The sequence below is a fragment of the Tasmannia lanceolata genome, unplaced genomic scaffold (assembly GCF_043159265.1).
Source record: "Tasmannia lanceolata isolate RefF3 unplaced genomic scaffold, GAP_Taslan_0.1 ptg000003l, whole genome shotgun sequence".
NCBI lineage: Eukaryota > Viridiplantae > Streptophyta > Magnoliopsida > Canellales > Winteraceae > Tasmannia > Tasmannia lanceolata.
This window is the reverse complement of record NW_027518680.1, coordinates 33,451,518-33,523,606: the sequence shown is the minus strand read 5'-3', so window position 1 is coordinate 33,523,606 and position 72,089 is coordinate 33,451,518. Positions and strand designations below refer to the sequence as shown.

General features: G+C 36.2%; 2 non-coding genes and 1 pseudogene across 2 annotated transcripts; 1 reads left to right on the top strand and 2 right to left on the bottom strand.

The window, feature by feature from the left end:
• Window positions 1-18,313: 18,313 nt before the first annotated feature.
• Window positions 18,314-65,587, bottom strand: LOC143869723 (uncharacterized; annotated as a pseudogene).
• LOC143870163 (small nucleolar RNA R71) lies at window positions 30,273-30,379 on the bottom strand. The gene has a single exon (XR_013244956.1). It is a non-coding gene; the product is annotated as a small nucleolar RNA R71 (small nucleolar RNA).
• A 671-nt stretch (window positions 65,588-66,258) lies between the features above and the next one.
• LOC143870154 (small nucleolar RNA R71) lies at window positions 66,259-66,365 on the top strand. The gene has a single exon (XR_013244947.1). It is a non-coding gene; the product is annotated as a small nucleolar RNA R71 (small nucleolar RNA).
• Window positions 66,366-72,089: the final 5,724 nt, after the last annotated feature.

The window sequence follows — 72,089 nt, the reverse complement described above, 5'->3', positions numbered from 1 at the left end:
CCTGATATATATAATTAGTATATATAGATATATATACATATACATTTATCCTAACTAGGGGCACCAGCCCTAAGTCTAATCTAGCGGAGTCAAGGAAGTCTCGACTCAAGACAGACTGATGAGTGTACTAGGACCGTGTTGTAGCCATATAAAAGAAGCTACCCTAGTCTACAAGTGTGACAAACCTCCTAACTCTAGGCTTCACATGTGTAAGCAACACATTTTCGTCCCTAGTTGGATGCAATATATGAATGCAATATATAAACACGGGCACTTCCTAGTTGGATTTCACTAAGTCAGTAAGTATATAGATAATATATAAAACAAAGTAGGGCTCCAGACTCAATCTATCGGGCACTATGCATATGATCCATACTTTAGATGTATAATACAAGTACGCCCAATGTTATACATAGTATGCTTCACTGCTCATCGGCTGCTGTAGATAAAAGTACGCCCAATGTCTACTGCTCCAGCACCGGCGCATAGCTTGAAAATAGATCCAGCAGTCCCATCAGGGTAATGACATCCCATCTGGTATGCACCATATCTATTTTCGTGGAGCCAATAATAATGAAAAACAATGAAAGAAATAAAGAATAAAGAATATGATATCGTATACTGTGCAGTGTGTGAATCCCTCATTTTATTACGCACCTATTTGGTACCCTTGGATTCTAAAGACAGAGTTCCCATTTAACTTGATTTTAGTCCAAATTTCTTCAAAATTAGTAAAAATGGCATTTTTAAAGAGTTAGGCAACGTTTCAAGAACTCCCCAGCAGAGTCGCAGCCTGTGGACCCCGATCCGGAGGAGCCGGCGAGGAGACAGGTCCCCCGTCGATCTTTTGGATCACCAGATGGAGGAGAGCTTTACCAAGGAACTCTCGAAACAGGTGCTACCCTCATAGCATAGCACGAGTGGCGATAAATAAAAGAGATACCTCTTGAGCCGGAGCCAAGGCTCGAAACCAAGACGTACCTAAAATAACTCAGAGTCGCCATCCATGGATAGGCTATGGAACCCCAAAAACCAATTCTCTGTGCAATGGATAACCAGAAACATGTATGGGCTCGTGCCTAATTACGGATGAGGAATGTCCGAAGAGCACCCCCAATCCGTCCGAGTGCAAGCACTTGGTCTCTTATGCCATTTATTATTAACCTTGAAGAGTTTTGGGCAAAAATCATGTGAAATGGGAAAAAATATCCCCGAGTGGACGTCTACCTGAACATGCATGACTCGGGGATGGAAGAAGAAGCGTACACAAAATAATGAAAGATAAGTGTCACCCTAAGCATTGCTAGGTTATGAGTGACATGGATAATGGGTGTCTAAGTTCTGGTGGGCAAACACATGCATGCTACAGCTAAAGGTATAACACAACAAAACATTCAACATGACTCGATACCACACACGACACAACACAACAAATCCTAAGACTCTAAATATTTTCGCCCGATTCTTTGGATGGTCTGGTATTCATCCAAAGCAGCCTACGTATCCCGGCCTCCACGAGAATCAAAGCAACGTAGTTCTTCGTACCTATTCTAAACTATGATACCTAAGACATCTAAACCACTAAACTAGACTCAACCTAAAAGACCAGACTGATTTTTAAAGCTTTTTGAACGATTATTTAAATTTAAGTGAATTGTGAATTTTAGGACTCCCTATATGCCCTAACTAAATGCAAGTTAGCCTTAAACTAATGTAGGTGGTTCCTATATCCTATGTTTAACTAGGCTGTGTGTCCTAAGGAAAACAGTGGGCAGACTAACGCATCCTATTCTAGTCATCAGTCGGTGAAGTGGATCGCCAACTGACCGGACGGAGGCGTTCCTAGCTAGGACAAACTCCTAACTCTAATACAAACATACAACAATCAAACAACATATCAACGACAATTTCCTAACTCTAAAACTCTCTATCTAGGACAAACTCCTAACTCTAGAGGAAGAGTTTTTGAAAAATAAAATTTTAAAGTTGTTTGAATGATTTATTTACAAAGTTTGAAATGTTTTTTTACCAAAATTTGACTGGACTTGGGATAAAGATCCCGAGCTGCCTACATACCTCGTAGAAGAGGATCAAGCCAACGTAGTTCGGAAACAAATTTCCTAACTACCTTAAACTCTAAGCTTTCAGATTTTAATATTTTTTTGAGTTTTAAAATGATTTCAAATATTTTTTAGATTTTCAAATGATTTCACCCTTTTAGTCAAAGACCCAAAGGGAACACACAAAGCAACAAACCCTAGGGCTAATAGGGGAAACTCCTAAACCGGATAAGCTAGTTAAAGACAATGAAATGATCTAAGATCCCAAACAAGCAAAGCTCTAATATGACTAAGATAGTTTCTAGCAATGGAGGAGCGACGTCAACACTAAGGAGAAACTCCTAACTAACAACACTAAGGAGATTAACAAATAAGTTAAGACTATCTAGTAATGCTACCAAAAGGAGGAACGAGTCAAAGACTCTATAATAATACCACCTAAAGGATGAATGAGTCAAAGACTCTCTAATAATGCCACTAAAAGGACAAATGAGTCAAAGACTCTTTAATAATACTACTAAAAAGACAGACGAGTCAAAGATTCTCTAATAATACCACCGAAAGGACGACTAAATCAAAGACTCTCTAATAATATCACTAAAAAGACAAATGAGTCAAAAACTCTCTAATAACACCACCTAAAGGACGAGTGAGTCAAAGACTCTCTAATAATGCAACCAAAATGGGGGCTAATGAGACTAAGCAAATCTCCTGGACACAAAGGTGGGCTCCAAGTATCCTTATCATTGCCTTTGCAATGATAAAGAGGAATGAGGCAATTAATAGACCAAGTTGGTCTCCAACTAGTAGGGGGGACAGGTTGGGGTACAACTTATAAAAGGTCCTATACATTAGGCAAATCATGCCTCCTAAGGGTTAACTCTCTAAGGTAACTAAGGTAAACTCTCTAAGAGTTAGGCTCTAAATAACGAGGCTTGTCTCCAGAGGAGAGCTGCCTAGCGAGACCAATCATGTCTCATAAAATGGAGAGCTCTAGATAGCTCTTTCATTGCCCAATCAATGAGAAAGGGTTATTCTATTTAAAAGATATCTGAAAGACTGTGTTAGTCTACTAAATAAAGAGGGGAGCACTACTTGAACTGAGCAAGTCCCCTAAGGATGGGCTTGGGCTATCGCCTTCATCGCCCTTACAATGAATATGCAGGGTTATAGGCAACTAACAGACCAAGTTGGTCTCCAACTAATAGGAGGTACAAGCATGCCTCCTATAAGTGACTTTCTAGTGTGTTCAAGGTAAGCTCCCTAAGGGATAGGCTCAAAACTACAAGGCTTGTCTTCAAATCCTTAATGAGACAGAGTGTGTTTCTTAAATGTTACTCACTAATGAGACCACAATGGTCTCCTAAATAGAGGACTCTAGATGATTCTTTCATTGCCCTTGCAATGAGGGAAAGATTCTATCTAAAGGTATCTAAAAGACTGGGTTAGTCTTCTAACTAAAGAGGAGAGTGCTACTAGAACCGAGCGAGTCCCCTAAAAATGGGCTTGGGCTAATGCCTTCATCGCCCTGAAAGGATATAAATTCTTGAACATCCCTAGACATCTACGACATGAATAACCTATTACCACAGATCCTTAAATGAACCTAACTAAATAAAATCAAATGATGTATGAAAGGATAAACTATGCGTACACAATAGTAGACATAATGGTATACTCATTTGAGACTAATATTTCCTTATTTGGGCCATCACATTTGGCTTACTATAACTACAAGATCTAAACAGGTAATAAAATCTTGTATGCAAGAAAGAATAATTATATTTTCACAAGAACATACACATCTCTCCATTTCAACCCTATATTATTGGAATTCCAACTGATATTTTTAATACTTTGTCAAATCTTGCCTAAACCAATATTTGATCTCCCTATAAAGAACTGAACTCTTCAACTACACATCATTTTCAACAATAGATGAAACTTCCATTAACAAAGCACTGGATATTTTCAATCAACACTATTATCCTTAACAGATGTCATAAATTTTAGAAGTCATTGATTATATCATGAGATGTCAACTAATATATTGCAAGCAGTTTTGAAACCCGAATCGAAATTGAGGCTTAAATTCTTCTTTTTCCAACACCCTGTGCAGACCTCCTGACTGCATAACTCAAAGTGAAAGAGTGTTCTAAATGCCAAAGTAAAGTGCGGGTTGTACTCATCAAAGTGAAAGTGTGGCTGCCAAAACTAAAGTGAAGTATAGATTGCACATATTCAAAGTGAAAGAGTAGCTGCCAAATGCCAAAGTGAAGTGTAGACTGCACATACTCAAAGTGAACAAGTGGCAGCCAAATGCCAAAGTGAAGTGTAGACTGAACATATTCAAAGTGAAAGAGTGGCTACCAAATGCCAAAGTGAAGTGTACAAGCCTGTAGGGCAGCAACTATTCTACAATTATGAAAGATCATGACATTAGAATGCATGAGCGTATAAGGCAGAAATTGTGCAATAATTGTGAAAGATTATGACAGTAGAGTGCATGAGCATATAGAACAGAAACTGTGCTATAATTGTAAAAGATTATGACAGTAGAATGCATGAGCATACAAGTCAATGAACAAATATCTTTCTTTTTTACCATCACAATTATGAGCATCCAAGTCAATGAACAGATAGCATTGAACCATAACTACACTTTGTTCTAACAGAGAGTAATTCATGCAAATATGGAATCATATCTATGCAATTTCAAAGGCTGAAGAAGTTTCCCAAGTCCCATGCTTAAATTCAGCTCAATAAGCCACAAAATTATCAAGGATTTTGTACAACTTTAAATATGTCCATTGTGATACAAGTCACACTCTTAGACATGCACACATATATATATATATTTCTTACTATTCAATCCAAACATTTAAACAGATATAAAACAATGAAATCTATGAAGCCTTCATCCCAATTACGATGTCTTCCTCTTCAATTAAGGCCCCAGTGATAACAAAGAAATTAGTGATAGCTTTTAAAGGGTTTTCCATCTATTTCTTCAATAACCACTATCCCTTTTAAACCATATGAAACTTGTTATGTTCTCCTTAGCAAAATTCAAATGTCAGCTCATTTAATTGTAAACAATTATTGAAGCTGAAACAAACAGATATTGCCCACTTCTTTCACAATCAAAAGTAGTTCAAATCATGGACTTGTTAACGCATGGGTAACCAAAAGTAGATTTAAGGCAATATTAAAGATGATGACTACCACCCAAACAACTGACTAATGATTCTTACTAAACTCCAAGTATGTAACACTGACCCCAAAAGAGTTAAAAAAAATCTTCAGTACAAATCCTTTTTTTTTACATCATGAATTCAAATGAATCATTTACCAAAACCAAGGCATAAAAATCGGGTAATTAAACATTGATATTCTTAAAAAAATATTTTCCAAAGTTTAAGCAAATAATAACCAGCTACTTGATTCAGTTGAGTATAACAAAATCGATACTCCTATACCTACTTTAGCCAAAAGAATTTGTTCACTCATAAAATGAAGAGCATGCAATCTGACAGATGAAAATAGACAGCGGCCTAACTTATTCAACACATACTTCTATACTCTTATCAAAATACTTTCACAAAACAGAGCATATCTCAACATAACAAGGCTGATTTAAAAAAATCTCACAAAGAACGTCACACCTTAAAGCCTTTTCCAAATGAAGGAGAGCTCCATCTAGAAATTCTCCAAATAAATATAGTCACAATAAAAATCAAAGGCTGAACCAACCGACGCTTAAGTAAATATGAAACCTTATAAACAGAGGGACGAATCACATGATTTAGACTTAAGATTAAAACATCTTTCTCCTAGATAAGAATGGAAAAAAATGGAGAAAACATCAAAACATATAGCAATAAAGAATAGAGATCATAAAGTCAAGATCTATAAATAGCATAAGAACAAATCTCATTATCATTTAAGGAATTGATAAAGAAACTTACCTCGAATTGAACCTTTGCTATTCATTTCTTTTATCCACAGATCTAAGGTTTTGGATCTTCGATCTCCTCTTCCTTAAATCGTTTTGAAGTGCAGATTTACCAGCTTCGCTAGTGTAAAGAGTAATTTCACCTTCCTTTGCCAATTCAAACTACGAATTTGAGCTTAAAATTATTTCTTCACAGATCTAAGGGTTTAATATGAGGGAACGAGAAAATTAGTGAAGAAATTGAGAAGAATATATTGATCGGAGGCTGGCTGGAGCTTGCGAGAGCTCGACCGTGTCTAACCGGCAAGGTTAATCGGAGAAGAATATGAGAACGAGGGTTAGGTAGTTAAGGTTTATAGGAGTAGATTTATATGAAAATGATTGATCTCAGAGAAAATGGAAAGTTAGGCGGAGTCGATGAGTAGAGAAAGGGAAGAAGAATGGTGTTTGGGTTCCTATGGCTAAAACCAAGGTTTAAGAAAGGATTCGAGGTTTTAATGATGTACAAACTGAAAATTTCAATAACAAAGGTTGAAGAAAGAATGGATCCAACCGGAATATGCTTGAAATTTGGCCATAGAAGAAAGATTCACCGGAAAAGGGTTAGGGTTTGGATGAAGCTCGTTCTAGATCTCTCTTTCTTGAATGAATTTTGCAAAAATGAGAAACCCCCCTTTTGATTTTTCATCATGTCTTTTTTTTCCCCAAAAGATAATTGCTGATATTGGTACTCCTCAATTGATGGGCGTGCCAAAAGGTGATAGGCGCTTCAAATGCGGGTTAGAACGGGCTAATTCACCCCTCTTTCATTGCTTATAAAAAAATGATATGTTTACCCCCTCTTCATCTCACCTGGACAGCCCTCTTATGCAATTGATGCACTCCCCTTTTTTCTTTGATAAGCCACTCTCTATTGCAAATGATACATTTAGAATCTTTCTCTACCCTTGGACAGCCTTGCTCAGGGTAAACCACTCTCCATTTTCATGTGTTATAACAGAAGTAATGTATTCCTCATTTTTCCTTTTGCACAATTCCTTTCTTGAATATTTCAACCACTTATTTGAATAATTTATTCCCCTCTTATGCTATGAAAGATGCAATAATGACACAAGATCAACTCAGCTTATTAGGCATTCTTTTGCAATTTTTTACAAAATTTTATTAGGACCTACTAGGACTCCTAATCTATCCTAGGGCAAAGCTTGGAATACTAGTTCACTAGTTTAGTAGGGTTTTATTCAAAACAAGGTAAAGGGGTTCGGTCAAAATTGGGTGTCTACAAAATGCTAATCAATTTGAGTTTGCTAGCATCAAAACAAGAGGTAAGGTGAATGATTAGACCCATGGGTACCCTTGGACTTACAGGTTTGTTTGTGGTGAGACCTTGCAGGCTCAGAGTTATGCCAGAAAGATGCTCGAGTATATGTTCGAGGATGAGTCTGAGATGGGCACTTTTGAAGAGCGTGTCCATAAGTTGGGCGAGGATCTCGAGAAGGCCCAAGCCGAGTAGGCGGTGCTTGACGATACCGTAAATGTTAGCCCAAGGGTTCAACAAGTACTCCCATTGAAATGTTTTGATGATTAATAAACTCAATTTGTTATAAAAAAGGTTTTATACACTAATGATTTCCATTGGCAAAGTTATTGTGTTCATAGTTTTAGCATCCTCGAGATTGAACGACAAATGACAAATCATTCAAGCTCAAAGGCATGAAAAAGGCATCACCAACACAAAGGCAAGTCAAAGGTATTCAAAGAGAAGTTTGAACTCATGCCCAACAATGATGGCAATCAACTCAAAAGTTCAAGCTTGGCTAAAGCATCAATGGAGTTGAGTGAAGACATGTCAAAGCCTCTACAAGGTGCCAACAAGATTGAAGACCAAGCAAAATTAGAATGTAAATGGTCTATCATGTATAGTCTAGGTCTAAGGCACAAAGGAGAGTTAAAATCAACATAAATAGAACTTAATGGGTTAGTGAAAGTTCATAGTGGTGTCCCCAGCAGAGTCGCCAGCCTGTGGACCCCGATCCGGGAGAAAGGTGAGGGACGAGTCCCCCAGCGGCCTCTTGGATCATCCACACGTGAAGGAGAGCTCTACCAAGGAACTCTCGAAACAAAAACAAAATTCAGAGTCGCCATCCATGGTATACGGCCATGGATCCTTAAACAAATAGGCTCTGTATACCATGGATAACTAGAAATATATATGGGTTCGTGCATAATTACGAATGGAGAAGGTTTGAGAGCACCCCCAATTCGTCCGAGTGCAAGCACTTGGTCTCTTATGCCATTTATTATTAACTTCGAAGAATTTCGGGCGAGAATCATATGAAATAGGAACAATTCTCAAGAATCGTCTACCTAAGCATGCATTTCCTGAGGATAAAGAAATCCGCATGCACAAAATGAAATGAAAAAAATATGTCACCTAAGCAAAGCTAGGTTATGAGTGACATGCCTAATGGGTGTCTAAGTTCTGGTGGACATACACATGCTAGCTACAGCTAAAGGTATAGTATCAATACAAGAAAGTAAGAATACATATCAAAACATAAAACACAAATCAATCCTATATATGACAGGACAAGACAAATCCTAACTCTAATGCGACTTGACTCGGACCAAGATGGCCGTCCATCCCAGCTGCTCTACGTATCCCGGCCTCGGGAAGAATCGGAGTCAACGTAGTTCGATGTCCTATTCTAACTACGATGCCTAACCATCTAGAACCGCTATCCTAGACTCGATCCACTAGACTCGACTAATTTTTAAAGCGTTTTGAACGATTGCTTAAATTCAAGTGAATTGAAATTTTTAGGACTCTCTATATGCCCTAACTAATGCAAGTTGATTAGCCTTAAACTAATGTAGGTGAGCCCTACATCCTATGTGTAACTAGGCTGTGCATCCTAAAGAAAACCACAGGCTAACTATATGCTTCCTAGTCTAGCCATCGGTTCGACTAAATGTCTAACCGATCAACTCAAGGCCTCCTAACTCTAGGGACACTCACACGACAGGACATACCATATCAATACAAATCAAGACGGACTCCTAACTCTAAAACACCCTGAATATCTAGGACAAACTCCTAACTCTAGGGGAAGATCTTTTTGAAAAGGTTTTGAAGAATTTTTGTATTTTTGAAAGGTTAAAAATATTTATTTTTAAAGGTTTGACTGGACTTGAGATGTGGATCCCAAGCTGCACTACGTAGCCCGTGGAAAGGGATCAAGCCAACGTAGTTCGGAATATATTCCGAGATAAAGACACTAAACAAGTACACAAGGGTGATTCACAAACAAGTAAACTAGTGTGCTCACAAACAAGTACACCAGCGTGGTCACAAATAAGTAAACTAGCATGATCACAAACGAGTGGAACACCCATTAGATAAAACATGTCAAAAGGAAAAGACACCCCTAAAACAAATGAGGCAAATCATGTCTCCTATGGGGCTCCAAGTAACCTTATAATTGCTCTTGTAATGAGAACAAAGGTTCTAAAAAAGATTAAAACATCTAAAAGGCTGGATAAGCCTACTAAACAAAAGAGGGGAGTGCTACTATGACCGAGCAGGTCTCTAAAAGATGGGCTTGGGCTATCACCTTCATCGCCCTTGCAATAAGAAGGGATATGATGACTAAGGGCTGTCTAAAAGATTAGAAAAGTCTTTATAGAGAGAAGAAGAAAGAAGACTCTCTAATTCTTAAATTATCAAGTTATACATCACAAGTTATACAAATAAATGCTCAAAGTAATGACTCTCTAATTCTTAAAAAGAAATATCTAGAATAAAAGAATTAACAAGCTCATTAAACCAAGGGTTGGTTTATGACAAAATGGAAATAAATTCTACTATATTATCACATACACCTATAAATCAGCTATATGTTTCGCACACGAACATATACTGAAAACACTTGTTATAAACAAAAGAAGCGTTAGAAATGAATTAATAGTATTACCATTAGATTCATACATTAATATTCTTAACTATGACCTTAATTCACATGTCAGAGTATAGTCATGTTTGAGAAGAAAATAACAGTGACGTTACTTTATCTCAACATCAACACTTAATATGACAATTCTACGGAACATAATACTTTTACAAACATGGCAATTCTACAAATTAATGCAATTCCATCATATTATGCACCTATAATGGAAGTGTAATCTAATATTCTAAAATAAAGAACACAAGGGACATATAAATGATTGATTAGTCTTCACAATTATTAAGTATTCTTCCAAATCAGTAAATAAATTGATAAACTAAACAAGTGCTATTATCAACTCGGGTTAGTATTCTCATTAAAAAAAAAACTATTAGAGACATTAAGAGATTGTTTATAACCTCATAAAAGATAAGAATCAATCATATAAAGAATGAAAATATCATTCCCAGGGATCAAAACAAAAAAAAAACATTATTCATAAGATTGGGGAAACACTCTAAAGTTATACTACTTATTTCACTGTTCAAATTAGCCTTACTTATTCCCATGCTATGAATAGTAACAAGTTGAAAAAAAAAACTAATTTTATGCTCTGTTCAATAGAAATAAATAACCACAATGCTTATAAAATCACACACAGTGACCAAAAAAAGAGAAAGATAAATAGCTTTAAAAATTAAAAAAAATCAAAAACATTCTGATGGTGATAGACTGAGATAATGGACATGTACATTATGCTTACATATAATCCTACCTTGGATCTTTCTCTGTTCTTTATCATACACACGCTTACATATAGACACACACTCATACAAGCACATGTTCGGCCACATGCACATACACCTACTCCCATATTCATTCACACTCACACAGCTATATGCACATATGTACACATATAAGCTCACAAACTCTCATATACTCAGCTCTTATCTGCACATATTCAAATTTCAGGTTATGCTAACTATTTTTAAGTCATAAACTAACTATTTTCAGTTTATATGTCAACTGATTTCAGGTTTTACACTAACTGGTTCAGATTTACGTGTCCACTGATTCTGTTCAAAATCTGAGATGAAATAATGAAAATCTGAATTTCAAGAATAAAACATATGCAAGAACATGTAGGTGTACCCCAAATTGTCCTCTGTGACCAAACACCGAAAATATGTGTGTGACAAACTAAGATAGAGAGGGAGGCAGGTCAAGATATAACTCATATATATAAGGACAACTCTCCCTTTAATGCTCAAAGAAGATAATTAGTACACTTAATCAAAGAAAGATCCAAATTTGATGTGAAAATTATCAAGGCCACCAAGTAGGTAGATGTAAAGTTATATAAAAAAAAATATATGAAATTTAAAAGCAAACTCCTGCACTTGTGGATCCCACTAATGATTTAGAACCTTCCAAAACTTCTAACAAAGACAATAAGGGCTAAATAATGTAAAATAGGGGTTGAACCATGGCAAAAACAGGGACTGTATTGTTTAACACAGGGGCTGAATTGTGTAAACTAGGGGCTGAACTATGGCAAAAATAGGGACTGTATTGTTTAACACATGGGCTGAATTGTGTAAACTAGGGGCTGAACTATGGCAAAAACAGGGACTGTATTGTTTAACACAGGGGCTGAATTGTGTAAACTAGGGGCTGAACTATGGCAAAAACAGGGACTGTATTGTTTAACACAGGGGCTGAATTGTGTAAAACATGGGGTTCATTGTGTGCTAAAACTTGTGCAGAAAATGGAGGTTGAATTGTGCACTGAAATGTATAAAACAGGGGCTGATTTAAAGTGTATGATATGGACTGAATTACAAGTGTAGGGCCATGTCATGGAATTTTCCCTTCCCCATCAAGAACAAATCAAGGGGGATATGGACTTTAAGACTCATGAAAAAGGTGTGAATTCCAATGGATCATGGTCAGCAGCATGTCTGCTAATATCAAAAGCAAGTAACTGATACTCACCATAGCATTTTAGCAACAACACAATTAAAACATCATTGCAGTATAGTAGTGAAACATTAATTCCCTATATAAGTACTGTGCAAATGATATCACCCCGAACATATTACAGTAGTACCTTCCATCCTTTCTGAAGTAGCCCATAATTCATATCTATAGAATGAACAGTAACCAAAACTGCTATTTTCTTAACAAGAACAAGGGTATATGCTGTAGCATGAGAGCCACCATTATCATGTCAAAACACAAACTGAACATATTGTTTTTACATAAATAGTAAATAGATTCAGAGTTCTATTTGAGCATGACTATAGTTGCTCAACAAAATGAGAGCTGTTATAACATAGCTATGTTAATTCTAATGTAAGATAATAATGACTATCCCAAAATGCATATACAGCAAAACATGATTGCAATCTTTTTAGAGCAGAACACGAGTAAAATCTGGTAGAAAGTTTCCTGATGTAAGTAATACATCCAAGCAACCTTCATATTTTATCCAAACATTAAACACACAACACAGATTAGTTAAAGACATGTGCTTCTTCAAGTTTCTCAAACCACATCAAAAAGTAGTCTGGCATATACTCAAATACAAACTGAAACCTGTACAGAACAAAAATCATAGGGTACAATGAGAATCTATAAAGGTTAGAAAACAATCAATGCAACTTAAGTAGTAAAAAAAAATGCTTTGATTTACAATTAAAATTTAAACCACACAATTCTGAATTTTAAGTATTCTATATTAGAGAAACAAAATAATGAAGCAAACTAATGAAGTAGGCAATATCAACAACATGATTCCTATTCATTTTCACTCTAACAAGTTTACAACTGTCCAAAATAAATATAATTCAAACTGATCTTTTTTTTTTATAAAATATTTTTTCAAATTGCAACAACAATTAACTAATCATAAGCTTAACATTATCATAGTAAGCAAAATTCTCATTTAAACCCTGATTTGCAGAGAAATATTAAGAAAAATACCTGATGAGGAGATTGTTTAGACGCTAAGAAGTAATAGCAGATCCTTAGCTCAAATCAAAATAGCAATGCCTTGATCTCCACACCTGATGAAAACAACTGCTCGTCCTCTCTCTTTTGATGCTTTGTATCTTCTGCAAAAGAACTTTCTTCTTTCTTTCCTTTCAAAAATCTTGTTCAAATTATGAAATTCTAACAAAGATCCTCAAAATCTATGTTAAATAAAAAATCTCCAGGAGCTGATCTAAGATTTGTATGAGAAGTGAAAAGGGAAATACAAATTTAACAAGAAAAAATGTGGATCTAAAGCTTTATGAAGAGAATCTAAGGTATTGAGAAGACAAAATTAAGATTTCTAGGTTAAAACAGCAAACTAGGGTCTTTTTAGCTGAATTCCAGGTTTAAAGCATAGAAGGAAGAAGATCACTGCAAAGATTAGCAAGAATGAGAGAAGAAAAACTAGCCGCAAATAAGAATTGACCAGATTCTTGCTGGAATTACACCGGAGAATATGAAAGCGAGCTAGGGTTTGTATCAAACAAAAAATGAAAAATAAGAAGGTCAAACGAAAACAGCAGGGTAGAATAGAGCCACAAGAGTATGCCGACGGCGAGGAAGTGACCGGAATCCGATTGGATTCTTGCCGGAGAAGATGAAAAAGGAGTTAGGGTTTTTAGATCTAAACTCTCTCTCTAAAATCCTCACAGCTTCTCTCTCTAAAAAAAAAGAACGAAAATGAAAAGTCCCCAAACGAGAGAGGTGACCTTCTATTTATAGGAAAAATGGTTAATTTTTAACCCCCTTTAGTTTATTAGACAACCTTCATGTGTGTATTTTAACTGATTCTCGCCAATATTAGGTGGTCCATAGAAAAATTTTAAGGAAAAAAATGATGGAATAAATTAGTGCCCCTTTAATTGCCTAGGGACACCCTCCCGCAACAAATTACCCTTGTTTTATTCCCAACAGGTCACCTCCTGTTCGGGATAATTCACACCCCTTCTGCGGCATTAAATTTACACAATACTACATACCCCTCTCGTTTGCTATGCAAACCGCGACGGATTTTTCTGAAATTTTAGATGGACCTAAAGGGGACCCGAACCTATTCTAGGAAGAAATTTGAGACACTAAATCATTAATTTGGAAGGGTTTCATTCAAATACACCAAATTTGGGTTCGGTCAAAATGAGGTATCTACAGTGTCCCAACATTGTTGGACCCTCATTACATTCCATTTAACTTGATAAAATAAAGTTCCAAAAGCCAAAACAAAATCAGCACAAAATAAAAGAAAAAACTGTTGTGCATAGGCTTCTCGAAACTCCGAGAATATTCTTGGAGCTCCGAGAATGGTTCCAGGTTTAAAATATATATGAGCCTACGGTCCGCTCGGAGCTCCGAGCTTGGACTCCGAGAAGACCGTTGGGGAGCTTAAAAAAGGCATATTTTCTCCCCTCTATTTATATGAACCTTGGGACTTTTGGGGAACCATCTAAGGAGTTTACAAACTATTCTACGAGCACTAAAAAGTATTCATTCTCTTTCTCCTCAAGATTTTTACTCTCCATCTCTCTCTTGTGCCTTTACCTTAGATTATTCTTGAGAGATTTTAGGGTTTTCATTTGGTGATCTTTTTCTTGTGAGAGTGAGTGAGCTTTACATGTAATTAGCCTATCTACAGGCAAGCAAGCTAAAACCTTTCTTCTTCTTTGTATTTGGCACAAAGGACGCTGTAGAAGACCCTTGGAGCTCGAAGCTCGATTTGTACAAGGCGGAAGGAACGCCGTATTTAAGTTCCTTGGAGAAGATAGTGGAATCCTAAAGGTGAGCAACTTGAGAAGAGTGGAGTAGGTCTTGAGCTAAGACCGAACCACTATAAAAAAATTTGTGTCAAAGCTTCTTTGTCTCTTCATCTCTTCTCTTGTGGTAAGCATTTTACTCTTGCTTTGAATCCTATTTTTAATTTTCTATTCAATCTAAAACTAGTGCAATCAAAGTTTTCAAAATTCTTAAAATTTGAAAAGACACCCAATTCACCCCCTCTTGGGTTGCTAAGTGAAATTTCACTTGGTATCAGAGCATAGGCTCTTACATAGGACTTCTCTTTGAAAACCTACAAGGGAAATATCCAAATGGCAACCTTTTCTCATACCAATGAGGGACAATCCACTACTAGACCTCCCTTCTTCAATGGCAGAAACTATGCATATTAGAAAGCTAGAATGAAAGTGTTTTTAAAATCTTTAGATTTTGATGTTTGGAGAAGCAACCAAAGTGGATATAAAGAACCTAGTACTAATATGGACCTATGGGATCAAAATGAAAGAAAAGAGTCCACTATCAATGCAAAAGCAATGAATGCCTTGATTTGTGCCTTATCTCCTGAGAAGTTCAATCGAGTGTCTACTCTTGAAACCGCTAAGGAGATTTGGGATATGCTAGAGGTAGCTCATGAAGGGACAAATCAACTGAAAGAGTCAAGATGAATCTTCTCTATAGAGAGTATGAACTATTCATGATGGACCCTAAGGAAACCATTGCCGAAATGCATACTAAGTTCACAAACATAACAAATGGTTTGAAATCATTAGGTAAACAATTGTCCAACAAGGAATTAGTTACCAGAATACTTAGGTCTTTACCTAAAGATTGGGATCCCAAGGTCACCGTCATTGAAGAAGCAAAAGACTTATGAAGAATGGGCTTAGAAGACTTAATAGGTTCTTTGATAACTTTTGAAATTATTTTAAAAGGAAGAGAAACCCTAGACAAACAAAAGGATGATATAAAAAAGAAAGGAATAGCTTTTAAAGCAAGAGTTGAGAGTGAAGAAGACATACAAAATGAAGATCTTGCTCTCTTCACAAAGAGATTCAAGAAATTTCTTAAGTTCAAGAGAGGAGGCAACTCTAGCCAAGGAAGAAATAGGCTTTCAAGCAAAGAGGAGATGAGATGATATAAGTGCAACAAGGTTGGTCATATAAGGCCAAATTGGCCACTCATCAACAACAATGACAAGAATAAGAAGAATACAAGAAGTGGCAAAAAGACTTTGTGTGCGGCGGCTTGGGATAAAGGAAGTGCTTCATCCGGAAATGAATCCAACGGAAAGGATGAAGATGACCTTTGCCTCATGGGACTACCCGATGTGACACAAGACATCTCCGTATCCGAGGTAAATGATGTGGATGATATGTCTCATGAATTCTCTAATGATGAATTATTAATTGTTTGTGAAAAACTTCAGGAAAATTTGGATTTACAACTTGCCAAAAACAAAACCATGAAAAAATCCTTGCAAGATATAACTAGGGATTTTGGGTTCTTGAAAAATGAACTTGATTTGCAAACCAACACAAGTGAAAAATTAATTTTGAAAAACAAAGCCTTAAATGAAGAAGTAGACAAATTAATTTTCGAAAACAAAAGCTTGAAAGAGAAAAATGAGAAACTCGTTTTGAAATGCAAAGAACTTGATTTAACGTTTAGAAAATTCTCATGTGGAAAAAATAAACTAGATGAAATTCTTGAAAATAAGCTTGTCTCTCTAGAAAAAGTTGGTCTTAGATACCAACCCCTTTCTAGGAGAAGCCTCATTCAAGAATAAGTTTGTAATGTATTCTTCTCACATGTATGTTAGCATTAGTGCATTTGTCCCTACTTGTCACTATTGTGGTAGAGTAGGTGTGGGACCCGATCCCGCGAGAGGGGTGAGGCGCGAGCCGCCACGCTCTCTCTTGGTCTCTCGTACCCACTCGAATGGTGTGTGCTTTTTATTATTGATTTTAATTACACAACCAAGCAGGCAGCAACCAAGCCATAGGGTGCAAACAAATGTGCAACCCAGTACCCATAAGAGCAGGGGTAAGCCACCGAGCCTAGCAAGGTGTGATTTAATTCATCTTTTCCGTGAACTTGGGATCACTAAGGCAATCCGAATTCCACGCAAAAGAGAGTGATAGTCGCCACCTAGATGAGGGATCTAGGACCCATAATTGACCAGAAATCTAGACTCGTTACCTGGTTACGAGAATGGAAGGTATAGGGAGTTACCACCACATGCACCATTCCTGCCCGATAATCAGTCTTCAATTCCAAAAGTTAACTCTTTTGAATTTCTTTTAAATTGCTCATTTAACTCTATATTAATGTGCGAACTACATGATTTCTTAATTTGTTTGAATTCAATATAAGTGAAAGTTCTCCTAAAATTCTAATTTCATGGAAAGTCCTAAGTGATTTAATTATTTTTAATTTAAGGATTAATGTACAAAACCCCACCACTTATGTGTGGAGCCGACTCGGGCTTGGTATGCCACTCAAGTATCCAAGTTGCCTACGTATCCCAGCCTCACTGAAATCAGAGTCGATCGTAGTTCGGTTCACCTGAACTAAGCTACTTATGCCTAACTCATCTAGGACACCAATCTAGACTAGATTTACTGTTTTAACAGTTTAAGAGAAATTATTTAGTTCAAGTTGAAGATTTTATTATCCTAGGACTTCATCTAAGATGCTATATAGTCCTATCTAAGTGCAAGACAGCCCTTAGACTAATGCAGGTGAACCTACATCCGAGGTAACTAGGTTTGTCCAATGAGAAAAGTGAGGTGACTAGTGTAACTAGATCTATGGCACGGTTGCTATCCATAGCAAACGGCCGTGATGAGGCTGGACTTCTAACTCTAGGACACGCTAAAACCTAGGACACGACATGACATAAGTGTTCCTAAAGGGGCCCTAAACGTGACGTAAGGACTCGCTTCGACAAGGCACTGACAGAGACTTAACTGACATGACCGAAATAAAAATTTATTCAAACTTCAGAAGACAAAACTAGATGACTAGACTCAATAAAAATAGCAGATGGACTAAGACTCTAACAGTTGCGACTGTCTGGTGTTGAAGGCTCGGCGAAAGCTGGTTCGTTCTGAATCATCATCTTGGCTGATACTTTCAATTTTGGATTCTTCCTGTTCTACTGCAGCTAGACCTGAGCTTCTCAAACTTCGATGTGTCTAAACTTTATCTGGCAATGGTGCGGCATGGTTCCACACAACATTTGGCATTTGCTGGAATGATAGCTTGCGCTCATCAATCATTTTTTGGATCATATGTCTCAAAGTTATACACTGATCGGTGGTGTGCCCTGATCTTCGGTGAAAGTCGCAGTGTTCATCTGCCTTCCACGTCCTGGGGAGTGGATTGGGAGGATCCCTAATGCTAGGTAAATAGATATCGCCTGAAGCCAACCCTTGTTGCAATATAACAGATGGTGGAAGCGGGAGGGGGAAGAATTGCCTATCGGGCTTTTGCTGAGGTGTAGGTCTTGGTTGATCATATTCGATTACCATAGCCTCCTGTGATCAGTTAATCCCCTTTTTCCTTTCCTTAAACCCTTTCAGGATACCAGATCGTGGGATAGGCAAATCAGTGAATTTTCTGCTCTGTTTTGAAGCTGGCTTCTCTTCCTTACAGACTAGAGTCTCAAGAGGTTTTTCGCAATTTTGGGCAATACTGCCTTGGGCAGTGACATCTTCATTCATAATACCCATGTTGATGAGGTGCTTAGAACTTTGACATTGACAACAATGGGTGGACATATAATGAATCTGATTCTTCACTTGACTGACTTCGCCAACTACCATGGCTGTCTGCAGAGAGAGGTTCATGAAGAATTTCTCCATCTTTATGAACGCATCATTTTGAGACGATTTCAATGCATCATAGAGCCTATGATTTTTGTGCTTAGAAGCAATAGTGGCTGGGCCAAGTTTCTCATCCAGTTGAGCCTTAATGTATTGATTCTCTTCCTTAAGTTCTTTCATCTGTTGGACAAGCAGAGCCAGGGTTTCTGTGACGTGAAAGAGTTGGAAATTTTCCATAGAATCTGCCATAAGTAGGAAAAAGTGGATAGAGAGACTTTCAACACAAATGGGGAGTTAAATTTTCTCACTTAATCCAGAATAAGTTCAAACCCAAGAAATTTTTCAAGATTCTCAGTGATGACCAATCCTGACATAGAAACAATAAACACGAGATGTAAGCTTGACATTCAGGGAATTTTTCTTTTCTATGATTGATATAATAAGTACGATACGACTAGTTAAGGAATGGGAGATAAAAGGATGGTTCCTCAAAACAAATAAACATAACAATGATGACATGATAGCACATGGGGATGCCTCTGGTTTAAGGATTATCGGAATGAACTCTGAAGGAATTTAGAAGATGATCTTGAAAAAGGTTCCCCCTAGAGTCAAAAGGAATTGACCTTAAGCTAGGGATGCAATGATCTTAAGAGAAAGATGATCTAAGCTAAACAATCTGAATATGTAAACTACATCCCAGATGTATGAACTGCCCTAGGGAAAGCCTAAGCGATAGGTCACACGACCTATAATGACACAAGCATGACTAGGCCATTGAGAGAGAGAAATCAGGATATCATAATCATATGATTTAGCAAGATCGTGCAAGATAGATCTAAGAGATAGATCGAGAGGAAGCTATCCTATGAAATCTTTGGAATGATGGGATTTATATCATAATCCCAAAGGAAAATCTTTTTAATCTTCTTACATTTTAACAAGTGCTACCTGAAGGCATGAATCCTAATCCTGATCTAGCAGAGTGGAGAAAGAATCTCGACTCTTGACTTTGTTTGTGTACCTAAGGACCGATCGTAGCCATTGGAAGATGAACTACTGCCTAACCTAGACAAAAATGGGTAGGATATCCTAAACTAGGCTCACACACATGGTGCACGTGTGTTCGTATCCTATATGGATGTGTGGTTTAATCTAGGGGTAAGGCCAAGAGTTCCCTTAGCGCGAATCCGTGCTCAATATACTGTACCAGTGTCCAGCGTATCAGTACGTGAACAAGAGATCCGTTTACGCACCATAAAGGTACTAGGCTAAGAGTGGAATGCTTCTCTAGCACAGAGGCACCAGGTGATGAAATCCCAGTAAACCATGCTAGATAACACTCCGGGTTCCTAAAATAGGACGTGTGTGCATGTGGGATGCAAGGGTTTAGATGCAAGTGATGTAAGTGTGTGCAATAAGTTTGCGCAATCTATGATGCCTTCAGGTTTTGTTAGATTAAATTTGAGTAAAATGAGATGAGAAAATAAAACATACAAACTAATCTAACAAGTATAACATATAAAATAGAGTTTTTTATGAGCCAGTTAAAATAAATTCAAATGAATTATCCTTTGAAATTTTAATTAAGTTAGGTGATCCACAGCAGAGTCGCCAAACTGTGGAACCCGATCCCGCGAGAGGTGTAAGGCGCGAGCCGCCACGCTCTCTCTTGGTCTCTCGTACCCACGCGAATGGCGTGTACTTTTTATTATTGATTTTAATTACCCAACCAAGCAGGCAGCAACCAAGCCATAGGGTGCAAACAAACGTGCAACCCAGTACCCATAAGGGCAGGGATAAGCCGTCGAGCCTACCAAGGTGTGATTTAATTCATCTTTTCTGTGAACTTGGGATCACTAAGGCAATCCGAATTCCACGCAAAAGAGAGTGACAGAGTCGCCACCTAGATGAGGGATCTAGGACCCATAATTTACCAGAAATCTAGACTCGTTACCTGGTTACGAGAATGGAATGTATGAGGAGTTACCACCACATGCACCATTCCTACCCGATAATCGGTCTTCAATTCCAAAAGTTAACTCTTTTGAATTTCTTTTAAATGGCTCATTTAACTCTATATTAATGTGCGAACTACATGACATGCATCCTAAGATCTAATTTCAGTGTAATTCCTAAATATGTATCTTGATTTTCTTAATTTGTTTGAATTCAATCTAAGTGAAAGTTCTCCTAAAATTCTAATTTTATGGAAAGTCCTGAGTGATTTAATTATTTTTAATTTAAGGATTAATGTACAAAACCCCACCACTTATGTGTGGAGCCGACTCGGGCTTGGTATGCCACTCAAGTATCCAAGTTGCCTACGTATCTCAGCCTCACTGGAATCAGAGTCGATCGTAGTTCGGTTCATCTGAACTAAGCTACTAATGCCTAACTCATCTAGGACACCGATCTAGACTGGATTTACTATTTTAACAGCTTAAGAGAAATTATTTAGTTTAAGTTGAAGATTTTATTATCCTAGGACTTCATCTAAGATATTATATGGTCTTATCTAAGTGCAAGACACCCCTTAGACTAATGCAGGTGAACCTACATCCTAGGTAACTAGGCTTGTCCTATGAGAAAAGTGAGGTGACTAGTGTAACTAGATCTATGGCACGGTTGCTATCCATAGCAAACGCCCGTGATGAGGCTAGACTCTTAACTCTAGGACTCCCTAAAACTTAGGACACAACGTGACGTAAGTGTTCCTAAGGGGCCCTAAAGGTTCCTACGATAGGAGACCGTAATCCAACGGCTTCTAAGACGCGGATCGAGTTAATTCGATTTACTGAACTTAATGATTTTCAATTTTTGAGAATTTTCGATTCCTAAACATCTAAGGAATACTAAAGGCTCTATGGTTCGCAAGTTTCGGCCTCGAATCGCAACCATGGAAGGGAATCGTGCTCTCAACCCTTGTAGAATTTAGCACGTAAGTTATAGTATCTTATTGCCTGGCATGTTTCTCAGGATTTCAGTGGACAGTGGACCTCAGAGTCAATAACATACTATAGTTTACGCACTCCAATTATGTTGGATCGATTGCAATTAGTATACGATTATGCTTACAATCTCGGTAGTTAAATTGTTACAGCATAGCCAATTTACAAAGGCAATCTATGAACCCTATAGTTTCTATTTCAAAAAAGTTAGGAATTGAATTTATGATGAAAAGTTAAGGTTTTTTGAAGATTTTTACTGACTTTTGTATTGATTTGTTATTAAATTGTGATTTAATATCATTAAGACCAGATTGCTAGGATTACACAGTAACCCTAAGTAATCAAACTCCAAATAAGTTGAAACGTTTCTAGTAACAAGATATGGATGACTGTGGCTTACTGGAAAAGTTTCATGAATTATCATTAAGATTTGATATCAATTTCGGATTTTTCAAAATTCAAATCAGATTATAGATTAACACAACAACCTATATCATATCAATTTTAAATTACTCCAAACTTTTACAGAATACAGATATAGATAATTAAAGATTATTGAAAAAATTTCATGAATTAGCATTAAGATTATATATCAATTTCTGATTTTTCAAAATTCAGATCAGATTATAGAGTAACACAGTAACCTATATCATATCAATTTCAAATCAACTTAGGCTCTTACAGTATAAATATAATCATAAGCTTAGACTACTGTATGACTTTCATGGATTTTTATTACGATTTAATGCCCATTTAAATTCACACAAAAATCAGATGAAACCAAAGAATTACTTAAAACACAAACCTAATGGTATCCTAAAATCAAATAAAAAATTCCAGTAGATACATAATAGATTATAAATTTTTTTATCAAAATTTCAAAACTTAAAAATTAAATCGCCTCCATAAAATTGGTTTTTAAATATAAGAGATCAATTTGTTTCCTAGGCGTTAAAACCCGTTTATTAAAATAAATTGTAAAACCTTATCAAATCTTTGCAAAATCAATTGAAAATATTTATCTAACATTCCAGTAACCTAAGTTACTGGTTTCTAAAGAAAAATTTCAAAAATTTATTAATTTAATAAGAAAAAAAATTCTGGCACGTAAAACGGGGAAGCGATTAGAAAACAGTAAAAACCATATTTGTTTTACAATATTTTTCAATGGAAACTTCTATTTATTATTAAGCTGTAATTCTGGAAAGTTTCATCAATTTTTAAAACCATTCGGTATTTATTAAAAATAGCCGCAATTTAAAATAATTAATAATCCGATTAAATAAACTCCAAAAAATATGACAATTTTTGGGTGATCTAAAAACCTTGCAAAACTTCCGGAAACAAGCTTTCACTAAATTTGGACATGATTTGATATACTTTTGGCTCCATTCATCAAGAAATAACCCTTTTTGGGGTTATTCTTTGAAAAATAGAATGAAAAATAAAACGGCCGAACCGCGGTTGGAAATTAAGTTTCCAGTAGTTTTGTATTTTATATAAAACCCCAGAAAATATCATTTTTTAAAAAGAAGCATTTTTTCAAACACTTGCTTTGATAATCTAATTTAAATCCATATTATTAAAAACAAAAGAAAACCATTTTTAAATGTAGGAAAATTAATTTCTGGATCAAATTTTAGATTTTGAAAACTCATAATCTATATTATAACATACTGGAATTTCAAAGAAAAACTCGTTGATTTGATCCTTCAAAATTAAAAAAAGCTATATTATAACATAGCTTTTTCTACTTTACAAAGATGAGGAATCCTTACGGTTGATCGCGATCCTTGTCTCTAGGGTTGGTGATCTAAGATATACGTTTTGTCCAACCCTTTTATACGCTAAAAAAGATCCAAAGAACACTCCAATAATCCTTCATTTTGTGATGCCTTGGAGAAGAAGAAGGAATTCAAGAATTCCTTTTGTGAAGAACACTTGATAGAGAGATGAATACACTTCAAGAGAGATGAGGTTGATTTTCTTTTCTTTTTTTGGAGAGGAGAGAGAAAAAGGATGAATTTGGATTTTTTTTTTTTGGATCAAGCAGGTTTTCCAAAATTCAGGAAATCATTCATAATCTCTTAGAAATATTTCGGGGATCAAAAGAATTACACAGGAAAAGACCAAAATGCCCCGAGGTGCTACAATTTGGCGAGACTAGGGAAAACCCTGAGAAACTTCAAAAATAGCAAATTTCCGGAAATTTATGAACGGACTCAAGATTTCTTGGACACAACTTAGGGACCAGATATGATATGTTGGAAATGTCTAAAATACCCCCGAAGTGCAAGACTAAGAGAAAATCTTGAGAGATCTAAATTTAGCAGCTTTCTAAAATCTTACGAAATTACTCCTAATCCATCAGCCGTACCCTCGAGATGGTTTTGGGTATATGAGAAATGATTGAAATATCAATAAGATGATGAAAATGTGGAAGCCCCATGAGTTTTTAAGAATAACAGCTTTTTTAAAATTCATGTAATCGCTCAAGATCTCTCGGACACAGCTCGGGGTTCAAACGGGACACATCAGGATTGACCAAAATACCCCTGTAGTGCAAAATGGGCAAAAATGAGGGAAACCCTGAAAATTCTAAAAATAGTAGGATTTTTCACTTGCTTGGAAACTTGATTTTACATCTTCCAGAGGCCAGAGGAGACCTTCAGGATCGTGAATCAACTTCAAAACTCCCATAATGAGGTGAAATCTACCCTAAAATGCATGGATGCCTAATCTAATGCTGAATACAGACTCAAGACTCGATGATACTACCGAATCTTTCACTTTTTAAAGCGTAGCAAAATGGGGGTGTCTACAGTAGGACACTTAAGGTTTGCATGCAATGTTAAGAAATCAAAAGCATCTAAGTTTATTTGGGTTAGAAAAGATGAGCTTTATGATGTTGCTAACCTTAAAGGACCCAAGAAAAAGTGGGTACCTAGAACTTCAACATAAGCTTTGATTCTTGTAGGTGTGCTTGAAAGAAAAACCCTCAAAGGACAAGTGGTTCTTGGATAGCGGTTGTTCAAGGCACATGACGGGGGACGTAACCAAGTTCGTCTTCGTCACCATGAGCCATAAAGGAAATGTCAAATTTGGAGATGATACAAGAAGCAAAATCATCGGTGAAGGTACCATCAACATTAAAGATATTAAAGTTGAACATGTCTTGCTTGTTGATGGTCTTTCATTTAATTTGATAAGCATTAGTCAACTATGTGATCTTGGTTACAAAGTTCTTTTTAAAAAAGATAGATGTAAGATTTTGAATGCTAAGAATAATGAAGTTGAATTTATTGCATATAGAGATGAAAATATGTATTCATTAGCATTAGAAGACCTTGAAAATCAAAACATCCAATATGTTTCCGCCATGGATGATAACCTTTGGTTATGGCATAGGAGACTTGGCCATGCTCATATGGATTTGATTTCAAGATTGTCTTCTAAGAATCTTGTGAGAGAGTTACCTAAACTCAAATACATAAGAGATAAAGTTTGTATTGCTTACATTGATGGAAACCATGCTAAAGACTCTTTTAAACGCATAAGTGTATTATCTACCTCTTGTCCACTACAACTCCTTCACATGGACCTATTTGGTCCCATGAAGACTGTAGTAGAGGAGGAAGTAGATATGTATATGTAATTGTTGATGACTACTCTAGGTTTACTTGGGTGTTGTTTTTAACTAGTAAAGATGAAACCTTCAAGAAATTTGTCAACTTGTGCAAGAAAATTCAAAATGAACAAGGGGTTTTCATAAATGAAATTAGAAGTGATCATGGAATCGAGTTTGAGAACACTGAGTTTGATACCTTTTGTAATGAAAATGGAATCAAGCACAATTTCTTGGTTCCAAGAACTCCCCAACAAAATGGGGTAGTTGAAATGAAAAATAGATCACTTATTGAAATGGCTAGAACCATGTTAAATGAGTACAATGTTCCAAGAAACTTTTGGGCAGAAGCCGTTCTCACGGCTTGCTATATTTTAAATAGAGTGCTCATTAAACCTCACCTTAACAGAAAACCTTATGAACTATGGAGTGGAACACCCCCCAAAGTTAGCTATTTCAAAGTTTTTTGTTGTAAATGTTTTATATTAAACATGAAAGACACTTTGCACAAGTTTGATTCAAAATTCGAAGAAGGTATCTTCTTAGGCTATTTAACCCTTAGTAAAGCTTATAGAGTCTATAACAAAAGAACTCAAATTGTTGAAGAATCCGTGCATGTCAAATTTGATGAGTCATTTGAACCTCCTAAAGTCATTAATGAAGATGATGATGATGGCAATATTCTAGAGCCTCATAGTCAAGTAGAATTCATTGTTCAACCCTTAGAAAATCTTGATTTAGAAGGTCAACCTATATAAGAGCTTGAAGTAGAAGATCTTCCTAAACATAGCAGAATCATGTCTAACCTCACAAGGAGTCAAGACAAGATCTTACTACAGGAATGTTTGTGCCAACATGGCCCTTATCTCCCAAATAAAACCCAAGTCCATAAAAGAAGCCGAAAAGGATGAATTTTGGATAGTTGTTATGCAAGAGGAACTAAACCAATTTGAGAGAAACCAAGTATGGAGGTTAGTTCCTAGGCCTAGTGATCACCCGGTTATTGGGACTAAATAGGTGTTTAGAAACAAACTTGTTGAGCATGGAGATATTCAAAGGAATAAAGCTAGATTGGTAGCCCAAGGTTACAACCAAGAGGAGATATTGATTATGATGAGACCTTTGCTCCGGTTGTTAGATTGGAAGCCATAAGGATGCTACTCGCATTTGTATCCCATAAAAATTTTAAGTTGTATCAAATGGATGTGAAGAGTGCATTCCTAAATTGGTATATTATGGAGGAAGTTTATGTTGAACAACCTCCTGGTTTTGAGGCTTTCAAATACCCTAATCACGTATATAGGTTGGACAAAGCCTTGTATGGTCTAAAGCAAGCTCCTAGAGCTTGGTATGAGAGGCTTAGCTCCTTCCTATTAGAGAGTGGCTTTCAAATGGGCACGGTTGACAAAACCTTGTTCATTAAAAGAAAAGAAAAAGATATGCTTATTGTTCAAATCTATGTAGATGATACAATATTTGGTGCTACTAATGATAAAATGTGTGAAGAATTCGCACAATCCATGCAAAAAGAGTTTGAGATGAGTATGATGGGAGAGCTTACCTATTTCCTAGGATTTCAAATCAAACAATGTAAAAATGAAATTTTCATCAACCAAGAGAAGTATACTAGGGAACTCCTTAAGAAATTTGGCATGGATAGCTCACAAATCAAGCCAACTCCTATAACACTTCCACCAAATTAGAAAATGATGAAGTTGGCAAACCGGTTGATGGGAAGAAGTTTAGAGGAATAATAGGTAGTCTATTATATTTGACCGCTAGTCGGTCGGATATAATGTTTAGCGTGTGTATTTGTGCTAGGTTTCAATCGGCTCCTAAAGAGTCTCATTTGAGTGCCGTTAAGAGGATATTCAAATATCTCAAACGAACTCCTTCTCTAGGTTTAGGGTATGAACTGATGAGCACATTTATGTGTGAATTGTAGGTAAGAAAAGCATGTATTTTTCTCATTTAAAGCGGTACTATTAAGGTATTTTCTTTCTTTCTGGTGTTTCAGGTTTATATTGGGGAATTCCGAGGAAAATATGCTAAGAGGATGAAATTTTACGAAAAATTGCAATTTTGGAACAATCTAAGCAGAAAATTGTGTGTGGGTTCCAACTTGGATGGTCAAGATTAAAGAAGAAAATCCAAAAATTTCAAGATATCCTAGTAGGCCAAATATTTAAGAATTCTTTTTGGGTCCAAGTTGATAACGTCGCACCGTTATTTTTCTTTGAAAAGTTTCAAGCATTTCAAAGGTTAGATGAAGAACAAAGAAGAGTGAAATTCCTAAATTCAATGGTTGAGATTGAAATCAACAAAGCAAGAGGGAGGAAATCAAAATTTATTTTTGGTAATATCACCCCCATATTTGGTTAGTTCACTTCCCTTGTTGGATTCCCTTGGTCGTCTCTTTCTCTCTCCCCTTACCCATTAAATGAACGGTTTGGATCAAATTATGGAAATAAATTAGAAAGCATGGTCAATTATCATCGTGGCCCATTAATTGGAGGGTCCAGATTATCTTGAGGAAATGATTTGGCTACGCATATCAATTGGGCAAGTGGAATTTTTGGAGGAGTGCCTTGACCAATTCGGGGTTAAAATTAAGAAAAAAAGGATTTTGGGTTGTACAATAGCAATGTTCGGTCACAAAGAAAAAGAAAAAAACGTGGGACCCCCTTGGAATTGCATTTACGTGCAAGCTTGTTCTCTACACAGCAGCAGCCCATGTGTTTTCATATCGAAAATAGTAATTTCTAATTACTATTATTACAACCATATACATGCAATATAAGTGGGACCCACCATGTAAGAAAATATATTGTTTCCAAAGTTTCCATTCATGTTCCCACGCCAAAGTCAACAAAGTAGAAAGTTTTGTTACCATGCAAAGGTGCTAAGTAAGCAATATTACCATTTGTTGGTAATATGCATGGACAAGACAATTGGCAATCTTTTATTTTGGAAATAGTGACACCCATGTCCTTTTCTTCTTTGACTCTTGGAAATATGGCAACTTAAAGTGGGACCTACTTAAACCTTATTTTAGAAGGCATACTTGATAAGGAGTAACGTCCTTGACTTTCTAAATTATTAAAGAGGAAAGGAATGAGGTGGCTGATAGGTGCTATATTTGGACGACACATTGGTGCAACATATTCTATTGTTTTTTTTAGCAAGGAATGAATAATGATTGGAAAGCAAATACGTGATTTGCAATAGAACCGAGCAAATAGCTTATTTGGACAATACTACCCTCTCTTTTTGGTAACTTTCTCTTGACCGACCAACATATTTGGGCAATGTTTTGAGGCTTAAAAAGGAGGAAGGTTGGTTATGTTGAGGGCTCTCTCTAATTTTTCTTTCACCCCATTCTCAAGCTTTTCTCTCTACATTCTCTAATTATCTTGTCTCTAGCTCTCTCCACCATTCTCTTTACTCTCTTGTTCTCTTTATTCTCTTGTTCTCTCAACAAGAGCCTACTATCTAAGTTCCAACCCAAGGTGACATCAAGGAAGGAAGAGGAAGATTCGGCTATTGCGAAGAGAAGAAAAAGACTAAGTGTTCTTTAATTTTTGTTATTTCTTTCAAATCTAGTTCAATGTATTTTTGTTTAATTTCAATTAAAAGAGAAAGTACTTTGTGTTTTATTTTACTTTTCAAGTTCTTAATGACAATTCTCTTCTCTATTCTCTCTATTTTTTATGTTTCTTTCCCCTTCTCCATGAGTAGCTAAACCCACTATACTTAGGGTTTAGATGAAGCCATGGGGAAGGCGAAAGAGAAGTAATTAAAATAAGTGGCTCATATAACAAATTATGTAGGGTTTTGTTTTTGTACAAATCCCAATCATCCATGCCATTGGCTTTCCCCTTTCGTATGGATGATTGTTGATTGACAAAGATTAAATTCTATATAATTAATCTAAATTAGAGAGTTAATTCGATTAAATACTCATAAATAATGACATCTTTTAGATCTTATTATTTATTGATTGTTTAGTTGGATTTTCAACCTAATTCAAATGATTGTTTTAATTAATCAATTTTATCCAAACCCATGGTGGATTCTAACCCTAAGTATTCTCTTATATTGAATTAAGGTTTTTACACTATTCCAAATTACTTTTGCAATTTTTCAATTTACTTAAGCCCTTAGAATTTAGTTTTCTAATTAAATTAGATAAGTAATTAATAGAGATCATTAAAATTTGGTACACTTTGCCTAAATTAGGATTTTAAATAAAAAGATTTTAGTTGAATTTAATTCTTAGATTGAATAGAATATACGCTTATATATACTGTTGGCTCCGAGGTCTAAGTCCACGGAAATCCTGAGTCCATTCCAGGCAACATTATATCATAGCTAGTATTCTAATCGGTACAAGAATATGATTGACAACTAGATTTCTCTTCCCTGAGTTCGACCCGTATTTACACGATCCGTGCACTTGCGGTTATTTAATATCTCTAACAAGTTTTTGGCGCCGTTGCCGGGGAAGAGAGTTGCATTAGAATCTTAATTATTCGAAGTGTTAGATTAGTAGTTATTTTTAGTTTATTTATAATTTTGGTTTCTTGCCTATCCATCTCTCTTACTTGGTTTTCTTGTGTTTATGAGTGCAGGTTGGGTGCGGAACTCGGCCAATCGACTAGAAAGAGCAAACCGGTTAGAGACGACGGAAGACATCACACCAAATCCAAATCAAGTAGTCATGGCGGAAGAACAAGAGCCGCCCAAAAGTTTGCGCGATCGCTTCTATCCGACCCGAACCGCGCAACCTTCTTGCATTCGATTACCGGTTGCGCAGGGCAATAATTTTGAGCTAAAATCGCAATTTATTTCTTTGCTTCCTCATTTTCATGGCCTCCCTTCGGAGGATGCTTATTTATTTTTGTGTGAGTTTGAAGATGTATGTGCTTTGATTAAGTTGCAACAACTTACCGATGATGCGGTAAAGTTGCGGTTTATTACGTTTTCACTCAAGGATGGAGCCAAGAAGTGGCTCTATGGCTTACCAACGAACTCCATCACCACTTGGGAGGAGTTCGCCGTCGCTTTCCTAAAAAAGTTTTTTCCATTATATAAAACTAATAAGCTTAGGAACGATATTTTATAATTCAAACAAAAGCCATTAGAGTCATTCTCTAAGTTTATGGAGAGGTTCAAAGACCGACTCCAAGAGTGTCCTCACCATGGAATTGATTTGTGGCACTTATGCCAAATTGTTTATGAGGGCATAGATTACCAAACAAAGCAACTTCTTGAGTCCATGTGTCCTAACAGTTTTACATCTTTTACGGATGAGGCCGCGGCATGGAACTTCTTACTTGATTTGGCGGAAAAAACAAGAGAGTGGGAATCCACTCAAGACGGTGAGAGAGCCACTTCAAGCAAGGGATTTCTAATAGAGGGTGCCGTGGCAAAAGAGGCCCATCTTGATAGCCTAATCAAAAGGCTAGAAGCAATAGTTGTCAAAGGACCTTCACAAGTCAATCAAATTGCACATAATGTTCCCATGTGTAATTGGTGTCAAGCCACGGACCATGTCATGGAAGAGTGTCCAACTCTTGCTAAATTTGGTAATTCTAATGAGAATGTGAGTGCTCTTTATGATAATAATCCTTATTCTAGCACTTACAATCCGGGATGGAGAAATCATCCAAACTTTTCATGGAGTCAAAGTGGGCCATCTAATTTCCAAGGCCAAGGCCAATTCGGCCAACCTAAGCCCACCTTCCCTCCCACTTTTGTTCGACCATCCCCTTCCTCTCGTACTTTTCAAAACCCCATGATTAATAATGTTTCAAATCAGTAACCGCCGGGTTTTCAAAAACAAGGAGAGTCGGCACGCATAGCTTCCTTAGAAAAAAGCATAGAACTTCTCACTAGCACTTTCATGACAAGCCAACACAACATGGAAAAGCAAATCTCTCAACTTGCCATGGCGTTGCATGAGAGGGAAAAGGGAAAGATGCCAAGTCAACCCGTTCCTAATCCAAGGAACGTGAATATGAATGTGAATCAACAGGTACCGCCAAATCAGTTGAATGCCATTCAACCAATTTTGCCGCCGCAAGAGCCCTCCAACAAATGTAATGCCGTATATGCTTTAAGGAGTGTTAGAGATTACCACAAGGAGGAGGTCAGATCTGAACCTTCTAAAAATGCGCAAGATCTTCCAAATGAGGTAAGTGAAGAACTTTCCTCCACAGGCTCAGAAGAGGAGCCCAAACAGGTAAGTCCAGAAGAGGTAACTTCTCCCCCTGCACGAGATTTCATTCCTAAAGCTCATTTTCCAAGGAGACTTACTAATAATAAGAAGGTGGATGCCATGGATAAAATTTTAAATGTGTTTAAACAAGTGCAAATTAACATTCCTTTATTAGATGCGATTTCTCAGGTTCCTACTTATGCCAAAGTGTTGAAAGATTTGTGCACACAAAAGCGCACAACTAATGTGCCCAAGAAAGCTTTCTTGGCCGCAAATATAAGTTCCATCTTGTCTCAACAAATGGTGGTTAAGTATAAGGATCCAAGATGTCCTACTATTTCTTGCACTATTGGTAACACAAATATTGAACATGCTCTTTTGGATTGGGTGCAAGTGTAAATCTTCTGCCTTTTTTGTATTTAAGCAACTAGGATTAGGAGACCTCAAACCAACCACCATCACTCTTCAATTGGCGGATAGATCAATTAAAACACCCAAAAGAATGATCGATGATGTGTTAGTTAAAGTAGGTGATTTTTTATTTCCCGTAGATTTTGTTGTGTTAGATACCGAGCATGTTGCTAATATCAAGGATCAAATTCCTATCATCCTTGGTAGGCCGTTCCTTGCCACTAGCAACGCTCTAATTAATTGTAGAAATGGATTAATGAAATTCTCTTTTGGAAACACATCGGTTGATTTTAATGTCTTTAGATTGGGTAAGCAACCAAATTTTCATGAAGAAATCAATATGTTGCATTCCTTTCCTAATAATATTGTTTCTAACTTTGAAATTGATTTTGATGCAGGATTCCAAGAATGCTTGGATGCACTAGGAGATGATGGAGGAGATGACTTCTTTTCTAAAGCTTTTGCCATTCAAAATGTGGAGCCCGTTGGACCAGTCGCAACATCTCTCCCAAAGACATGAATCGAAGAAGCGCCACAGTTGGAGTTGAAGCCCTTACCTTCTCATTTACGTTATGCATTTTTGGGTGCTAATTGTACTTTGCCTGTAATAATTGCTGTGGACCTAACCTCCCCTCAAGAGGAGGAACTCATTAAATTGCTAAAAGATAACAAGGAAGCCATAGGTTGGACAATGGCCGACATCAAAGGAATTAGCCCTTCGATTGTGCAACATCACATCCATCTCGTTGAGGGTGCCAAACCTTCAAGGGAACATCAAAGAATGGCTAATCCTGTGATGAAGGAAGCCATCCAAAAAGAGATTTTAAAATGGTTAAATGATGGGATCATTTATCCCATCTCGGATAGCCAATGGGTGAGTCCCGTCCAAGTAGTGCCTAAGAAGTCGGGAGTTACCGTTATACAATCCGCCACCAATGAACTTATTCCTACTCGTATTCAAACAGGGTGGTGGGTTTGTGTTGACTACCGAAAGCTTAATGCCGCTACTTGGAAGGATCACTTTCCTTTGCCTTTTATTGATCAAATGTTAGAAAGGTTAGTGGGTCATGAGCATTATTGCTTTCTTGATGGATATTCTGGTTATAACCAAATTCCCATAGCTCCTGAAGATCAAGAGAAAACGACATTCACATGCCCCTTTGGAACGTTTGCTTATAGACGCATGCCTTTTGGCTTATGCAATGCTCCGGCAACTTTCCAAAGATGCATGATGAGTATCTTTTCTGACATGGTGGAGACCTTCTTAGAGGTTTTTATGGATGATTTTTCTATTCATGGCTCCACCTATGCCGAATGTTTACATCACTTAAAATTAGTCTTAGAAAGGAGTAGAGAAAAAAACCTTGTCCTCAATTGGGAAAAGTGTCATTTTGTGGTAAAAGAGGGCATCGTTCTAGGACATGTGATTTCTAAAGAGGGAATTAAGGTTGATAAAGCCAAGGTGGATCTCATTGTCCATCTTCCACCGCCCAAAAGTGTGAAGGATATTCGATCATTTTTGGGCCATGCGGGCTTTTACCGGCGTTTTATAAAAGATTTTTCTAAAAATGCTAGCCCTCAACCCGATCTTAGTGGTAGAAATCTTCGATGTGTGGGGTATTGATTTTATGGGACCATTTCCCAACTCTTTTGGAAACTTGTATATTTTGTTAGGTGTAGATTACGTGTCAAAATGCATTGAAGCCATTGCTTGCAAATCCAATGACCACAAGGTGGTGGTCAAGTTTCTTCAAGAAAATATTTTTTCACGCTTCGGTACACCTCGTGCCATCATTAGTGATAGGGGTAAGCACTTTTGTAATAGACCGTTTGAAGGTCTTATGAAGAAATATGGTATTACTCATAAGTTGGCCACCCCTTATCATTCTCAAACGAGTGGTCAAGTAGAGGCTTCAAATAGGCAAATTAAGCAAATTTTGGAGAAGATAGTGAATCCAAACCGCAAAGATTGGTCCATTAGATTAGTGGATGCCTTGTGGGCTCATAGGACGGCATTCAAGACTGATCTTGGTCAGTCTCCTTACCGCCTTGTGTATGGAAAAGCTTGTCACCTCCCGGTTGAATTGGAACATAAAGCTTTTTGGGCTATTAAGAAACTAAACTTTGATTTGTCTTCTGCAGGTGTTCAAAGGCGATTACAACTTTCTGAATTGGAGGAGTTGCGCAATGAAGCGTACGAGAATGCAAAGATCTATAAGAAAAACAAAAGCTTTTCATGACAAACATATTTTGAGAAAATCGTTTCAAGAGAGCGAAAAAGTGCTTCTATACAATTCAAGATTGCATATCTTTCCAGGTAAGTTAAGATCCCGTTGGGATGGACCATATGTGGTTAACAAAGTTTTCTCTCATGGTGCGGTCGAGGTTCTTAATCCAAGCAATGGTGAGATTTTTAAAGTTAATGGTCAAAGATTAAAGCCGTTTATTGAGTTGTCAAAGCCGGATATGGAAGAGGTCATGGATCTCCATGAACCTTCCTATTCGAATCATGCCTAAACAAATACGGTACGTACCCTCCTTTCTATTTTTAGTCCTTATATTTTTCTTTCTATTTTTAATGCATTGAGGACAATGCATAAATCAAGTATGGGGGGGTAGCTTTAAGAAACTTTCCTTTTCTAGTCTTTTATATAATTTAAAGTTAGAAAGTTTCTTTTCTTTTGTTTTTGGTAATTTTTCTCAAATGAGAAAGAACTTGGGTATGTTTAGAAACAAAGTTTGTTTTCCTATTTTAAGAAAGAAAGTTAGTGGATATTTTAATTTTGGAATTTGAAAAATTAGAAAGAATACTTTCCTTTCTTAGTTTTGTTTTCTTTTGGAATCTTTCTTTTAAAAGGATTTGAATAAGAAATAGAAATAGAAACTTGCTTTTTATATGGTATGGATAAAAAGGAAAGAAAGGTTGAAACAAAAGAAAGAAAGAATGATTTTTAGAAAGTTTGCTTCTTGATTATAGTTTTGATTTGTAGCCTTTTTGACTTGAGCTATTAAGTCTGAAGGGTTTTTATACCTAGTTCCTTAAAGCCAACTGGCTTGAGAGCAACTGACTGAAAACTCCATACATGGGTCAATTAGAAAGCTTAATAAATTAAAGCATTGCACATAATCAAAGGTAAAGCTTGAACTCATATGCATCAATGTCTATGATATATGCAAATCAAAGATTAGTCGGACACTGCTTAGTAGCCTGGGTGTCTGGTGCATGCCCTGCATGTCATTCACGCCAAAAGCAGTAGAGGATTATAAAAAGTGAGTTTTATTCTTGGAAACTATGGGAAAAGTGGAAAGTATGGTGGACCATATAAATTTGTAAGTTTTCTACGAAGTTTCCGAATCAAATTTCTTTTATGATACGATTACACTAGAAGCAAATTTAAGAGAGAAGAGTAGGACAATTTCAAAAGAGGATTTCTTGATTAAAATATTTTTCTAATTTTTCCAACTTGGGATAAGAAAAGGTGCACTCCCACAAACAAACTTAGATAGAACCAAAGGAATTTGAGTTCCAAACGAATCCCTCTAATCTAACCCCTCTAATCTAACCAGTGAATGAGTTAGTTTAGAGGCTATGTTTAACTGTTATATCATTCACATTCATGCTAGATACCTTAAATTCATTGAATACATTTTGTATCTAGTTTTCTTGAGCTTAATGATATATCTTTTTAATTCTAAGCTTAAATGATCACATTTTATTTTGTGCTTTATTGAATATCTTTCTTGATGAAGCATATCTCAGTGCAAATCACATCACTTGTGCACTTATCATCCACATTAGAAAATTTAATGTGAAAACCATATATGTGCTTCCATGAAAATTAACCATCATTTTTGCCCTTCAGTTCAAATTGAGCTTTCAAGTTCATTCCTATCATTCTTGAACTCTTTATAGGACAATTTTGGCATTTGCTAGATCTTGGTATATTCAACTTAGGTAGAATATCATTTCTAGCAAAATTTTGTATTAAAGTCTTGTCTAAGGTAATCCACTCAAATCCTTTCTTAGACATCTCTTGCCCTAGGTGAGTAAGTATGTTTATTACTATGCACCTAGTTGTCCTTTAAACCCAATCTTATGTGCTTAATGATTATCATTAAATGCATAAGAAATCTTGATGGGTTAAATTAATGTATTCCAAAAAATGCTTAAAATGAATATCCTCTCAATACTAAGATAAAACTATCTGGTCATAGTAGTTCGTTTTGGAATGCATGTGTCCAAGGTGTTCATCACTTGACATTCTTTAGAAGTCCTTGGCTTATTCTCTACAGTCCTGCATGAATATCTTTGTTTGTGTAGAGAATTGAAAATGAGTCTAGATTCAAAGTATGAAACTCAATTGAGTAAAATTGAAACTATCATAAGAATCTAGTATCATTATTGGGTAGCAACTCGTTGTAGTGGTTATCATATAACACATTGTGATGGGAACACTTGTTCCCACACATCTTGGTTTTCCATGGGCCTTTTGCACTTTGTACTTAAATGCCCTATATCTATATGATGGTTTGTGGATGTAGGCATAGATGTTTGGACCATAATCCTTGTGTCCAAACATGGTAGACTATCTATGAATGCTTTAACTTGCATGAGCCATGGATGTCTCTCTTAGACATGGGATTCTATTGATCCCTCTTATAATGTCTAAGTTCTATAGAATTGTGCTTAATTGATATTATATATATATATATTCTATAGTTTTTCTCTTGTATGCTACTGGGTAAATGGTAAAGATGATAAACTTAAATTTAAAAACCACTCAATTAGTCTCTTAGTCCTCTTACCCTGTAAGATGGAGAGTGTACACTCATCTTTAATTAAAACATCTAATTACTTTAGCTTTTAGTCAGCATCTTAACCATAATAAGCCATATGTGCCTTGTGTGTTATATATAAATATATATTATTTGCACATATTTAGGGGGAGCATGGTTTGCTAAGTTGTCACCTCTTTTGGTATATACGACTACCTATAGCAATCATGCTTTAGTGGCCCAAGGGTGGTTTGAAAATCATTCACCTTTAAATCCCTTGGTGTCTATGTGGTTGGACAGCCCTTTGGATTCATACATTGTATGAGTCACTTACAAAGGGAGAGCTATACATGCTCAATGTCTATCCATCCACCTTATCATATGATGTGTGATGTGCATCTCATATGATAAGTACACTCATGTGGAGCCACATTGCTCCACGTGTGTTGTAGTTGGGTCTTGTGCTATTATTTAAATTTGAGATCATCTCTCATCTTTTGACAGGATCCCTTTGCCTGTGCCTCAGTGCCATATCTTCTCAGGCATTATACTTATCTTGGATAGAGTTATATGTTTCTATCTCTGCCAATGATAAGTATCTTGTTCTGGTGTTTGAAAATCTCTAGAACTCCTCTTCATAGAATAGTGATTGAGATGATCATCCTATCTCCTATGAAGTAATCTCTTATCATGTATTTTTAAATGAAATATATTATCATGATAAGTTCCAATGGCTGTGCTTTTACATTCTTATCTATAGCCATTGTGTATTGGCAGGCCTTGCATTATAAGAATTATAAAAGGCCAATGACAATCTCTTGGAAAATGGATGATTTAAAAGTATTTTTGAGTTTCTCATGTCCCATCATCTCTTCCAAGATTTTAGCTTCGGAGGACCCCACTCATATCATATGTCCTTCAGAGCTTGTCTATGGTACTTGTCTCATTTCATCGTACCAGATGTAATAAGATGGTAGATGTACTCAATTTTCCTCTGTCCATCTCTACATCCTTCCACAACAAAGGATGAACATAGACTAAGGAAATTGAAGACTCTATCTAAAGGCTGGCATATGTACTTCATGATCATCCTCTCAAGGATGACCTTTTGATGAAGGAGAAGAGTTGAAAAAAGTATCCAATCTCTCAATACGGAAAGAACTTTTAAAGATGCTCCCTTACATGGAAGAAAGGGTCAAACATTGATCTAAGCTCTTCTAAATATTCATCAGTAGAAGAGTGCCGCATAGAATAAAAGAAGTTTAGTTTTACTTGTTTCGAGAGATTTTCAAATACCACTTTTATCATTTCTTGAAATGATAAAAGAAATGTGGTATTAATATTCCATTTTGATCATGTCTAATGAGCTTTATGGTTCTCATCTATTTATACATGAGTTTTTGGTTGCCATGGATATGTACCTCATTGATTTCATTCTCTTATCCATGTGTTTATTAGACCATCTGCCTTAAACTCATATTCTATATCTAATAATCATCCATTCATATTCAAAGTGTGATTGGTTTATGAATAGAGCAATTTGAATGGTTAAAGGTGATTAATTAAATCATGGGTTCTATGTGCCTTGATCTATTATATTTAAATTAGATGCACATAGTCAGGGGGAGCTTTCACTTACAAATATACAATTCTCTAAGGGCAAAGCTCTGAGCATGTTCATGCTCAGGAAGAGACTTCTTTGCCCTATGACAAGAAAAACCCCATTCATGCAACTTGTGAACCTAAATGATTATGTCATCAATCTGAGCATATTATTGCTCAGGTAGAGACTCATCTTCTTGCAAGTTGCAAATGAAGCCCAAGTGTTTAAATCACTCACCTTTTAAACCATTATGTCTTGTCATGCCCTTTCACAATGACAAATAAAGGGGGGAGAGCAAAATGGTTGCTTTTTCATGATTATATAGACCATTGTGATATGCTCACATAGTCTATTGCCCCCATAATTGTGCTTAACTTACATATCTTTTCAACAAAAAAAAAACTACTTATCATGCATTTTACTTTGTTTTATATTCTGATAAGCATTCTATGAGTTTTATTGACGCATCATATACACTTTGAATAACTCTTATGAGTTATTCTTCATCTTGACACCCCACTTGCACTTTCACTTGCATATACCTATTTTTTTGCTGTTGCCAAAAGGGGGAGAGTTTTTGGGAATCGATTAGGTAGTCCATAATGTATATGCACCATATGCTTTATATTCATATATTACACTTGTGCATATAGTGAGGGGGAGCATTGCTTTATTGTTTATAGTATTTAATGCTCATTCATATATTTGTTTAATATCTCCTGCCTCCCTAATCAATTTGTTTGCCATCATAAAAAAGGGGGAGAATCTAAGCCCAAGGGTTTCCCTTGGTTAATCATTCACCTTACCTTCTTGTTTTGATGCTAGCAAACTAAATTGATTAGCATTTATGAACTGATGTGTTGCTTTGAGGTGTTGTGTTGTTTACAGGAATTTCATGTCATAATCGTCATTACACAACTCTTCACAACACATGACTTGTGGATCAAGGATCAAAGGAACCAAGAGCTTGTACCTATATTGGAGTCATCCTTATTTGAAGATGCTCAAGTAAAGAAGCTCATCATGAAGATTCCACAAGTTCCTAAGTGTGGACCCCGATCCGAAAGAGGCGGGGGATGAGCCCCCAGAAAGTCTCTCTAGATCATCCACGTGAAGGAGAGCTCTACCAAGGAACTCTAAAAAAGGTTGCCTCTCACAGCATGAGTGGCGAAGAAAGGTGAGATACCTCTCGATTCGGAGACTAGCCCGGATTCGAGACGTACCTTAAACAAAGAAGAGTCGTCATCCAAGGAAGTAGGCCCTGGATCCAATACTATGCTCTATTGCAATGGATAACCAGAGATATAAAAGAAGGTTCGTGCCTGGTTACGAATTTGGAAGGTCCGAAGAGCACTTCATCCGCCCAAGTGCAAACAACTGGTCTCTTATGCCATTTATTTATTGATTTTGAAGAGTTTTGGGCAAAAGTCATGTGAAATGGGAACATATATCTCCGAGAAGACGTCTACCAAATCATGCATGTCTCGGAGATGAATAATAAGCACACAAAAAAAAATGAGAGAAGTGTCACCTAAGAATAGCTAAGTTATGAGTGTCATGCCTGATTGGTGTCTAAGTTATGATGGTGTAGACACCCCCATTTTGTTCCGCTTTAATCAGCAAAGAAGTCAGTGTTTCGCTATCCGTTTTTCAGTGGTTCCCAATCCCGTGTCTGCCTTTTGTCTTTTCTCAATTTTTCTGATCTTCTCCGCAATGTTCTGCATTTTTCTTTTCGCTAAGTGTTGAGAGGGGTTATTCACGAGAACCCGAGCAAGGGAGAACTTGGACCCGTCAGTAGGCCCGCATTGAATATTTGTTTAAATTCGGATCAATCAGGAGGCCCGCATATGGTTTTAATGAAAAATTAGTTTTGAGCTTGCTTCGATCTAATGAATAAAGATGTCCATCAACGGAGTGGTCAGGATCTCAGAGACGTTGTTTTAACAACCAATGTTGTTACGATCATCAAGTTAAGTTATTCAGATAAGCCTACAGAAATGATTTAGAAGGGCGCAGCCAATCTATATTATGTTGCATCAAATGAACAGTTCAAATCATTCTATGGAAGTGATTTGGGGCGCGCAATCTATTTGGGCCGTGACCCATAAATCGGACGGTTGAGATTATCCAATGGAACTATTTTGGGATGCAATTTCTATGGGCCCATCAAATGAACGGTTTTGATCATCTAAGTGAAATGGGTATGTAAACTGGAATGGGCGTGCGTGGGATAAAGAGTGGGTCCACTAATGTTTGAAATCACAATTTTGGAAGAGAGACATGTTCGACCAAATTCAAGTGGGGCCTCTCATTGTTTCATTCAATGTGGCTTATTAAATGGACGATCCGGATCATTTTACACCAATGAGTTGGGAGCGCAACCAATTTACATCATGGCATGCTAAATGGATGGTGTGGATCGACTTACAATGCAAAACACATTTCCATCGATCCATTCCTCTTTATTGAAAAGTAGTTCACGTAAGAGATTTCCTTTAATCTATTTCTGTTAATAATATATATGAAAGAAGTCATGTTGTTAACTTTCTCCTCCATATATATTTAATTTTGGAAATTCTTGGCCCACATTAGAGAAGAATATTGGCAGCCATCATAAATAGAAGATCACGTTTGGGTTTATTTAGAAAGTCTTTCACAAAGCTAGCCACTTTAGAAACAATATTCGGCAGCCAATGTTTTAAGGAATGTTAGCAGCCACCCTTAAAAAGAAAGTAGCTCACGTTAGAAAGGGAGAAGAAAAGAATTGGCAAGGTCAAGCCCTCTAACTTCCCCTCAAACGCAGCCGAGAGGGAGATTCTTGGAGATAAAAAAAAAAAAAAGCAGAGTGCGGCAATTCTCTCGGAGGAGGATAGAAAGAGTAGTGGAGGGAAAAGGGAGGACCTTCGAAACTCACAGAGCAGCCTACCCGACTCTCTCGACCTTTCCTCACTCACGGCAGCTTTGGGGGGATGGTGGAGAAGAGATAATACGGTGGATAGGAGAAGGGAGGGGTCGCTGTTTTTGAAAAAAAGAAAAAGAAAAAGAAAAAAAGAGTAGAACATAACAGGATTCCGACGACCCTCTGTTTATCTCCCATGTTCCCTCTCCTCTCTACAACAAGCTCACGTATCTCTCTCTTCCATCTCCCTCTTTATCTCAACAGAACTCTCTCTATCTTTCTCCCATGCTCCCCTCTGTTTTCACTCCCCAAACACCCACTCTCAACCTCTCTCTGTCTCTCCCTCTCATCTCTCACTATCTCTGTTCCCTTATCCCTTGATCAGAGCACCCATATATATAAAAAAAAAAAAAAAGAGCGTGAAAAAAAACAGAGTATTGGAATACTCTGTTTTTTTTTGTTCCCTCTCTCTCTCTCTCTCTCTCCCTTTCTCTTGGTCTATCCCGCTCTCTCTCTCTCCCTCTATCTCTCACACTCTCTCTGTCACACTCTATCTCCCACACTCCCTCTGTTATCCCACTCCCTTTCTCTTACTCTCATCTCTCAACTCCCTCGGCTTCTCCCTCTCATCTCTCCATATATACCACTCTACTTCTCTGTTTTTCTCCTTTCTCTCGCACTCTCCATCGCGCACCTCTCTGCTCTCTCAGGCTCACTCACCATCCCTTGCACTCATCCCTCTCTACTCTCTCACGCTCACTCACCATCTCTCTGACTCTCTCATTCTCGATCTCTCAATTCTCTTACTCTCTCTCGGCCTTTCTCTCTCTCTCTCTCTCTCTCTCTCTCTCTCTCACAGCCCATCCCTACCTCTCTCTCCCCATCCATCGTGAGAGAAGCAAGATAAAAAAAAAAAAAAAGTAAAGAAGAAGAAGAAAGAAAGGGAAGAAAGAGGAGCGGATTACGCGTCGGCGATATTTCTCGGATTCTCCGGCTCTTGGATTCGGCAAGGACCTCGACCGTAGGTAGGTACACTGTTCTCGGGTTTTTTTTAGAATTATTTGGTATATTTTCGGATTTTTGCATGGGTTTTAGCCTTTAATTAAATTTAATTCAATATTAAATGTGTGAGCTAAAAATCATGATCTGCATGAGTGTTTCAAATCCGTTTCGTCCCAAAATTTAATACGATGTTCTACTTAAATAGAGTAAAATAACTATCAAATCGGATCGGACATTGGATCAACGGTTTTTTAGAATTTGAGTGAAGAGTGGTATTTTATTTAAAATATTGGCTGAGTAATTATGAAATTCGAAAAAATAGCCATCTCAGGATGATCTATTTTTTGGAATTTTAAAATTTTCTTGTGTTCATCACATCAGAACAAGGTTGGAGGACGTTTTTCGGAATCGTAATTTTCTCAAAAATCGTGTTTTAAAAATAGAAAACTCTTCAAAAATATCTTTTCGATGAAGAAAAATAAAATATATACTAAACGAATTCCAAAATTAATGAAATTTCGTAGGAAAATAATATAATACTGATACATTCTACCATAAATTTTTGGGAATTTTTGAAATTGGTTTGGTATATCATTTTATACTTTCTTTGAAACTTATCAGATTTTGGGAGAATTTTTACTGACATCAGATCACGGATAAAATTCTCCACATTTTTACAGTATTCTTATATTCCATATTTCTAGTTTTTGTAAAATTTTTAAGTGATTTAGATCTTATTTCATATGGGATGTAGTGTTAATTCATAATCTGGGCTGAAAATTGAAAAATCCGAAACTGATAGTAAATAGTTTCCAAAATTCATGAAAATCTCACAGCATGCTATATTTACTCATATCTTATTTCTGTAGAAATTTTACTGAATTTCGATTTCTATTTCTAGTAGTTTCTGTGTTATTTTTGCAATCTGGTCAATTAATTGTTAAATCAAAATTAAATATGAGCTTAATGTAAAAATCTGTAAACATCTCTCAATAAGCTACATCTCATCATATCTTGCTGCTGTAGAAGTTTCAACTCATTTCGAATTCATTTGCAACGGTTTCCCTTGTAAAATCACTCATATGGTTTAAAATTGATAAAATTCATTGAAAATCCGAAATTAATTAAAAATCATCTGAAAATCTCTAAAGAACCTTAAATCTCTGTCACATATTAACTCCTTAATCCATTGAAATAGCAATCTTAGGATCTTTAGATTTCCCTGGAAAAATGGCCAGTGCATCCATAATCGTATCCCTATTACACTCGATCTTTGACAATTTGAATATTTAAGCTATAGCACGTTGTTGGCTCCAAGGTTACTGTCCACGGAAATCCTGAGATATGCCAGGCAATAAGGTGCTATAACCTAAGTATTAAATTGCACAAGGAAAGAGCGCACGATTCCCTTCCTTGGATGATATTCTGGGTCGAAATTGGTAAACCCTAGAACCATTGGTAATCCTTGAATGTCTAGAAACTGAAAAGCCTTGAAATCTGAAATTAACTAACTCCAAAAGCTGAAATCGATTCATCTCGTGTCTCTCAGAACCATTGGATTATGGTTTCCGTCGTAAGAACCATTAGAGCCCAATTTAGGAACACTGGTGTCGTGTCGTGTCGTGTCCTAAGTTTTAGGGAGTCTTAGGTTTTAGGAAGTCCTAGAGTTAGGAGTCCAGCCTCATCACGGACGCTTGCTATGGATAGCAACCGTGCCATAGGTCTAGTTACACTAGTCACCCAATCTTTCCCTAGGACAAGCCTAGTAAACCAGGATGTAGGCTAACCTGCATTAGTCTAAGGAACAACTTGCATTTAGATAAGAATCATATAGCATCTTAGATGAAATCCTAGGATAATAAAATCTTCAACTTGAATTAAATAACTTCTCCTAAAACTGTTGAAACAGTCAATCCCGTCTAGGTCGGTGTCTTAGTTGAGTTAGGCATAAGTAGCTTAGCTTAGGTGCACCGAACTACGTCGACTCTGATCCCAGTGAGGCTTGGGTACGTAGGCAGCTTGGATGTCTGATGGCATACCAACCGCGAGTCGGCACCACAACAAATTGTGGTGTTTTGTATATTAATTTTCTTGTAAATGCTTAATCAAATCACTTAGGATTTTTCATGAAATTAGAACTTTAGGAGAACTTTCACTTAGAATGAATCCAGACAAATTAAGAAATCAAGATACACATTTAGGATTCACATTGAAATTAGATCATGGGATGCATGTCCCGTAGTTAGCACATTAACAGAGAGTTGAATGAGCCATTTAAAATAAATTTAAAAGAGTTAGCTTTTGGAATCGAAGACCGATTATCGGGCAGGAATGGTGCATGTGGTGGATAAATCCCCATACCTTCCATTCTTGTAACCAGGTAGCGAGTCTAGATTTCTGGTTAATTTCGGGCCCTAGATCCCACATCTAGGTGGCGACTCTGTCAGTCTCTTTTGTGTGGAATTCGGATTGCCTTAGTGATCCCAAGTTCACATAAAAGATGAATTAAAATTAATAATTAAAATGCACACGCCAATCGCGTGGGTACGAGAGACCAAGAGAGTGCGTGGCGGCTCGCGCCCCACCCCTCTCGCGGGATCGGGTCGCACAGATGGGCAAACACATGCATACTACAGCTAAAGGTATAAAGTCTGTACAAGAAAGTAAGAAAACATAACAAAACACACAGCACAACTCAACTTCACACATGACTCGACACAACAAACCCTAGACTCTAATGTGATACTTGACTCGGACCAAGATGGCCATCCATCCCGGCTGCTCTACGTATCCGAGCCTCGGGAAGAATCAGAGTCAACGTAGTTCGGTGACCTATTTTAAACTACGATGCCTAACCATCTAAGACCGCTATCCTAGACTCGATCAACTAGACCCGACTAGTTTTTAAAGCTTTTTGTACGATTGCTTAAGTTTAAATGAATTGTAACTTTTTAGGATTCTCTATATGTCCTAACTAATGCAAGTTGGTTAGCCTTAAGCTGATGCAGGTGGGCCCTACGTCCTATGTGTAACTAGGCTGTGTGTCCTAAGGAAAACCATGGGCTAACTAAGTGTTTCCTAGTCTAGATATCGGCTTGACTAAATGTCTAACCGACCACGACTCCAGGCCTCCTAACTCTAGGGACACTCACACGACAAGACACATAAAGCATCAACATAATCAAGACAGACTCCCAACTTTAAGACACCCCAAATATCTAGGACAGACTTCTAACTCTAGGGGAAGATCTTTCGGAAAACAGTTGTAAAATATTTGTTCGAAGAATTTTTTGTTTTTGAATGATTTGAACATGTTTATTTTGAAATGTTTGAAATGATTTATTTATAAAGTTTGGCTGGACCTGGGAAAAAGATCCCAAGCTGCACTACGTACCTTGTGGAAGAGGATCAAGCCAACGTAGTTCGGAAACATAACTTCCTAGTACGCTCCTAATGACTCAAGAATTTTGAGATATTTGGTTTTTCAGATCTTTTTGATGTGTTTTTTGTTGTTTTTGACACAAGAGGACAGAATCCTATCATCATAAGGGTTGGATAGACTCCTGATATCCTGCAAAGGTTGGACACCATCCTATGCTTTGCGGGGAGGACTGGATGGAATCACATCTCTGCAAGGGTTGGACGGCATCCTATACCTTGCAAGAGTGGATAAAAATCACATGACTTGATGAGAGGATGGACAGAATTCTAACCCCTATAATGATAGGACTGACTCCTGAAACTGAAGGACTGACTCCTATGCTAAAAACTGACTCCTAGACTAGTAACTCTAAGAGGGGTTGCTATCTAGACAAAGCATGTCTTCTAGAGAAAGGGGAAACAAGGAAGGGTGGTAATGAGACTAGGCAAGTCTCCTAAAAGAGAGGTCGGCTCCAAGTGTCCTTATCATTGCCTCTACAATGATTAAAGGATTAGGCCATTAATAGACTGAATTAGTCTTTACCTAGTAGGGTTACAACTTGTGAGACTAGAGGTAGTCTCCAATGGGTTGACTCACTAAAGAAATAAAGCTTGTTATGAGACAAAGCATGTCTCTCTAAAGAGTATGACTTTCTCTGCCTGAGACATAGCCTGTCTCCTACAAGGGTGGGCTCTAGATAACTCTTTCATCCTCTATGCAATGAATTGGAGAACCGAAGGTCTTAAGGGATATACATCTAAAACACTTGAGCAAGTCTTTTAAATAAGAGAGGGGAGTACTACTTAGACTGAGCGAGTCCCTCAAGGTTGAGCTTGGGCTGACTAATAAAATGCAATTATCTAATTATATTTAGAAAACATCAATTCATGATAAAATAAAAAAATAAAGGAATGCTCCTAATATTCTTTAATAGTATCCATTCGACACTTCAAAATATACTCATCCTGATATTATTTGTAACTAAATATGCAACACTATATGGAATAAGATGCATGAAAATTGGCAGTTGCGTCAACTTTATCTCTTATGAGCATATTATGAAAGGCTAAGCTTATAAAGAAGAACCTAAACCTTACATTCCTTCAACATAACAGTTAACAAGGACAAAAATAATAAAGGCTTAATTCTATATGAAGGGAATATGATGCAACCTGTAGTGCAAACAGTGAAGATGGAAACTGAACTTTATTCAATTTGTGTGTGTGCTTGTGCTGATATCTATAATCGCTAATTAATTCCTGCACTACTATACCTTGATATCAACACTACTAGCTTCATTTTATATTAGTTGTGGTGATGTCCTTTGTCAAAGCAAGGCAATATAAAAAAACCAGTTTTCCTACACTGTATTAAGGAATGATTCCCCTACAGCCCCATATACAACTATACCCACATATTTGCTTTTTTTACTACCTTGTTCTCTATGGTGTGACAACACTCCAACAAGTATCCCATCATCAGTACAACTATCTACTCTCAGATTAGAAATTAACACTACTCCTCTAAATATATATATAATTACTGAAATTAAACAATAAATAACAAGATAAACAGGTATCTAGAATCATGGTGATTTGTAGGTGATTTACAAAACCTGATGACACTTATTTGAATTCAAAAACCTTGAGATGACAAAATTAAATCCCAAATAAATCACAAACAAAACTTAGCCCTTCCATTATAAGCACAAAATGGAGAACATGGAATTTAAGGCTCATACATCCATGTGACTCTTCATAAATTTTGAAGCCCAATTCCACCAAAACATCAAATTTTTGATACAAATTCCTATTTCCTATAACTGACCCCCAAAAATAATACATTTACAACCACACTCTTGTAATTATATAACAACTACAGGCTACCAAAAAGACACTAAAAGAAACGTGTGCATCCATTAAGCATGATAGAATTGACGCTTGACCATAACATGCAACTATCTTTTTTCTTACTTTATATTCCATCATTAACACCCTAAATCTGCTCTGTAAATGGCAAAATAAGCATAATTCTTTTCCTAATGCAATACTTCACAACTAAAAAAAAATCTTTTTCTGTACATTCGCAATCCTAAGCTTCAAAACTTTTTTGTTTTTTATTACGAAACAGAATTTCGAAAAAGCAAACAGACTTCACAAAAATATGTTTTTCTATACATAACTCTTTACTCATTTATATCAACACCTGAATTTTGTTTTTAAGAATACAGATGAAAGCGCCAAAATAAAACCTCCAACCTGATCATCATTTGATGGATTTTAACAAGACCACTAATCTGTAGAATCATCTACTTGGCATATATATTTTTTAATCCATAAATAGGAGTTGTTTTGACATAAACCATATCATAAAGTATCCAAGACAATTTTATCATGCTCAAAACCTGTGTGAACTAGGGCATAATGAAGCTACAAAAATTGAAATTAAACAAGAGATTGATTTTATCAAAAGTAAAAGGATGCTTTGGGCTTGGAAAATCTCACAGCTTCAGCTAAACTACAATATGCTTGCTTAGGATAGGTTGAATTTTGGCGTTCAAGACATGAACTAAACTACAAGTGGATGACATAGATTGAACCACAAGTGGATAATATGGACTAAGCTATTGCATAAATCTGTAGACCTAAATATATATATATATATATATATATATATATATATATAATAAAACAGTGAGTGACCGATTTAGTACATAAGCCACGTAAAACAGTGACTGAATGTTTTAAACTAAATATAGATTACAACTGTGGAGCACATACATATTTCATAGACACAGGACTCAAAAATATATGAAAACACTAATAGGCAAGTGTGTGAACTGACTTGCCATTAACAAAGTTCAAGAAGATAACGGATAACATGTATGTTATGCAACTGTCCAAACTGAATTTCAGATTTCATGACATTAACGAAGCTCACACTAACCATATAAAAAAAATAGTAGAAACAGGTGATGAGAATGAGCAATGAAGAATAACCCCAAAGTAGTGAACAATGTAAGCAAACTGTGAAGGATGAATACAACCTAAATAAATAATTGACAAGAAAAAATTATTGAACCGCATGCTCACACTTCTAGAAGTGTATCAATTCACAAAACTAACTAAAAAAAAAAATCTTTAATTACATGTACTAGCTAGCCTTATTAAAAGAGCAGGTGCTCACAATCCAATAATACCAGGTCAACATCTTACATAAATGCCATGTTAAGAGACATGTTATTGACTTCAGATTTTTAAGGAAAAAAAATGTATACATTGCCATGCTTTGTTCATGCAAATACTGAGCATGAAAGAAAATAAAAATTCGGATATAATTTTAGTTTCTGAGTGTAAACAACAAATGCAAAGACTGAATCACAGCCCTTACGTAAAGGTTTCGGTTTAGGGGCTTGAAGACATTGGCACAAAAATCTTGGACAGAGACAAGGAAATCAGGCTATATATATATAAATATATATATATATATATATATATATATTAAAAAACAGAAAAAAAATCTATGTTTTCCTATTACTAAATCTATACATTACTAGTTATTATAATAAAAATATAATGAAACATTAATCGAAACATAGAAAAGAGGTTAAGGCAATGCGATTATCTTAATCAATGTAAATGTAAATTGTAAGCAATTTTAAATACAAAGGTCTGATCTGAACTCTAAATCTCGACATATAATAATCTATAAGTATAAGCAATTCTAAATACACAAGATGATCCAAATCCAAATCAGAGTACAAAATGATCTAAAATATAAGAGATCCTGAACTAGACTAAAATATATTAGATTGACGATAAATTCCAGACTACAGAACACTTAAAGGAATACAAATCCGAATTTGCACAAAACATATCAAATTAAACATTCAAAATTGAAATCCATGTTATTAAATTAGAAATATGAACAATCTGACCTGATAATGAGAAAAGCTTTTGATTTCCACTTTTGAATGATGATGAAACCGAAATTTTAGTGATCTCTCTAGCAAAACGATGAAGAAACTCCTCCTCTACTTTCTAACCTCTCTTGCAAATGAATTGCCGAATGAAGCTTAGCTTCCTTCTTCTTTGATCTCAGATCCAGTGTTTCAGACCTAATAGCTCTCTTCCACTTCTTCAATTAATCCTTTCCTAGCAAATTCTGCTCAAAAATTCTCTTCTTTACTTCCAAATGATGATGACTGAGAAATTGAACTGAGCCTTTGTCATAATTGTGAAAATGACCGGATCTTAGCAGATCCCCCCTCTCTTCTCTTTATTCTCCTCTTTTCTCTGCTCTCTTTCTACCTTCAGCTCGGGTTTAATGAGGTTTTTGCTGATTTTGACCAATCTAGGACTTTGAGGTTAGAAAAATAGTAGATCTAGAATCTTAAAGTATGAATCTAAGTCTCTAGCAGAAGAAAATAATGGATCTAGAATTTTTTTGAAGTTGAAATAGAAGGAAGAACTTCAAATTTAGGGTTTCAAATGAATTTGCAGACAAAAATCAAGATCCATTTGAAGCTTTGGCAAAGAACAAGAAGACTTGACGGAATTGTTGCCGGAGAACGACCAGAATCCAGACGGAGATGCTCGAAGAAGATGAAGAAGGGCAGATCTACTTTCTCTCACTAGGTTTTCTCTCTATCTCCCTCTCTCTAGAAATTTAGATAAACTTAGATCCCAATGAAATGAGGTTAGGGTGATATTTATAGTTAATTTTGGGGGTTGATATCTGCACTCCAAGTTGATTGGGCGCGCGGAAAATTGATGAGGCGCGCCCGCAACTTTTGTTTTATTCGGCCATGCACGCTTGATTGTGATATTAAATAACCGCAAGTGCACGGATCGTGTAAATACGGGTCGAACTCAGGGAAGAGAAATCTAGTTGTCAATCCTATTCTTTTACCGATTAGAATACTAGCTATGATATAATGTTACCTGGAATGGACTCAATATTTCCGTGGACTTAGACCTCGGAGCGAACACTATATATAAACGTATATTCTATTCAATCTAAGAATAAAATTCAACTAAGATCTTTCTTATTTAAAATCCTAATTTAGGCAAAGTGTACCAAATTTTAATGATCTCTATTAACTACTTATCTAATTTAATTAGAAAACCAAATTCTAAGGGCTTAAGTGAATTGGAAAATTACAAAAGTAATTTGGAATAGTGTAAAATCCTTAATTCAATATAAAAGAGTACTTAGGGTTAGAATCCACCATGGGTTTGGATAAATTTGATTAATTAAAACAATCCATTGAATTTGGTTAAAAATCCAACTAAACAGTCAATAAATAATAAGATCTAAAAAGGTGTCATTATTTGTGAGTATTTAATCGAATTAACCCTCTAATTTATATTATTTATATAGAATTTAATCTTTGTTAATCAACAATCATCCATACAAAAGGGGAAAGCCAATGGCATGGATGATTCGGAATTGTACAAAAGTAAAACCCTACATAATTTCTTACAAAAACTTTGGATGGAATTAATTGAATATTTTTCTCCTCTCCAATGGTTTCAACTAAACTCTAAGTAACCAGGATTTAGTTATTCATGGAAAATGGAAAAAAAAATAAAAAAATAAAGGAGATAGAGAAGAGAAGAATTGCCATATAGAACTTTAAAAAGAAATGAAACAAAAGCAAATTACTTCTTCACTAACTTGAATTGAAACAAAGTTACATTAAATTGAACTTAAAATAAATAACAAAAATTAAATAAAACTTAGTCTTTTTCTCCTTGCAATGGTCGAATCATCCTCTTCCTTCCTTGATGTCACCTTGGGTTGGAACTTAGATAGTTGGCTCTTGTTGAGAGAGAAAAGAGAGTTGAGAGAACAAGAGAGTAAAGAGAGAGTAGAGAGAAAGAGAGAACAAGCCAAAAGCATAGAGAGAGAGCGAGAGCAAGAGTGTGGTAGAGAGAAAAAGAGGTTAAGAGGATAAAAAAAAGCCTTGGGCAAAAATTAGAGAGATGTATATATAAGTCTCCTCCATGCAACCGACCATCCTCTCTTCCTTAACCATGTTCGTTGCCAGAAAGTTGCTTATTTTCTTTTCCTTTTTTAAAGTCCCAAAATGGTCCAATCACTTTCTTTTTATAACATCTTTACTTTTCTAACCATCTCTTACTGTAGAAACCATACAATTGCTTCTTAGTTGTTTGCCAAAAGACAATTGCCAAATGACATGGGTTGCCAAAAGAAAACAAAAGATATTAATTGCTTGCCAATTTTTAAATCGAAAAATATGGAAGTTTTCCTTTTTCTTCTTTGACCATTGAAAGAAAATGATGACTTTCCCCTTTGCATAGTATAAAGAAAATGAATGTTCAAGCTACTGTCCAAAATAGAATAGGTCGGTGGGCTATTTCACTTGCATATGATAATAACCCAAAACGGCTATTATTGATAATATTACCTTCCTTGTACTTTTGCATGGTAGCGTATATATATAGAAAACATCTTGCATGGTAATTTCCAATATTTAGAAAACATCCCATACACATACCTACGTCCACTTTATTCCTTTGCATGGTAGTTTCCAATATTTACCCTCTTTTCATGATATCCTTTCTAATTTAAATCTAGATGCATACACGTCCACATCTTTCTAGTGGGCCCCACTTTATATGGTTTTCTTGCTTTCTCATACAAAGTTTCCATAACTGCCCTTCTCCAAACCCAAGTGAGTCCCACCTCATATGCCAAAACGTGTAATCCAACATGACCAAACCACCTTTGACCCAATTCAATAGCCCATTAAATTGATAACCACAGCCCATTTTCCTAATTAAGAGTTGCCAAAAATTGCCCTAGAAAAAGAAAGAAACTACAATTGCTTTCTTTGATGTGTTCTCGAAAATCCCATGTTTATAGAACTATGCATGTATGCATATCATAAAACCCATGCAAATATAGCAAGTGATTAGTCAAAAATTTCCTTGGATATTTAGTCATTTCTCCATCTTGAAATAGAAACCGTGACCCATCTTGCTATCTTCTCATCATGATGTCACAATTAATCCACCTCCAAATTGGCCGAACATGTCTCTTTCCCAAATTTAATTTATTGCATATTAGTGGACCCTACTATCTACTTCCACCTCCCCATTCAATGCGTCACCATGTAGGGACCACCATTCGGTCAACATCTTTCACAAACCAATTTCCATTTGTAATTGAAAATTGATATTGGCACCACTACACCATACAATAAATTAATGTGGGTCCATTATCATGGGTGAATTCCATGGTGTAATTCAATCTAGAAACTAGTGGGTCCCACTTAATGCTGATCCAAATCGTCCAAGTGATAGCCACAACGTAAATGTGTTGCCCTCCAAAACCGTTCTCATGGGGTGGTCTAGACCACTCAAATGATTGATCTAAAATGCTCCATCTAAACAATTTCCATAAGCTAATCCAAGCCGTCTACTTTATAGCCCATCATTTAAATTGATTGCACTCCTAAAATGATTTTCTAAGGCTTATTCGAACCAACCAATTTATGAGCCACAATGGTGGTGATCTCATAGTTGTTCCATACTTGAATTTTGTTTGGAATTTCTTCTCTTTCGCTCTATTTTTTTGTGAAAATTCAGAAATATCCCTGAAACACCAAAAACAAAGAAAATACCTTAGTAGCACCGGTTTAAATGAAAAAAATACATGCTTTTAACTCCTACCATTCACACATAAATGTGCTCATCAGATTCCCCCATACTTGAACTTTGCTTGTCCTCAAGCAAATAAAAAGAAAATAAAGAAAAATCAAAATAAAATAAAATCCTAACTCACTTTCGTAGGAATCACGATTGCACTTAGCACGTGCAACAAGCCTTTGAACCCCTAGGTTAGTGGACGAGTTTTTTCTCGTAAGTGTTTGCAGTGAATATATACACAAAATTCTAAAAACATACTTTTCTTTTCAAACCTCACTATAGAATAACGCTAAAAATTTCTAATCTTTTTTCTTTTATAAATTACTCAAAATATAAGAACAAGAATACCCCTATACTTAAACTTTGCATCCTATCCCAAGTTGGAAAAGTTAGAAAAATATTTTAAGTAAGGAATCTTCTTTTGAATTTTTCCTACTCTTCTCCGTTAAGTTTGCTTCTAATGTAATCGTACCATAAAAGAAATTTGAGTTCGAAACTTAATCGAAAAATTACAAATTTATATGGTCCACCACACTTTCCACTTTTCCCATACTTTCTAAGAATAGAACTCACTTTTTTGTAATCCTCTACTGCTTTTGGCGTGAATGACATGCAGGGCATGCACCAGACACCCAGGCTACAAAGCAGTGTCCGACTAATCTTTGATTTGCATATGTCATAGACATTGATGCATACGAGTTCAAGCTTTACCTTTGATTACGTGGAATGCTTTGATTTATTAAGCTTTCTAATTGACCCATGTATGGAGTTTTCAGTCAGTTGCTCTCAAGCTAGTTGACTTTAAGGAACTAGGCATAAAACTCTTCAGACTTAGTAGCTCAAGTCAAAAAGGCTACAAATCAAAACTATAATCAAAAGGTAAACTTTCTAAAAATAAAACTTTTTTTTTTCAACCTTTCTTTCCTTTTTCACCATACCATACAAAAAGCAAGTTTCTATTTCTATTTCTTATTCAAATTCTTTAAAAGAAATATTCCAAAAGAAAACAAAACTAAGAAAGAAAAGTATTCTTTCTAATTTTTCGGATTCCAAAATTAAAATATTCACTAACTTTCTTTCTTAAAATAGGAAAACAACTTTATTTATAAGAATACCATGTTCTTTCTAATTTGAGAAAAAATACTAAAACTAAAAAGAAAAGAAACTTTCTAACTTTAAATTATAGAAAAGATTAGAAAAGGAAAGTTTCTAAAAGCTACCCCCCCATACTTGAATTATGCATTGTCCTCAATGCATTAAAAATAGAAACAAAAATATGAGGGCTAAAAATAGAAAGGAGGGTACATACCATATTTGTTTAGGCATGATTTGAATAGGAAGGTTCATGGAGATCCATTACTTCTGCCATATTCGGCTTTGACAACTCAATAAACGGCTTTAAACGTTGACCATTAACTTTAAAAATCTCACCATTGCTTGGATTTAGAACCTCGACTGCACCATGAGAGAAAACTTTATGCACAATGTATGGTCCATCCCATCGAGACCGTAACTTACTTGGAAAGATATGCAATCTTGAATTGTAGAGAAGCACTTTTTCACCCTCTTGAAACGAGTTTCTCAAAATATATTTTTCATGAAAAGCTTTTGTCTTCTCTTTGTAGATTTTTGCATTCTCATAGGCATCATTCCGCAACTCTTCCAACTCAGCAAGTTGAAGTCTTTTATGAATACCTGCATCAGACAAATCACAATTGAGTTTCTTAATAGCCCAAAAAGCTTTATGTTCCAATTCAACCCGGAGATGACAAGCTGTTCCATACACAAGGCGGTAAGGAGTGAAATCCAAGTAGTGACTTGGTTTGGCAACCTAGAGGAGGGGTGAATAGGATGTTTATAAAATCTTTACCTTTTAAAAACTTTTCCTAAGATTTCTTCCAAGACTTATCCCTTGTTTAATTAAGTTTGAAATAGTTGAACTTAAACAATATTACAAATTAATATAAGTTCAAAACCCTTGTTGATTAGCAAACTTAATTAGGTAATTTTAATAGCGTAGTTAGCAAGGTTAAGATATTTAGGTTGATTATCAATGCTAACTACTCACTTAATTCTAAGCACAAATAATCAAATAAGAGAGTGAGAGGGAGTGAGAGAAATACCAATCACACAAGTGACACAAAGATTTATAATGGTTCGGCACACGGCCTACTCCACTCTTCTCAAGGTCGCACTTGAGGATTTCCACTATTGAGACCTCCACGACGCCCGGCTCTGAGGCTTTTACACTCCAAGGGAATTAAATAAGAATGCCCTTCCACCTTTACAATGACTCTCCTTCTCCGCCGAGTTCTAAGCGGTTCACCCGAGGGAATTAAAAACAACAGATGCCCTTGCCACCGATCGAATAAAGAAGAAGATAAAAGCTTTGCCTATATGTAGGCTACAATGCAAGTTGAAGCTCCAAGGATGCTCTCAAGAATAAACAAGTTTAAGCCTAAACCAATCTCAAAAGATTTTCTCAAATCAAGGCACAAAGAGTTTGGTTGGTGAGAGAATTTAACCCAAAAATTGTTCACAAATGATTTTCTATGGTTTGTTGAAGTTGGACAATGTTCATCTAGTGTTTTGGACCCTTGAATGGGTATATATAAAGTCCCAACTCCATGTGACCGTTTGGGGGGTAAAACAGTCAAAACTGGGTCAAAAAATCAACTAGCCGTTGCACCCCAACGGCTATATTTTTTTGAAGAAAAACATTTCTCGGAGTTCCGAGAATTCAAACAGAGCTTTTAATTTTAGAATCTGGACCATTTCTCGGAGTTCCGAGATTGGTTTCCAGCAAATAGTGTCGAACTTGTAAAATTCATATCTCCCTCATTTCCCGTCGGATTTTGACGTTCCTATACTCTACGGATATGAGAAAAATGAGTGCTATCTGTTAAAAATATTTTCAAAAATATTTGAAAATATTTTAAATAAGTTTTCATAGGATTTAGTTGCTGGTCCAGGTTGTTGCTTCGGAACTCTGTTTTGTTCATTCTTGTGTTGAATGCCATATGGGTCCCAACATGTTGGTACACCACCATGGCCATTCACTTATCCATTTAAGTCCTTAAATGGTGTGTTAGTCTCTTTGAAAAATATATTTTTAGGGGTTTAAACAATGTGCCTTGACAAGAGAATACACAAGAGAGAAAAGGTGATACATACTACCATTCTAAGTACTCTCTTGTTCTCTTGAGCCAATCTTCATTTGATCTTCAATGGTGTGCTTGGCTTGCTTTGGGATCTTCAAGGTTGAGCTTCTTTGCTTGACACCTTCAAAGGATGATGCCACCATTTGGTTCAAGCTCCTTTGCAAGTTGTTGATCCACAGGCTTTGGCCTTCATTGATCTTTCTTTGTTTGTTCAATGCTTTGAGATGATTGTGTGGAACTTCTCCTTAGTTGATCCTCCAAGGTATGGTTTGTCCAAATATGCTCTAGCTCCTTTGTCCTTTGTTTGGTTCATCTTCAAGCATAGGCCATCAATGGTGTGTGCTAGCATGGATTGACATGTGAATTCCCTGTGTATAGCACAACACTCAAGGCAAATGATTAGTCCATAAACGACTAATCAATTTGTGTTTGTTAATCATCAAAACAAGGTGATTGAATAAACCCATGGGGAACCCTTGGGCTTACAATCTCCCCCTTTTTGATGATGACAAACCAAATTGATTAGATAGGTGGGAGGAACCTCTTATGAGGATTAGATAGACAATTTAATCATTACTACTCCCCCTCAACATATGCATGAGTTATATTTAACAAGTTATATTACAAGAATGCATATGGTAATGGACCTAATCAATTATACAAATTCTCCCCCTTTTGGCATTAGCAAAAAGGAATGATTAAGCATGTAAGCACAATTACATAAAGCATCAAAGATATTCAATGAGAATATGATGCTCCCCCTAACTTCTCATCATGAGTTACCAATTAAAATCAAAGTATAATCCAAAGTATATATGGCATGATAAGAGACAATCAACATAGGAAATGAATAATCACAAAACAAATCAAGCCTATATTGGCAAAACAAAGAGACATTTCAATTTTAGCATAAATTTTTATGGTATATTATAGTATATGTATAAATCCAATATTAATCTACCTTATGACCCATAATATAATAATAGATTAGCAAGTTAAAGCTTATATTTTACTTATCATGAAAGAAAACAAGCAAGTGTATAGTTTAGCATGATAAGCCCCCTTAGTATTTGTCATTGGCCTTAGATAGACTTAAGATTTAAGGCATGACTTGACATAATAGGCCAAAGATATGACAATGGAATACTTGGCCACCAAAACTTATTCTCGGAATAGATGACATCATATTAGATCATCCAAGATAAGTCAAAAAGCCTAGAAGAATATGTCACTAAGACCTAGGCTATGGGCTTCTTGTCTTTAACTCTAAAACACACATAAAAGCACAAGACAAGCCCGAACAACCCATGTGGAGCAATCATGCTCCAAATGAGTGTACTTATCATAGGTGAGGTGATAACCACATTAGAAATCATATGATAAGTAACTAAGGACAAATTTACCTTTAAGCTCCCCCTTTGAAAATGAATCATGCAATGCATGAATCCAAAGGGATGTCCTTGTATAGACTCCAAAGGTTTTTGGATATATTTTCCAAAAGATACCAAGTTAAACTCAACCCTTGGGCTACAATGACACTTACTCTCCAAGTGTCAGTTTATCATGATAAAATGATAGCCATAGTCTAGCTCATCATGATAAACAAGCATAGCACAAAAGATTTTTAATCTTTGGCTCATGCTCCCCCTAAATGTGATATAATATTTTAAATTCAAGCTTTACTTCCCTAAGTATGTAATATACATAACTAGCTAGGGAGATCACATATAAATGTATACCTATTCATGTTTGAGATGTTGGCACAAGGCCAATTTGTTAGATATTTTAATTAATGTGAATGTACCATCTCCCTCTTAGAATCTAAGAAGGCTAAGGGCACCAATTGAGTGACTTTTAAGATTAAGGTTTAACATCTCATATGTGTAGATATTATCAAACAAGGGGTGATAACTATAGAATATGTATAAACCAATTTTAGTTTAATTCTATAGGACCAAGACATAGTGAGCATGGTCGATAAAGTACCATGTCTTAGAGAGACATCCGTGATTCATGAAGGTGAGAGTATACCTTATGAGAAAGATATGATCATCAAGGTTTCCATGGATAATCTACCATGTTTGGACACAAAGGACATGACACATAATGTGCATGGTCCAAACATTACATCTACATCCACAACCACATGTAAAATGACAAGGCATTAGGCACAAGGTGCATAAGCCTTATTGAAAACCAAAAAATATGTGGGAGGCACATGTTCCCATCACAATCTAATGTATACAACCACCTTAGTGAATTTTAATTTTACTCAAGTGAGTAAATGCCCAAATATGATTCTAGATTTCTATGATATTTTCATTTCAAGTCATACATTGAATCTAGATTCATGATTTAGCTTTCCTATATAATATATATCCTTTTATGAACTTAGGGAAAAATCTAAGGATTTTATAATATATATGTATCAAATGATGCAAACTACCTTGGACACATGTATTCCATTTATGAACTTTCATGACTACTTGAACAAAATACATATAACATATCTGTACATATTAAGGTTCATCTTAGTCATCAGATTATCCAATTAAAGCTCTTTGGAAATACACTAATTTTTAACCCATCTATGATTCTTATTAGATTTGATGAAAATCATTAAGCATGTAATAGAATGGATTTTGATAGGACAACTAGGTGCATGTTCGTTCACCTAGGGCACAAAAAGTTGTCTAAGAAAGGATTTGAAGTGAATTCTTAGACATAGCATCTAATACCTTAGTTTTGCTAGAAATGATATATTAAAACAATTAAATACTCAATTGTCTAGCAAGTGCCATGTTTGTCCAAAATAAAGTTCAAAGAATAGTACTTTGGCATTTTCTCAATTTTTGCTCAGATACTATTTGATTGCCACAAATAATTTCATTTAAGTTCAAGCCTTAAAACCTATGGGTTTCTTTTCTTTTGGTTTTTCTAGAATGATGTGATCAATTAGCCTAACTCATAGCAACTACCAAAACTGGTTCAAATTTTAAAGATGTACTTGAAGCTTTTAATTTGAACACATGGGCAAGAGATGTTGTTGTATATTCTAGAAAGATCAATTTATGGTTTTCACATTAAATGCTCTATTGTGGTTGTCATGTGGATGAATGACATATTTTAAGTGCATGATGATTTTTAAGTATATGTGGGCACTTAAACTAGGAAACTCAAAATGATATTCAATTAGGCTCATCATATCAAAGTCTCAAATTAATTACATTTAATCATATAGACTTTGAATTTTAAGGTGATATATATAGATATATATTAAGCAAATATGAGCATATGATATCTATATACACATGTTTTGAAAGGATTTTCAATTTTAGGCACAACATATATTGATACAAAAAAAATTAAACAAGAACAAGCACATTGTATCAACAAATATATTTTTAAATGATATTCAATTAAAGCACATCCCCTAATCTAAAATAAACACAATATAGATCATGTTAGGGGTTTTGAAACCCAAACCATCTTGGTTCCAAGTAAGTTTGTCCTAGGTGATAAGTCCTTTTTAACCCAAACAAACTTACTACTTTTTACAAATCTAAACATACATTTAGATTTGTAATGTCCAAATCTACCACAAAAATCACAAGACATATATGAGTAGGTAGATGGACGGGATGAACAAGATGATTTACAAGAATGACTATGATGAAAACTATGTTTTGCACTTTCTTATAAATAATGATTTTCCAACATTAATATTTCATTCTTGATGTTTAAGTCATTGATTTCCATTTTAAAATTTATTAATTCAAGAGATGAAAGCATTTTAATTTTCTCTTCTTCTTCTTTAAGGAGTAGATTTTCCTCTCTTAGTGAAGCAATAGTATCACTTAGTTCAATAAAATCTTTTTTAAAAATTTCATTTTCTTCACTAAGATGTGCATGATCTATTTCTAGTGACCTAAACTCCTTGTGAATACTAGCTAAATTATTTTTCAAGTTTGAATTCTTAGCTAGTTGATCCTCAAGTTTCTTATGTAATTCTTGGACATTTTCAACAAGTTCTTCAAATGTGCATTCGGCATTATTCAAGGGGTCTTCATTAGATAATCACATTAAGTACATGTTTTGATTTTGAAGATTTTCAATAGAGTACAAAACATTTTTAGCATTTTTACAAGAGGATACTTTTTCATAAATGTTAGGTGGTAATGCACAACATATTGAAATTAGGGCTTTTGTATTTAGTAAAGATAATTTTTTATCATAATCATTTGATCTTTTGGATTTAACATTTAAATCAAAACCATTTTCAATTGTCTTTATCATATCTTTATCTAGACCTTTTAAGTATGTCTTCATATGGATCAACCATGATCCATAACCCGAACCATCCAAAATAGGTAGTCTAGATCCCATCTTTTAAGTTACCAAAAAGTTTGATCTTTTAACTCTTAACCGGTTAGGGTCTTAATCAAGAGCCCAAGCTCTGATACCAATTGAAATCCAAGTAGTGACTTGGTTTGGCAACCTAGAGGGGGGGTGAATAGGATGTTTATAAAATCTTTACCTTTTAAAAACTTTTCCTAAGATTTCTCCCAAGACTTATCCCTTGTTTAATTAAGTTTGAAATAGTTGAACTTAAACAATATTACAAATTAATATAAGTTCAAAACCCTTGTTGATTAGCAAACTTAATTCGGTAATTTTAATAGCCTAGTTAGCAAGGTTAAGATATTTAGGTTGATTATCAATGCTAACTACTCACTCAATTCTAAGCACAAATAATCAAATAAGAGAGAGAGGGAGTGAGAGAAATAGCAATCACACAAGTGACACAAAGATTTATAGTGGTTCGGCACACGGCCTACTCCACTCTTCTCATGGTCGCACTTGAGGATTTCCACTATTGAGACCTCCACGACGCCTGGCTCCGAGGCTTTTACACTCCAAGAGAATTAAATAATGATGCCCTTCCACCTTTACAATGACTCTCCTTCTCCGCCGAGTTCTAAGCGGTTCACCCAAGGGAATTAAAAACAACGGATGCCCTTGCCACCGATCGAATAAAGAAGAAGATAAAAGCTTTGCCTCTATGTAGGCTACGATGCAAGTTGAAGCTCCAAGGATGCTCTCAAGAATAAACAAGTTTAAGCCTAAACCAATCTCAAAAGATTTTCTCAAATCAAGGCACAAAGAGTTTGATTGGTGAGAGAATTTAACCCAAAAATCGTTCACAAATGATTTTCTATGGTTTGTTGAAGTTGGACAATGTTCATCTAGTGTTTTGGACCCTTGAATGGGTATATATAAAGTCCCAATTCCATGTGACCGTTTGAGGGGTAAAACAGTCACAACTGGGTCAAAAAATCAACTAGCCGTTGCACCCCAACGGCTATATTTTTTTGAAGAAAAACATTTCTCGGAGTTCCGAGCAAATTCTCGGAGTTCCGAGAATTCAAACAGAGCTTTTAATTTTAGAATCTGGACCATTTCTCGGAGCTCCGAGAATGTTCTCGGAGTTCCGAGACTGGTTTCCAGCAAATAGTGTCGAACTTGTAAAATTCATATCTCCCTCATTTCCCGTCGGATTTTGACGTTCCTATACTCTACGGATATGAGAAAAATTAGAGCTATCTGTTAAAAATATTTTCAAAAATATTTGAAAATGTTTTAAATACGTTTTGATAGGATTTAGTTGTTGTTCCAGGTTGTTGCTTCGGAACTCTGTTTTGTTCATTCTTGTGTTGAATGCCATATGGGTCCCAACATGTTGGTACACCACCATGGCCATTCACTTATCCATTTAAGTCCTTAAATGGTGTGTTAGTCTCTTTGAAAAACATATTTTTAGGGGTTTAAACAATGTACCTTGACAAGAGAATACACAAGAGAGAAAGGTGATACATACTACCATTCTAAGTACTCTCTTGTTCTCTTGAGCCAATCTTCATTTGATCTTCAATGGTGTGCTTGGCTTGCTTTGGGATCTTCAAGGTTGAGCTTATTTGCTTGACACCTTCAAAGGATGATGTCACCATTTGGTTCAAGCTCCTTTGCAAGTTGTTGATCCACAAGCTTTGGCCTTCATTGATCTTTCTTTGTTTGTTCAATGCTTTGAGATGATTGTGTGGAATTTCTCCTTAGTTGATCCTCCAAGGTATGGTTTGTCCAAATATGCTCTAGCTCCTTTGTCCTTTGTTTGGTTCATCTTCAAGCATAGGCCATCAATAGTGTGTGCTAGCATGGATTGACATGTGAATTCCCTGTGTATAGCACAACACTCAAGGCAAATGATTAGTCCATAAACGACTAATCAATTTGTGTTTGTTAATCATCAAAACAAGGTGATTGAATAAACCCATGGGGAACCCTTGGGCTTACAAGGAGACTGACCAAGATCACTCTTGAATGCTGTCCTATAAGCCCACAAGGCATCCACTAATCTAATGGACCAATCTTTGCGGTTTGGATTCACTGTCTTCTCCAAAATTTGCTTAATTTGCCTATTTGAAACCTCCACTTGGCCACTCGTTTGAGGATGATAAGGGGTGGCCAACTTATGAGTAACACCATATTTCTTCATAAGAGCTTCAAACGGTCTATTACAAACAATTGCTCATCAGGGAAGTTTTCATTAATTGGACCTTTGTCATCCTTTGCATTAGGAGGTCTAGACAAGTGATCGGCAACCAAGTTTTCCGTATCCTTTTTATCTCTAATCTCCAAATTAAACTCTTGAAGAAGTAAAACCCACCTAATGAGGCGAGCTTTATCATCCTTCTTTCCAACAAGATAATTGATTGCCGAATGGTCGGTATAAATTATCACATGCGATCCAATCAAGTAGGACCGAAACTTCTCTAATGCAAACACAACCGCTAAGAATTCTTTTTCCGTAGTGGTGTAGTTAAGTTGTGCATCATTGAGAGTCCTACTTGCATAATAGATTACATGCGGTAATTTATTGAATCTTTGACCCAACACGGCTCCTATTGCAAATTCGGAAGTATCACACAAAATTTTAAACGGTTCGGTCCAATTTTTTGATCTTTTGCTAACAAGTTGGTTAGAGGCCTAGCAATTTTAGAAAAATCTTTTATAAAACGCCGGTAAAAGCCTGCATGGCCCAAAAATGATCGAATATCCTTCACACTTTTGGGCGGTGGAAGATGGACAATGAGGTCCACCTTGGCTTTATCAACCTTAATACCTTCTTTTGAAATCACATGACCTAGAACTATGCCCTCTTTTACCATAAAATGACACTTTTCCCAATTGAGAACAAGGTTCTTTTCTCTACTCCTTTGTAAGACTAATTTTAAGTTATCTAAACATTCGACATAGAATAGAAAAATCATCCATAAAAACCTCTAAGAAGGTCTCCACCATGTCAGAAAAGATACTCATCATGCATCTTTGGAAAGTTGCCGGAGCATTGCATAAGGCAAAAGGCATGTGTCTATAAGCAAACGTTCCAAAGGGGCATGTGAATGTCATTTTCTCTTGATCTTCAGAAGCTATGGGAATTTGGTTGTAACCGGAATATCCATCAAGAAAGCAATAATACTCATGACCTGCTAACCTTTCTAATATTTGATCAATAAATGGCAAAGGAAAGTGATCCTTCCAAGTAGCGGTATTAAGCTTTCGGTAGTCAATACAAACCCGCCAACCTGTTTGAATACGAGTAAGAATAAGCTCATTGGTGGTGGATTGTATAACGGTAACTCCCGACTTCTTAGGCATTACTTGGACGGGACTCACCCATTGGCTATCTGAGATGGGATATATGATCCCATTATCTAACCATTTTAAGATCTTTTTTTGGATGGCTTCCTTCATCACAGGATTAGCTCTTCTTTGAGGTTCCCTTGAAGGTTTGGAATCCTCAACAAGATGGATGTGATGTTGCACAATCGAAGGGCTAATTCCTTTGATGTCGGCCATTGTCCAACCTATGGCTTCCTTGTTATCTTTTAGCAATTTAATGAGTTCCTCCTCTTGAGTGGAGGTTAGGTCCGCAGCAATTATTACAGGCAAAGTACAATTATCACCCAAAAAAGCATAACATAAATGAGAAGGAAAGAGCTTCAACTCCAACTGTGAGGCTTCTTCGATTGATGTCTTTGGAAGAGATGTTGCAAGTGGTCCAACGGGCTCCACATTTTGAATGGCACATCCATCAGCAAAGAAATCGCTTCCTCCATCACCTCCTAGCTCTTCCAAGCAATTTTGGAAACCTGCATCAAAATCAATTTCAAAATTAGTAAGAATATCTTCAGGAAAAGAATGCAACATATTGATTTCTTCATAAAAATTAGGTTCCTTACGCAATCTAAAGACATTAAAATCAACCGATGTGTTTCCAAAAGATAATTTCATTAGGCCATTCCTACAGTTAATTAAAGCATTGCTAGTAGCAAGGAAAGGCCTACCAAGGATGATAGGGATTTGATCTATCCGCCAATTGAAGAGTGATGGTGGTTGGTTTGAGGTCTGCTAATCCTAGTTGCTTAAATACAGAAAAAGGTAAGAGATTTACACTTGCACCCAAATCCAAAAGAGCATATTCAATATTTGTGTTACCAATAGTGCAAGAAATAGTAGGACATCCTGGGTCCTTATACTTAGCCACCATTTGTTGAGACAAGATGGAACTTATATTTGCGGCCAAGAAAGCTTTCTTGGGCACATTAGTTGTGCGCTTTTGTGTGCATAAATCTTTCAACACTTTGGCATAAGTAGGAACCTGAGAAATCGCATCTAATAAATGAATATTCACATGCACTTGTTTAAAAACATTTAAAATTTTATCAATTTGACCTACTTTTTTATTATTAGCAAGTCTCCTTGGAAAATGAGCTTTAGGAATGAAATTTCGTGTAGGGGGAGAAGTTACCTCTTCTGTACTTACCTGTTTAGGCTCCTCTTTTGAGCCTGTGGAGGGAGGTTCTTCACTTACCTCTTTTGAAAGATCTTGAGCAATTTTAGAAGGTTCGGTGCTGACCTCCCCTTTGTGATATTCTTTTCCACTCCTCAAAGCATAAACCGCATTGCATTGATTCGCAGGGTCCTGCTGCGACAAACTAGATTGCATGTCATTCAACTGATTCACCTGTGGTTGTTGATTCACATTCATGGCCACATTCCTTGGGTTAGGAATGGGTTGACTTGGCATCTTTCCTTTTTCCCTTTCACTTAGGGATGTAGCAAGTTGAGAAATTTGCTTTTCTAAGTTGTGTTGGCCCGTCATGAAGGTACTCATGAGAAGCTCCATGTTCTTCTCTAAAGATGCAAATCGTGCCGACTCCCCTTGCTTTTGAAAACCCGGAGGGGGCTAATTTGAAACATTATTAATCATGGGGTTTTGAAAAGTAGGAGGGGTAGGGGGTGGCCGAACAAAAGTGGGAGGGAAGGTGGGCCTAGGTTGGCCGAATTGGCCTTGGCCTTGGAAATTGGATGGCCCACCTTGACTCCATTAAAAGTTGGGATGATTTCTCCATCCCGGATTATAAGTGCTAGAATAAGGATTATTAGAATACAAAGCACTTACATTCTCATTAGAATTACCAAATTTAGTAAGAGTTTGACACTCTTCCATGACATGGTCCGTGGGTTGACACCAATTACACATGGGAACACTATGTGCAATTTAATTGACTTGTGAAGGTCTTTTGACAACTATTGCTTTTAGCCTTTTGATTAGGCTGTCAAGATGGGCCTCTTTTGCCACAGCACCCTCTACTAGAAATCCCTTGCTTGAAGTGGCTCTCTCACCGTCTTGAGTGGATTCCCACTCTTGTTTTTTCAGCCAAATCAAGTAAGAAGTTCCATGCCGCGGCCTCATCCGTGAAAGATGTAAAACCGTCAGGACACATTGACTGAAGAAGTTGCTTTGTTTGGTAATCTATGCCCTCATAAACAATTTGGCATAAGTGCCACAAATCAATTCCATGGTGAGGACACTCTTTGAGTAGGTCTTTGAACCTCTCCATAAACTTAGAAAATGACTCTAATGGCTTTTGTTTGAATTGTAAAATATCATTCCTAAGCTTATTAGTTTTATGTAATCGAAAAAACTTTTTTAGGAAAGCGACGGCGAACTCCTCCCAAGTGGTGATGGAGTTCGTTGGTAAGCCATAGAGCCACTTTTTTGCTTCATCCTTGAGTGAAAACGTAATAAACCTCAACTTTACCGCATCATCGGTAAGTTGTTGCAACTTAATCAAAGTGAAATAAACAAGAGGGGGGGTGAATTGAATTTTAATACTAAATTATCCCTTTTGAAAATTACTTGTGAACCTAATTGGAATTTTCTTCACTTAATTAAATATTTGGTTAGTGCAAATAATTAGAAACAAAATGAAATGCCAAACCAAGAATTAATAATGGAAATGCAAGACAAGAAAGAACACACCGATGTATAGTGGTTCGGGCAAAGCCCTACTCCACTCTTCTTAAGATCGTCCTTAAGGATTTCCACTATTGGAGACCTCCACGATGCCCGGCTCCGAGGCGGTTACACTTCCAAGGGATATTAAATGAGGATGCCCTTACACCTTTACAAAGACTCTCCTTCTCCGCCGAGTTCTAAGCGGTTGCTCTCTAGGGAATTAAAATAAGGAATGCCCTAGCCACCTATACAAGAAGTGAAGATTGAATAGCTTGGCTTCTTTTTGAAAGCTTGATGCTCTTTGTAGATCCTTGATTGCTCTTCAATGATGGTAGTTGCAAGTGAAAGCTCTAAGAATCCCAACTCAATAAATTTGCAAGTGCAAGGCAAGTTTGGGAAAAATCAAATCTTAAGCACAAAAATGGGTTACAAGTTTTCTTCAATGCTTAAGGAGGTTTTCAAATCATCAAGAGAGAGGAAATGAATCCTCTAGATGTTGTATATATAGCCTCACCAAAGAATATGACCGTTTGGGGGTGTTGATATCAAAAATCACAAGTTAATTTAAATCCCAACGGCTAGTTTTTGGTCTGTCGCGAGGTTCTCGGAGTTCCGAGAACCATTCTCGGAGTTCCGAGAAATGTTCTCGGAGTTCCGAGAAATGTTCTAGGAGTTTCGAGACAATGGCCTGAAGAAATTAAATTTCTACTGGACCATTTCTCGGAGTTCCGAGAAAATGTCCAGACGCTACTGGACCTTTTCTCGGAGTTCCGAGGGAACTCTCGGAGTTCCGAGAAGCCTAAAAATCAGCATATTTTGAGTTTTTATTGCTTGTTTGATTTTTGGCTTTTAGTACTCAAGTCCTATGATTATTTTGGAATGTTTATGAGGGTCCCAACATGTTGGTCCACCACATAGCCATTCACTAATCCATTTTAAGTTCTTAAGTGTTCTTTGAAAAAAACAATTTGAAAACACTTTGCCTTGACTTGGAAATCTAAAAAGATAGTATGTACAATGATACCTATGTAGCTTTCAACTTCTCTTTAGTCTAGGTCTTCAATTGATCTTCCATCTTGTGTATGCTTGCTTGAGAGATAATGTGAGCTCCACTTAGCTCCTTTGACTCTTGTGTTGGTAGATCTTCAAGCATGACCATGTTGTGTGTTGGTTTCTTCAATGATCAATCCTATCTTAAACACAACACTTTAAAGCAAATTGATTAGTATTCAAAAACACAATCAATTATGTTTAGAATCATCAAAACAAGATTGGAGAGTAGACCCTTGGGCTTACAATCTCCCCCTTTTTGATGATGACAAACAAAATTGATTATGAGGTGTGTGTGGAGTGACATAGTAGGCAAGTGAATACTGGAACTCCCCCTCAATATATGCACATAGATAAATGATACAAATTATAAGCATGTGGTGCATATAGTCAATTGAATAGATAATCAATTTCAAACCTTCTCCCCCGGTATAGAAATATATAGCCAAGTAAGGCACATATACCTGGTCATGATCAAGATGTTGACAAATGTCAAATTGTTAGGTATTTTTAATTAAAGTGAAGATACCTCTCCAACTTAGAAAACTAAGAAGGCTAAGAGTATCAACTGAGTGATTTTTAAAATTAATATTTGACATCTTATTCATGCAGATACTACCAAACAACGATGATATGTATAAATATTATATAGATAGCTGGTGAAAGGCACAAAGTATTTATTTGGCAATTTCTTTGACTTGATCCGCACTCCAAATGTTTAAGGCACTTCGGATATAACAAATTATATCATCACTAAGGGGTTTTGTAAAGATATCCGCTAATTGATCTTCAGTGTTGATATATTTTAAGCAAATATCCCCTTTTGTGAGTGATCTCTGATGAAGTGGTGCCTAATCTCAATGTGTTTTGTTCTTGAGTGTTGTATGGGGTTCTTTGTTAAGCTTATAGCACAGCAAGCTCCAGCTGCCACATATTCTGCTTCTGTTGTGGACAGAGCTACTGAATTTTGCTTCTTGCTAAACCATGAAACAAGTGATTTACCCAAGAATTGGCAAGTCCCACTAATGCTTTTCCTATCTATTCTACATCCAGCAAAGTCTGCATCTGAATATCCGATGAGAGTTAAGGAAGATGATCTTTCATACCACAGTCCTAGACTTTGGGTTCCTCTTAGGTACTTGAAGATCTTCTTAACTGCTGATAGGTGAGACTCTTTAGGGTCCGATTGAAATCGAGCACAGAGACAAACAGTAAACATAATGTCTGGTCTGCTGGCTGTCAAATAGAGCAAACTACCTATCATACCCCTATACAATTTCTGATCCACAGATTTGCCAAATTCATCATTTTCTAGCTTAGCAGTAGTACTCATGGGAATTCTTGATGTCTTACTGCTATCCATGCCATACTTCTTTAATAACTCCTTTGTATATTTTTCTTGATTTAAAAATATTCCATTTTTGTATTGTTTAAATTGGAGTCCTAAGAAATAGGTTAACTCGCCCATCATGCTCATTTCAAATTCATTTTTCATTAAAGTTGTAAATTCATCACATTATTTTTGTTTGGTTGAGCCACATATGGTATCATCTACATATATCTGAACAAGGAGGATATCTTGATTTTCTCTGTTGATAAATAATATTTTATCCACCTTTCCCATCTCAAATCCTTTTTCAACCAAGAAAGTGCAAAGCCTCTCATACCAAGCTCTAGGAGCTTGCTTTAACCCATACAAGGCTTTATCAAGTCTGAAGACATGATTTGGATGTTTGAAGTCTTCAAAACCTGGAGGTTGCTCAACATACACTTTCTCTTGGATATAGCCATTTAGGAAGTCACTTTTGACATCCATTTGATATAATTTAAATCCTTTATGAGATGCATATGCCAAGAGTATCCTAATAGCCTCCATACGGGCAGCAGGAGCAAATGTCTCATCATAGTCTATTCCCTCCTCCTGATTGTACCCTTGGGCTACCAATCTAGCTTTATTTCTAGTGATAATTCAATTTTCATCCAATTTATTTCTATACACCCATCTCGTGCCAATGACTGGATGATCACTAGGTCTAGGCACTAGCCTCCACACCTTGTTCCTTTCGAATTGACTTAACTCTTCTTGCATGGCCATCAACCAATATTCATCCTTTTCAGCTTCCTTGATGGATTTTGGTTCTAATTCGGATAGGAACGCTAAATTGATACTCACACTATGATAGTATGATCTAGTTCTCACTGGCGATGTGGCATCACCTAAAATTTGGGATTCAGGATGATCTACCAATGTTCTCCTATCCCTAGGCAATGAGTCATCATTTTCATTTTCTACTTCCTCACTAGGTAATGTATGACTTGTAGATGCATGAGGAGGAGCACTCAATTTTGGAAAAAGATGTTCAATGGGTTCATCCTCATCATGTGGCATTTCTTGAGGTGTTGGCTCTCTTTCATCAAATGTCACATGCATGGATTCTTCTACAACTAGGGTTCTTCGATTAAATACTCTATATGCCTTGCTATGTGATGAATACCCTAAGAATACTCCATCATCCGACTTCTTATCAAATTTGTGTAAATTTTCTTTAATGTTCAAAATGAAGCATTTACATCCAAACACTCTAAAATAGCTTATATTTGGTTTCAAGTTTTTCCAAAGCTCATAAGGTGTCTTCATAGAAATTGACCTTAAATATACCCTGTTTATGATATAGCAAGCAGTGCTAACCGCTTCCGCCCAAAAATATCTAGGGAGATCATTTTCATGCAACATAGTTCTAGCCATTTCTTGGAGAGTTCGATTCTTTCTTTCTACTACTCCATTTTGTTCAGGTGTTCTAGGTGCGGAAAAATTATGTTTTATGCCATGTTCATTACAGTAAGTGTCAAAATGTACATTTTCAAATTTCGTTCCATGATCACTTCTAATGTAAGAGATAGCAACACCTTTTTCATTTTTTATTTGATTGCACAATGTAAGGAAGTTTCCATAAGTTTCATCTTTGTGCGCTAGAAATATGACCCAAGTAAACCGTGAGTAGTCATCCACAACTACGAACACGTACCTCTTTCCACCTAGGCTACTTGTCTTCATTGGTCCAAAAAGATCCATATGAAGTAGCTCCAAGGGGTAGGAAGTTGCAATCATATTTTTAGGTGCAAATGAGCTTTTCAATTGTTTTCCTAATTGACAAGTTCTACAAATGTGATCTTTGATGTATTTGAACTTAGGCAATCCTCTAACACTTTCTTTTAAGGAGAGGGTCGAAATGAGATCCATTCCGGCGTGACCCAACCTCCTATGCCATAGCCAAGAATCCTCACTAATGGCATTAAGACAAGTCACATATTGGAGTCTAAGATCATCTAGTCCAATTGTGTAAATGTTATTGTCTCTAGAACCTATGAATTTTACTTCTCCATCTATCTTATTTTTAACAATGCATTTATCGGGATTGAAGACAACTTCAAAACCATTATCACATAATTGACTAATGCTAATAAGATTATGGGATAAGCCATCAACAAATAGTACATCATGTATGGGAGAGGTAGAGTTACTTATGGTGCCTTCACCTTTGACTTTTCCTTTCTTATCATCTCCAAAGGTAACGTCTCCACCATCCTTGAGTGATAGGGATGCGAATTGAGTAAGGTCTCCGGTCATATGTCTAGAGCATCCACTATCAAGGTACCATGTGTTCTTCTTGTTATGGCTTTTAAGGCATACCTACATATGAATAGGCAAGTGAGATCCTTTGGGTACCCAAATCTTCCTAATCTTGCTATGTTCATTTATTTTTACTTTAGAGTTCAATTTAATTTTATCTTGTTTAGCATGCATGCAAGCAACTTTATAATGACCTTCTAAACCACAATAAAAGCAAGTTTTGGTACTATTAGAAGAAGCCTTTAAAAGTTTGTTTTTATAGTTGGAAATTGTAGTATTCCATTTAAGACCAAGTCCACTTTTATCATGTGGCATTCTTTGAATGTTAACAAGCCTATCCAATTTCAATGAACTATGTTCAAATTTTTTAAATAGTTTCTTTAGTTCATCATATTCAAAAGATATTTTACCATTTTCATGCTTTAGCTTGTTGTTTTCAATCGAAAGCTCTTGTCGATTTTCATTCAAAATGGTGATAGAAGCATTTAACTCATGAATTTCTACTTTGTATTTTTCATTTTTATCATCTAAAAATTCATGATCTTTCTTTAACCAACCAAATTCTTTTGTCATGTTAGCAAGAGAGTTTTCAAGTGAAGCAATTTTATCAAATTGAATTTCAAGTTCATCATTTGCACTTTGTAAGGAATCAAGAACTTCTTTCAAAACAACGACATCATTTAAAGTGTTTACCTCGTTATTGTC